At 41.3% G+C, this 60,948-nt stretch overlaps 2 protein-coding genes across 13 annotated transcripts in view; one reads left to right on the forward strand and one right to left on the reverse strand.

Annotated features, from left to right (window-relative positions):
- The window catches only part of LOC120061863 (coatomer subunit zeta-1), an 11,820-nt gene extending 4,296 nt beyond the window's left edge, over positions 1 to 7,524 (forward strand). The window contains exons 3-9 of the mRNA XM_039011646.1: positions 502 to 583; positions 782 to 873; positions 977 to 1,032; positions 2,632 to 2,709; positions 5,442 to 5,493; positions 5,618 to 5,656; positions 6,828 to 7,524. Of these exons, the coding sequence (XP_038867574.1) occupies positions 502 to 583; positions 782 to 873; positions 977 to 1,032; positions 2,632 to 2,709; positions 5,442 to 5,493; positions 5,618 to 5,656; positions 6,828 to 6,875 (447 nt within the window). The 3' untranslated portion in view covers positions 6,876 to 7,524. The remainder of the gene's footprint in view (positions 1 to 501; positions 584 to 781; positions 874 to 976; positions 1,033 to 2,631; positions 2,710 to 5,441; positions 5,494 to 5,617; positions 5,657 to 6,827) is intronic.
- A 12,687-nt stretch (positions 7,525 to 20,211) lies between these two features.
- On the reverse strand, positions 20,212 to 53,687 carry LOC120061874 (gastrula zinc finger protein XlCGF57.1-like). Of its 12 annotated transcripts, none has more exons than XM_039011656.1 (21): positions 53,582 to 53,687; positions 51,836 to 52,004; positions 51,348 to 51,533; positions 50,708 to 50,854; positions 50,020 to 50,146; positions 49,682 to 49,765; positions 48,835 to 48,918; positions 39,875 to 39,958; positions 39,126 to 39,209; positions 37,677 to 37,760; positions 35,090 to 35,173; positions 34,104 to 34,187; positions 30,261 to 30,344; positions 29,618 to 29,701; positions 29,290 to 29,373; positions 28,409 to 28,492; positions 27,433 to 27,516; positions 25,894 to 25,977; positions 24,832 to 24,915; positions 24,241 to 24,359; positions 20,212 to 23,632 (listed from the first exon to the last, which is right to left on the reverse strand). In XM_039011656.1, exons 2-21 carry the CDS (start codon positions 51,878 to 51,880, stop codon positions 23,459 to 23,461), a joined length of 1,974 nt encoding a protein of 657 aa, XP_038867584.1. In that variant the 5' UTR covers positions 51,881 to 52,004; positions 53,582 to 53,687; the 3' UTR covers positions 20,212 to 23,458. The 12 variants fall into 12 exon arrangements, with proteins under 12 accessions (XP_038867584.1, XP_038867587.1, XP_038867600.1 ...); XM_039011659.1 differs by lacking the exon at positions 25,894 to 25,977 and adding an exon at positions 42,471 to 42,554; XM_039011672.1 differs by lacking the exon at positions 49,682 to 49,765.
- Between the last annotated feature and the right edge of the window lie 7,261 nt (positions 53,688 to 60,948).

Raw genomic sequence — 60,948 nt, forward strand, 5'->3', positions numbered from 1 at the left:
GGAAAATCTGACACTGGGAGACATATTTACCTTTCAGCAGGACAGTAACCTAAAACCCAAGGCCAAAAATACATGGGAGTTGCTTACCAAGATGACATTAAATGTTCCTGAGTGGCCTAGTTAGTTGACTTAAATCCGTTTGGAAATCTATGGCAACTTTAAAATGGCTGTCTAGCAATGATCAACAACCAACTTGACAGAGCTTAAGAGTTTACAAAAAGAATAATTGGCAAATATTGTACAATCCAGGTGTGCAAACCTCTTAGAGATTTACCCCAAAAGACTCAGCTGTAATCGATGCTAAAGGTTATTCTAACATGTATTGACTCAGGGGGGTTGAATACTTATCTAATCAATATATATTATTGTTTATTTACATGAATCTAAAAAAAAAAAAAACATAAATCCCATTTTGTAACAACAAAATGTGGAATGAGGCAAGGGGTGTAAATACTTTCTGAAGGCACTGAATGTGATCTCCGTTTGACTTCTGCCCCACAGTACTATGATGAAACCTATCCCACTGTGAAAGAGCAGAAAGCTTTTGAGAAGAACATCTTCAACAAGACACACCGCACAGACAGTAAGATGTTTTTTCGACCTAATGAATCATATGCACTTCAGTTTACATTGTGGTCATAGGCTTCAGTACTTGCTATTTCATCTCTTGCCAAAGGCTTTGAGTGCTGATCTGTTTTCAATTGCATGAAGGCTTCTGTGTATAACTGGTATAATGAAGATGTTGTATCATAGACTGAACTCTCTCCGCTTCTTTACCCAGGTGAGATAGCGCTCCTAGAAGGTCTTACCGTTGTCTACAAAAGCAACATTGACCTCTACTTTTATGTTATTGGCAGTTCACATGAAAATGAGGTAGGCTGATGGTGGTATGCTAACAAAACACAATGAAACATTGCCTTGTGTTGGGTTGTTTCTCCCACAAAATATTGATACGTTTTGTTATTTGCTCCCCCAGTTGATGCTTATGTCAGTGCTTAACTGTCTATTTGATTCGCTCAGCCAGATGCTAAGGTGAGACTGCACTTTATTTACACTGAACAAAAATATAAATGCAACAATTTAAAGATTTGACTGAGATGCATACAATTCAAATAAGGAAATCAGTCAATTGAAATAAATTCATTACGCTCTAATCTATGGATTTCACCTGACTGACCTTAAAAATAAAAAGTAGGGGTGTGGATCAGAACCAGTCAGTATCTGGTGTGACTGCCGTTTGCCTCATTCAGCGCGACACATCTCCTTCGCATAGAGTTGATCAGGCTGTTGATTATGACCTGTGGAATGTTGTCCCACTCCTCTTCAATGGCTGTGCGAAGTTGCTGGATATTGGCGGGAACTGGAACATGCTGTCGTACACATTGATCCAGAGCATCCCAAATATGCTCAATGGGTGACATGTCTGGTGAGTATGCAGGCCATGAAAGAACTGGGACATTTTCAGCTTCCAGAAATTGTGTACAGATCCTTGCGACATGGGCCTGTGCATTATCATGCTGAAACATGAGGTGATCGCGGCAGATGAATGGCACGACAATGGGCCTCAGAATCTCATCACGGTATCTCCGTGCATTCATTTTCCATTGATAAAATGCAGTTGTGCTCGTTATCCGCAGCTTATGCCTGCCCATACCATAACCCCACCTCCACCATGGGGCGCTCGCCTACATGACGACATACACACTGTCTTCTATCTGCACGGTACAGTTGAAACTGGGATTCATCCGTGAAGAGCACACTTCTCCAGCGTGCCAGTGGCCATCGAAGGTGAGCATTTGCCCACTGAAGTCAGTTGTGACGCCGAACTGCAGTAAGGTCAAGACCCTGGTGAGGACAACGAGCATGCATATGAGCTTCCCTGAGATGGATTCTGACAGTTTGTGTAGAAATTCTTTGGTTGTGCAAACCCACAGTTTCATCAGCTGTCCGGGTGGCTGGTCTCAGACGATCCCGCAGCTGAAGAAGCCGGATATGGAGGTCCTGAGCTGGTGTGGTTACACTTAGTCTGCGGTTGTGAGGCCGGTTGGACGTACTGCCAAATTCTCTAAAGCGATGTTGGAGGCGGCTTATAGTAGAGAAATTACAAGCATTTCGCTACACCTTCAATAACATCTGCTAAACATGTGTATGTGACCAATAAAATTTGATTTGAATTTAACATTCTATTCTCTTGCAACAGCTCTGGTAGACATTCCTGCAGTCAGCATGCCAATTGCATGCTCCCTCAACTTGAGACATCTGTGGCATTGTTGTGTGACAAAGCTGCACATTTTAGTGGTCTTTTTATTGTCCCCTGTACAAGGTGCACCTGTGTAATGACATACTGTTTTAATCAGCTTCTTGATGTAACACACCTGTCAGGTGGATGGATTATCTTGGCAAAGGAGAAATGCTCACTAACAGGGATGTAAACAAATTTGTGAACGAAATAAGCTTTTTGTGTGTCTTATTTCAGCTCATGAAACAATGGGACCAACACTTTACAAATTGCGTTTAAATTTTTGTTCAGTGTAGTTGAATAAGCAACTGAATGAGACATTTGTAACACTTTGTTAGTTTCCATAGAGAGGTCATGATTTGTTTAAGCTCCCTTTCTTTGTCCTCCTGCAGGAAAAATGTTGAGCGGCGGGCCTTGCTGGAGAACATGGAGGGCCTGTTCCTGGCAGTGGATGAGATTGTGGATGGGGGGTAGGTAGAGCACTTATCTCACCCCAAAGCAGGGGTCTCTGTAGCTGTGTTTTCTCCTCTAGTATGTCCTTTGACTCCCTGACCAAACCAACTTTTCCATCTAGACTAGAGTACAAGGATACAAGACATGGCTGGACATTCATGCCTGGATGCTTTGAAAGACAGACATCACACTATGGAGTACAGCAAAAGTATTCATCCCCCTTGGCGTTTTTCCTATTTTGTTGCATTACAACCTGTAATTTAAATGGATGTTTATTTGGATTTCATGTAATGGACATACACAAAATTAGTCCAAATTGGTGAAGTGAAATGAAAAAAATAACTTGTTAAAAAAATTCAACTAAAAAAATAAATGGCAAAGTGGTGTGTGCATATGTATTCACCCTCTTTGCTATGAAGCCCCTAAATAAGATCTGATGCAACCAATTACCTTCAAAGTCACATAATTAGTTAAATAAAGTCCACCTGTATGCAATCTAAGTGTCACATGATCTCAGTGTATATATATATATATATCTGTTCTGAAAGGCCCCAGAGTCTGCAACACCAATAAACAAGGGGCACCATGAATAACAAGAAGCTCTCCAAACAGGTCAGGGACAAAGATGTGGAGAAGTACAGATCAGGGTTGGGTTATAAAAAAAATATCAGAACCTTTGAACATCCCACAGAGCACTATTAAGTCCATTATTAAAAAATTGAAAGAATATGGCACCACAACAAACCTGCCAAGAGAGGGCCGCCCACCAAAACTCACGGACCAGGCAAGGAGAGGATTAATCAGAGGGGCAACACAGAGACCAAAGATAACCCTGAAGGAGCTGCAAAGCTCCACAGCGGAGATTGGAGTATCTGTCCATAGGACCACTATAAGCCGTACACTCCACAGAGCTGGGCTTTACGGAAGAGTGGCCAGAAAAAAAGCCATTGCTTAAAGAAAAAAATAAGTAAACACGTTTGGTGTTCGCCAAAAGGCATGTGGGAGACTCCCCAAACATATGGAAGAAGGTACTGTGGTCAGATGAGACTAAAATTGAGCTTTTTGGCCATCAAGGAAAACGCTATGTCTGGCACAAACCCAACACCTCTCATCACCACGAGAACACTGTTTTTCATCGGCAGGGATTGGGAAACTGGTCAGAATTGAAGGAAGGATGGATGGCACTAAATACAGGGAAATTCTTGAGGGGAAACCTGTTTCAGTCTTCCAGAGATTTGAGACTGGGAAGGAGGTTCACCTTCCAGCAGGACAATGACCCTAAGCATACTGCTAAAGCAACACTCGAGTGGTTTAAGGGGAAACATTTACATGTCTTGGAATGGCCTAGTCAAAGCCCAGACCTCAATCCAATTGAGAATCTATGGTATGACTTAAAGATTGCTGTACACGAGTGGAACCCATCCAACTTGAAGGGGTTGGAGCAGTTTTGCCTTGAATGGGCAAAAATCCCAGTGGCTAGATGTGCCAAGTTTATAGAGACATACCCCAAGAGACTTGCAGCTGTAATTGCTGCAAAAGGTGGCTCTACAAAGTATTGACTTTTGGGGGGTTAATAGTTATGCACGCTCAAGTTGTTTTTTTTTTTTTGTTTTTTTCACAATAAAAAAATATTTTTGCATCTTCAAAGTGGTAGTAAATCAAATGATTAAAAAAATAATTATAATACATTTAATTCCAGATTGTAAGGCAACAAAATAGGAAAAGTGCCAAGGGGGTGAATACTTTTGCAAGCCACTGTAGCCAAGATAAAGAGGAAGACCAAAAGCAATTCTTTGGCAACCTGGGTCATTCCACAAAATGATTCCCTTTTGATATTTTAAGTAGAAATTGTGCACCAATATTGCCTTTTCAAAGCCTGTTATATTAAATGAAATATTGACCCCATCGAAAACATTTTTTTTTATAAAGGCTTGCTGAAGTGCCACAATTCAGCGTTTTGACATGTCTCTCTGTGACGATGTTAACCCACTTAACCTGGAGAAATGTTGGAGGTTTTCTCCATAGTAAAGCCCTAGTATTTTGTTGCTTTGAAAAAGTAATTTCTGAAGATGATTATTTATTTCACTTGATTAGTGATTAATTATAAGGGAAAATAAACCTATCCCTCATTTTAAGGTCAATCCTGTTACTCTTTTTAATGTAATGAAACAATAAAAATTATAAACAATTAAACATCTAATAGTCAAATCATAGTGTAAAAGCAGGTGAACTGGTTCTAACCCTTTTGTACATTTCTTGTGTTTTGTGGTGGAAAACTGAGCAGGTCGAGCAGAACACGCCAACCCTGTTACCAATAGCTAGAAATGTTTTTTTACAATCAAAATGTGTTTTTTGAAGCTTGCATTCAATTGCCCCTCCCTGTTGCACACATCATGCTTCCATTCCCCCTGTCACAAGGGGATTTATGGCAGATTTAAGATGAAATCGTCAACCCTGTTACTTTATTTTACTTTACTATAGTTATTTTATTTATCTAAAAAGTACTCATTTTGTGGAATGACCCACCTACCACAGATGGATTTTACCAGTTAAGTACTCTATTACATAATTTAAGGTTTCTGAGACTGGATAGGCTCTCAGTCCAATATAAATCAACCATCCTACTAGTCCATAGCTAGGTGATACAATAGCCCCTCGAAGTAAGGTTATTTAGGGTTAGGGAGGATGCCCATTTTGCTTAGCATTTAGATGTCAGCCATTGAGTGATCTGTGCTCTTCTGTCTTCCAGAGTCATTCTGGAGAGTGACCCTCAGCAGGTGGTGTACCGTGTGGCCCTCAGAGTAAGACCATTGATCCTCCTCCTCCTCAGTCAAACACCATGGTTCTGTTATCATGGAGTACTGTACTGCCCAGATGTTAACAACATTTAAATTGATCTGGACTATTTCTCTCTCACGTTTACAGGGGGATGATGTTCCTTTAACAGAACAAACTGTGTCTCAGGTAATTGCGCTTCTTATTTACGAGAAAATCTCATATTACCTTGTAAACCTAACCCGTTAAAATTGTGTACAATTTATTTTAGTACTACTAATAATTAGGTAGGTGCTTACATTAGTCTTATTTCACACATGCACAAGTGTGTATTATACACATGTGAATTGTAAATATTTTTTGGGCATATCCCACTCCCCATGCGACACCCTCGGAGATTGGGGTCACGGCCAGGGACCAGCCATTATTGACAGCAACCCTGGAGCAATTAGGGTTAAGTGCCTTGCTCAAGGGCACATCAACAGATTTCTTTTCACCTAGTCGGCTCTGAGATTTGAACCAGCAACCTTTCGGTTACTGGCCCAACTGCTAGGCGATCTGCCGCCTGGTATACTGGAATTTAAACGTGTGTTTGATAGTAATGTGATTTGGATATCAGTGAACAACATGACTGAGTGATGACTAGGTGGTTTGTCAGGCTAACAATCTTAAGCACATACTGTACCTTATGCTTCCCAGCTCTTTTTATCCCTAAAATGCCCTCATTGTTCTGTTAGCTATTTAAAAAATAATTTTATTTCTCTCCAACAGTATATTAAGCTACTATATTAGCTTTATTGTAATGAAAAGGGAAGAGAACAGAGGGGAGCGTACCCAAAGTAGCTGCTAATGAGGCTCCACTGTTAGCTAGGTGGCGTGTCTCCACACCTGGCAGGCTCTCTGAGCGCTACGCTGATGGATGCTCCCATCTGACAGGCATTTTACTGGCTGCAGGTGTCTCCCTCTCCCACTCTGTCCATTAATCGTCGTCGCCAACCCTGGGCCCGCACGCCTCATAATGGTTACTGAGAGACTTTAGTCTGCAGAATTAAAATGATTCATTCATTGATGTATCGTTCCTGTGTGTAGTAGTATTACTGGTGTCATCACACCACCACTCTTCCCTCATATCACAGTAGGAAAGTTCTGGAAGCTTCCTTCAGTGTTTCATACTGTATATTTTTTTCTACCTGTAGTTGGATTTTGAGGTGATGGGCATTTACCAAACTATACAGTTCTGCCTTATGTGGGTTGCTAACAGCTTTCATCTTCTATAAACAGTATTAGAGGGACAGTATTAGAGAGACACTTAACCAAACCGAGTTCTCCTCTCTGTTTTTCTCTTATTTCTCTATTTCAGGTGCTTCAGTCTGCAAAAGAACAGATCAAGTGGTCCTTACTGCGATAGGAGAGTTGTCTCTGCTGTCACATACACACCTACCAACACTCACTCACCTGATAACATCATTCCTATTCCTGTGTGTCCCAGAGATCATTGCACTGAAGTCTTCTGATTGGGCCACGAATCAGAACTAGCCAGGCCTACTGTGACATTTTCTATCCTCCATTTCCTGTCTTGATTAGCCATTCCCATGTGGTGGGAGATCCAGAGCTCTTATCGCCCAGACAACAGGATTAGTTTTTGTTGTTGTCTCAACTCCACACATCCTTACTGTCTCTATGGCTGTTGGTGATTCCAACCTTTTCTATTACAGTACCAACAAATGTGATCTGACCAGTATGAATCAACCCAGTATTCACCTATCACTCTGGGATTTTGCCTATTTTAGTGGGCATGGTGTAGTAGCTGTTAGCTGTGTTAATAATTGTATGGTATATGAAACATGACTATTAGTAAAACACTGAGCCGTCTCCTTGCTGTGCCCGTGTCTCTTTGTACACGACCTTTATTAGAGATTCCACTAAATGTGTGGTTGTGCATGAAGCATACATTTTGTGATTTAAATGTGATAATTACAATGATATGCAGGCTTTCTTTACATTGTGTTTCTCTTGTTGTGAAAAGAACTTGGATCAAATAAACTTTATTTAAACCAGCAAGAATTTGATTGGGTTCTCTTGTTTGTGGTGCAGTAAAAGATTTGTTTGTTGGGGAAAAGTTTGTGAGGCTATCTTTTGCCGCAGTAGGGCAGATGCTGCAGTTGAAAGGAATTACATCGCCACCTGCTGGGAGACAAAGCCACCAGTGCACATGTCAGTGTAGTGACAGAGGACATACTAAGATATTTAAACAAATTATTCATACTGACTTGCGTCCAATCCAATGCATGTAGGAAAGTTGCTTAACAGCAGAATCTGACACTGTGCGCATGACACCTCAATAGAAAGTAGGTATGACGATCACAACAGCTGAATGATCTATCTGCTAGAATGTGTTAGATTTTAGGAATCCCTGGTATACTGACAGCAGGTACACATTTTCTCCCTGTGTGTTTCAAAATGTCAAAAGTTGAGACTAAAAGTGTGTATGAGGTTTGCATACTGAGTGTGCAGAGGGTAGGGAAAGGTCACAGGGAAGCGCTGCTGCCATCCTTTTAATTTTCATCAGGGAACGTTAGTGACACCTCCGAGCCGTCAAGGACTCATTTCTCATCGGCTAATTACCCCGGCAGAGCCATAAAGAGGCAGAGAGGTAATTTATATTGATTACACAGAAACCAGGATAATTGACTGAAATGCCACCGTTTGGCATGCTCCTATGTTTTACATACACACAGACCGGCAGCATCTGAGTGTGTGTGTGTCCTGCCTATATGCCTATATCTAATAACAGGGAATGTTTACAAGTGTGTGAGTTGATGTATGTCAGAGGTCTATAATTAATGCCTATGATATGTGTATTATTGACAACGGGAATGTCCCATGGTTGGAGTTCTTGTCTGTCCGTTCAGGTCAGAATGAATATCTGCAGCGTCTACCATGTCTTTATGTTTGCCTCCGTCTGTAATTGTCCCACTTTCAAATTTTGACTTCTGCTTGCGTAAACTCAGAGAAAAAAAAGCTTGTGCTTAAATATACATTTACCATTTAAACTAGTGTCACCTGCACTATATACTATTAAACAATTCAGTGATTCTACACATTGATTCAGTGATTCTACACATTGATTCAGTGATCCTACACTTTGATTCAGTGATTCTACACATTGATTGAGTGATCCTACACCTTGATTCAGTGTCAAACAGTGAAAAGTGTGGCGGCATAGATCTTCATTAATCTTAGCTCATTTGCAAAGCCAAATAAATCAAGGGTTTTGGTTGACATCATCGGATCCACCACCATTAGTCGAAATGAGATGATTGAATGGCCACACTGTGCTATCAGGGATATTGGAGCAGGAGTCTGCCTGATTGCATTCTGCTCCCATCTGTGTTGCTGTTATTATGGCCCTGGAAGCTGTGCAAACCCAAGGCATGTGATAAAGGGGAGAGAAAGACATTCGTTATGGGATGTGTTTTGCATAAACAAACCCAGAGGTGTGTGTGCGTGTGTGAAAGCAGGGTGAAATGGGATTCTGGGATTGTGTAGCAGTGTGAGCAATCTTAATGTTCAAAGCCAACGCATAACGGTTGTCGTCAAACAGGGATTGCGCCTGTGTGTGTGTGTGTGTGTGTGCGTGTGTGTGTGTGTGTGTGTGTGTGTGTGTGTGTGTGTGTGTGTGTGTGTGTGTGTGTGTGTGTGTGTGTGTGTGTGTGTGTGTGTGTGTGTGTGTGTGTGTTTGTGTGTGTGTGTGTACCTGTGTAGTTTTTATGAGACGTGGGCCTGGGGCCGATATGCAGCATCTCCCCGCAGTTTAAACTGTGCTTTATGACTGTGGCTGTTTCTTGTTGTTTACAGATTCTCACTGTCAATTCGGGCCCTGGGACGGAGAGACAGCCAAAAACAACACTACCACCACAACATTACCCCCTCCCTCAACTCCCTCCCTCCACTCATTCCACGGCTATTCCACTCGAGCCACCAGGCGCCCCAATTCTATAGAAAAACGTGTAGCAATACCACAAGTAGTAATGTGAACATAAATTACTCTCAAATCTCATCTGTGGTCGCAGTGCATGTAAATGTACTTGGTTGTAATGGTGTGAGGTTGCAGATGTACAAGTTGGTTAGACAAGAGGGAATAGCACGCAAACTGGACAGTTATTCCCTATTCCACCCAGCGTACTGCAGGAGCTGCTGGAGAGACAGAGGGAAAAGTAATTTACTATTGGACATAGCGGGGCAGGAAAAGATAAATCTCCATTTGTTTGAAAGATTGAGAAAGAGAGATCATACATAGACATACGATGACAATGCTACCATGCCTGATGTCTACACATATGTCACACTCAAAATCAACATTTTTGGGGACATAATGTCAGAGTAATGCTTTCTGAACTCCTGTGGAGCTGCATAGCTGCACCCCACCCCGAGTCTGGGAACCCAGAGGAAAGGAATTCCCTGCATCAAGTATGACTCTGAGACATGAAACTAGAACATATGGGCCTCAAGAATTAAAGACTGGAATTTATATTCATCATTATGGCATTGGTGTATAAAACTCAAGGCTACACTGCCATTATTCCATTGCATTTATACTGTTTTTATTGTATAGGGCATTATTTTATTTACTAACCCAATTGGGATTATGGTTGGTTGGAGTTTGTTATGTCTGTTCACTACTAAATGATCAAAAAACAGTAGTTATGAAACTGATTAGGAGATGGTGGCCAACTAATGTTGAACAGAAACTGTTCTTGTTACAGTCATGATCCGGTGAGCTGTATTACATTATCTTTGTGTGTGTGATCAAACAGAAAATAGTGATAGGTTTATGGTCACATCTTGTATATGATTGTGGATATGTTCTTGGATGTTATACAAGGTGAAGGCTGCCGCTCAGATGTGGCTGGTTTACTGGGTCTTCCTATTCGATGGTCACATGCTCAGGATTGTTTCTGTCATAAATGCCTCCTCTCTCTGGCTCCATGCCCAGAGATCTGTTTTCGTGGGACTCTAACACAGCCAAAGGAAGAAGAGGAAGACAACAAAAAAACACTGCCATTTTCCTATATGTTTCTTCTCTTAAAGCCACTCTCTTTTCTCCACCCGTCCACCCCCCTCATCCTGCTCCCTGTGGATTCACCAGCAGCAATGCAGTGCCCATTAACAGAGCCCACCCCCCACCTACTCAGACAGATTTACTGCCATTGCCACGCTATTGGCCGGCAAGCTGACAGAAGTGATTTAAAGCTTGCCCCTCATTGGTCCTCGCCTGACAGGCAAATTTATTGCTGCGCTACGATTCGCTGCCGCTCGCCTTTGATGTGAATTACGGCCTTGTCTGTGATAGGACACAGGAGCAGTGTCAAGTTACTGTCGTAAAACCTGCGTCCCTGGGGGAGGGGAGCGGGGAGGGTGTCGTGTGGTATGCCTGAGTCAAGACTGAGGACGAGAGGAGAGAAAGAGATGGAGAGAGACAGAAAGACAGACCGACAGCAAGAAAGAGAGAGAAGCAGCATGGTTTGCTGTATTTTCCAGTCTGTTATTATTTTATTTTCCTGCAGCCTTTGTTAAGTCACACACCACTCAGAATCCCCTAGGACACGACTCAAACTCATTCCACGGAGGGCCAGTTCTGCGTGTTTTCGCATCACCCTTGTACTTGATGGATGAATTAAGGTCACTAATTAGTAAGGAACTCCCCTCACATGGTTGTCTAGGTCTTAATTGAAAGGAAAAACCTAAACCCGCAGACACTCGGCTCTCCGTGGAATGAGTTTGACACCCCTGCCCTAGGGATGTGGTTTTCATACCGCCTTTATACCTCTCCGAGAGCAGTTTTCAGTCTCATGTTATATTCTACAGTCAATCCTTGTGCATTAACTGTTTCTGGCCTTTCCTTACAGGAGTTTCCCTTCTATACTAAAATGCCTTTGTTCCTATTTTAAAATAATAAGCTAGAAATTCAAATGAGGGAGAAAAGAAGGCGTGAAACTGCACTGCGTGTTTTATAGAGGTAGAGATGAGCGCCAGGTTTTATGACTCGGGGGAGTGGAGGCGGTACAGTGTGTATTAAAGTGTAATCAAACGCATATCCTTTAGTGGGGTGCTTGGCCGAAAAAAGTCGGTATAAAAGAAATAGAGCCCGCACACTCATAAGCTCCTCCACGCACCTTTAACGTTTCGATCCTGCAAGGATCTTCTTCAGGTCGTTGTGTATTACCCATGATGCATTCTGAGTTTGAACGCCTCTGTGCTTCTCCTCTCCTTCCCTCTGATTCCATTATCCAGTTATCCTCCCACTCCTTTCCTCCCTCCTGCTGCCTTCCAGCCCAGAGCCATCTTTCCGTGGGCAGCCAGGCAGTGTATGACATATCATATGGATGTGGTGCGCTGTAAACGACCGTGTCGCATCGCTGATCAACAGGAGAAAACTGCCAAAGTCACTTTTACTCCCTTTCTATCTGTCTGTTGGTCAGATTATCTTTCTGTTCTGTCTCTAACTCTCTTCAGTTTAGCAAAGATCCATTTGCCTGTCAGTGTGTATCTTTTCCTCCATTCCTCTGTTTCTGTAGACATTTCGCTCGCTCGCTCTCAATTTTTTCAATTTCAATTTTAAGGAGCTTTATTGACATGGGAAACATATGTTTACATTGCCAAAGCAAGTGAAATAGATATTAAAGTTAACAGTAGACATTACACTCACAAAAGTTCCCAAAAAATAAAGACATTTCATATGTCATATTATGTATATATACAGTGTTGTAATGATGTGCAAATAGTTAAAGTACAAAATTGAAAATAAATAAACATAAATATAGGTGTATTTACAATGGTGTTTGTTCTTCACTGGTTGCCCTCATGTAATTGCACACTGGTATTTCACCCAATAGATATGGGAGTTTATCAAAATGTGATTTGTTTTTGAATTCCTTGTGGGTCTGTGTAATCTGAGGGAAATATGTGTCTCTAATATGTTCATACATTTGGCAGGAGGTTAGGAAGTGCAGCTCAGTTTCCACCTCATTTTGTGGGCAGTGTGCACATAGCCTGTCTTCTCTTGAGAGCCAGGTCTGCCTTCAGCGGCCTTTCTAAATAGCAAGGCTATGCTCACTGAGTCTGTACATAGTCAAAGATTTCCTTAGTTTTGGGTCAGACAGCGGTCAGGTATTCTGCCACTGTGTACACTGTTTAGGGCCAAATAGCATTCTAGTTTGCTCAGTTTTTTTGTAAATTCTTTCCAATGTGTCAAGTAATTCTCTTTTTGTTTTCTCATGATTCTCTCTATTTCTCCTTCCTGATCACACTAACCACCATGGGCCTTAGTCTATTCATACATTCTGACATGATGTCCAGTAGACAAACAGTTAGTTCTGTGAATTGCCAATCTTGCTCGAAGGACAAAGTAGGACTTCAATTGGGAGACAATGGGGCCCCTCATTGACCAGGAGCCCTGACTGACGGTAGGACTGACAGAGGCCAAATCAGCTCCAGATTGATACCGGGACCACAGTGGTAATGGACCTGTCCACGCCTGAACCCATCATGTCTGTCAGTTAAGTGATTTTTACACTGTACCTCCACTTCACATGTGCTTCAAGTATCTCCAACCTGTCAGCAGTGGGGAGGGAGGAAAGGTCCAATGTCCGTAGTTTACCTCTGTCCAACCTTTAGTAGAGAAGATCAAGGAACTTCACAGTCATCAATACATTAAAATATACACCCACATATACCTACACATACTGTATGTTCATTGTAAGCTTCAAGTAAACATGGTTTAGGTATGCTAACATTGGATAGACAACTAAAATGGCCCAACATCAGCACCATTTTGTGCCTGGTGCAGCTGCTGAAATTGAGTAGTCCCACTCGAAATGGCTGTTGTTTTTCACCATCCTATGAGAAGGAAAAGTCTTAACAGAATCCTTGGGATATCCCAACTCTGACATCACTCATTTTACATTGACATTTTAGTCATTTAGCAGTGTTTCTCAACCCTGGTCCTCCAGTACACCTTTTTGTTGTAGCCCTGGAAAAACACAACTAATTCAGCTCACTGAGGGCTTGATGATTAGATGACAAGTTGAATCAGGTGTGCTTGTCCAGGGTTACAATACTGTAAGTCACTTATCCAGAGCAACTTACATTTTAATACTTGTCCCCCATTGGAATCAAACCAACAACCCTGGAATTGCAAGCACCATGCTCTTACCAACTGAACCACACAGGACCCCCATTAAGATGACATTTAAAATGGTTAAAGTAAGGGTTAAGGTTAGGGTAAGGGTAGGAGTTAATGTTAGGGTTTAGGGTTGTCCCAGGGATCCTGGATTGCGCTAACCATGAGAAGACGACCCTCATTCTCATTCAGAGATTCACCCCGTTTACCATTGATTTATGGTTTAATAAACGATGATGCTGCAGACTATTATTTTTTACAATATTCATTTTGATTTATAACTTTTTATTAGACTAATCTCAGCTGAAAGAATTGCTAAGAGGTCTATCAGTGAAAGTGCCTGCTCTCTTACGTTGTCCTAGTAAATGGCAAATATAACAACATGATGAACATGCATTGGCTATGATATCATGGTTTCAATACTGCAGGGAAGCAATCAGAAACCACAATACAATACGATATAATATATGCCATTTAGCAGACACCTTTATCCAAAGAGACTTAGAATCATGCTTGCATACATTTTGGTATGTGTGGGTCATTGAACAACGTTTCGTTGCATCTCATGATTAGCCAATCATACAGCAACTAGCCTTAATCACAGACACAATGGGACTAGTAGTTGGGCTAGCAGACAGTATTAGAAGTAATAGCATTAGTTCTCCAGTAAGTAGGTGGTGTTATGGCAGTCCTTTTTCAAGCTCTACAACACATGGAAAAAGCAGCACAGGGTGTCATTTTTCCTTCAGTTAGGAATTTACACAGCTTTCAAAAGCATGTGAAGTTACAGTTCTCCATTAAGCTGACCTCTCTGCTCCCCCTCCGTGCACGAGTGTTGACCAGTCTAAATCCTGGTTGAAGTTGAAGTTGAAGATAATGCACGCTCACTTTAAGATAACTCAGAGGGTTCTCTCACCAATCCACTGTGTCACTGCTGAGTAAACGAGCTGACACTCTTAAGTCTTTTCTAGATCAGGCACAGAGTTGGTTGTTGATATACAGTGGGGTCTGAAATTATTGACACCCTTGATAAAGATGAGCGAAAATGACTGTATAAAATTAAGAATTCAAATACTGAGCTATATTGTATGCAAAAAAAAACAAAAGGGAAATTACATTATTTTACACTAATACAATTGATCAGAGAAAGATATTTTGGTTAACAAGTAATACTTTTTCTCTCTAAAAAGGTAAGGGTCAAAATTATTGACACGCCTATTTTCAATACCTTTCAATACCTCACCCTGCGAGGATAATGACACTGAGCCTTTTTCTAAAAGGTTTTATGAGTTGGAGAACACATTGGGAGGGATCTTTTACCATTCCTCCATACAGAATCCTTCTAGATCATTGATATCCTTTGTCTGCGCTTATTGACTGCCATCTTCAATTCAAACCACAGGTTTTCAATGTTTCAGTGACTGAGATGGCCATTGCAGAATGTTGATTTTGTGGTCAATTAAAATTTTATTTGTGGATTTTGATGTGTGCTTGGGGTTATTGTCTTGATGAAAGATCTACTTGCATCCAAGTTTCAGCCTTCTGGCAGAGGCAACCAGGTTTTTGGCTAAAATGTCCTGGTGCTGGGTAAAGGTCATGATGCCGTTGACCATAACAAGGGCCCCAGGACCAGTGGAAGCAAAATAGCCCCATAACATCAAAGATCCACAACCATGCTCATGAATTCTCATTTTGACACCAAACCCACCACTGGTATTGTTGGCCAAAGAACTCTATTTTCATGTCATCCAACAAATGTAAAAGCCTGTAGTTTGTTTAACGGCATTGGCACCTGGAATGGAAAAAGTGCTTTGGTCAGATGACATGAAAAGAGCTCCACCCACCAGTGGTAGGTTTGGCATCAGTTTGGTGTTGAAATGAGAATGCATAAGCAGAAAAGAACCCAATACCTACTGTAAAATATGGTGGTGAAACTTGGCAGCAAGACAATAACCCCAAGCACACATCAAAATCCACAAAGAAATAGTTAATTGACCACAGAATCAAAATGTTGCTGTGGCCATCTCAGTCTCCGGACTTGAAACCCATTGAAAACCTGCGGTTTGAATTGAAGAGTAGCAGTCCATAAGTGCAGACTAATGGTATTAAGGATATTAAGGTAAGTTGACTGACATTCTCATTTAAAGCAACGACCTGGGGAATAGTTACAGAGGAGAGGAGAGGGTATGAATGAGCCAATTGGAAGCTGGGGCCGATTAGGTGGTCATGATGGTATGAGGTCCAGATTGGGAATTTAGTCAGGAGACCGGGGTTAACACCTCTACTGTTACGATAAGTGCCATGGGATCTTTACTGACCACAGAGAGTCAAGACACCCGTTTAACGGCCCAATACGAAAGACTGCACCCTACACAGGGCAATGTCCCCAATCACTGCCCTGGGGCATTTTTTAGTCCAGAGGAAAGAGTGCTGGCCCTCCAACACCACTTCCAACAGCATCTGGTCTCCCATCCAGGGACTGACCAGGACCAAACCTGCAGTGGGATGCAGGGTAGTATGCTGCTGGCCTAAGATCCCTCCCAGTGTGTTTTCCAACAACTACAACATTTTAGAAAAAGGCTCAGTGCCATTATCCTCGCAAGGTAAGGTATTAAAATGTATTGAAAACAGGAGTGTCAATAATTTTGACCCCTACCTTGTTAAACTAAATCTCTTTCTCTAAGCAATTGTATTTATATAAAATAATCTAATTTCCCCTTTTTTTTAGCAATATATCTCAGTAATTGAATTATTTATTTTGTAGTCATTTTTGCTCCTCTTTTCAAGGGTGATAATGTAGGATCACACTGTATGTCCATATGACCGAGCACCGTTTTGTTTCCTTTTCAGTCAACATGATCTTTGGCCTTGATCTTCTGGGCCCTTGTGGCTTGACTTTCTCTCTCATCAAATTCCACAATCTCTTCCTATCTCATTTCACCCATTTGTGAAATGGACCAGATAGCTTTCTACTCTCTCATAATGTCTGGAGAATTTACAACTAACATGTTTTTATCTGTGTCTTTGTGTGTGTGTGTGTGTGTGTGTGTGTGTGTGTGTGTGTGTGTGTGTGTGTGTGTGTGTGTGTGTGTGTAAATGCTGTCATGAAGCCACAGACCCCTCCAGGACATGTATCGGTGAGCTTAAATATCATCTTTAATTACCACAGATGGTAACCATGGTGATACCGTGATAGATGACCTAGGGCCAATCACTGCAGTTACAGAGCTGCTGATTAATTTATTAATTAACCACTAAATGAGAGGCCACCCCTGGACCTCATGGTGGGAAGAGGGGTGGGGTGTCTGGGTCTGGTGTGCTTTTAAAGAATGACACATGATTTATGACAGTGAGGGATCCGGGCTCAACCATTGAGAAAGGAAAGGAGGGTTTAATTCTTTCTGATTTCAGAAACGTCTGAAAGGTCCATGAGAATAGATAAATAAAAGCTTGATCAAAGTTCTAGAATCTTCCCCACAGCAATATGCCAAATGTCCAACCAAACTGTCTGCAACCTTACCAGGTGTCTGTTATTTAGCGAAACACTAAAAACAATACCCAGACACCTCCTACTGGGCACACACTGGTTGAATCAACGTTATTTCCACATCCTTTCAATTAAATTACATTGAACCAACGTGGAATAGACGTTGAATTGACGTCTGTGCCAAGTGGGCTGCTTTATGAAAAGACGCACACACCCTTCCCCCCCTATCAGCAGACATACTCTCCCCTTAATCAGGAAGGCTCTGTGTTAAGTGCTCAGAGCTCTAGGGTGCTGTAAATTACAGTCTATGGCTGAACCCACGAGAAAGGGAGAGACAAAGGGATGGAGAGAGATATATAGAGAGGGAGTGCCCTCTATGAGTGATGCATCAGTGAGCTGGTTTCATTAGAACCCCAAAAGTCTGAAAGCATTGCAGTCAGTGTTGAGGTCACCTGAGGTGGTGAGGCTTAAGATATCCTTGAGGAGGAAACAAAGAAAGGTGTGGCCTCAGGGGTATTCCAGAAAGCAGGATCAATGAGTTAGCAAGATCATTTTAGTTAGATCTCGAATAAACTCAGAAACCATGGGAACAAATAAATCTTCCCCAACTAACCTTCTTTGTTGAAAGTTAACACTATCCTGAATATTCTGGAATTTTCTGGAATAACCCTCTGCACACATACTTTATCACAGCACCGTACACTAAGGACCATTACATTGGATATTGGGGGCATTCCCAGGACATAATATACACTATATATACAAGAGTATGTGGACACCCCTTCAAATGAGTGGATTCAGCTATTTCAGCCACACCCGTTGCTGACAGGTGTATAAAATCGAGCACATAGCAATTCAATTTCCATAGACAAACATTGGCAGTAGAATAACCTTACTGAAGAGCTCAATGACTTTCAACGTGGCACCGTCATAGGATGCCACCTTTCCAACAAGTCAGTTTGTCAAATTTCTGCCCTGCTAGAGCTGCCCCGGTCAACTGTAAGTGCTGTTATTGTGAAGTGGAAATGTCTAGGAGCAACAACGGCTCAACCGCGAAGTGGTAGGCCACACAAGCTCACAGAGCGGGACCGCCAAGTGCTGAAGCGCGTAAACATTGTCTGTTGCAACACTCATTAACGAGTTCCAAAATGCCTCCGGAAGCAACGTCAGCACAATTAACTGTTCGTCGGTAGTTTCATGAAATGGGTTTCCATGGCCAAGCAGCCGCACACAAGCATAAGATCACCATGCGCAATGCCAAGCGTTGGCTGGAGTGGTGTAAAACTCACCACCATTGGACTCTAGAGCAGTGGAAACGAGTTCTCTGGAGTGAGGAATCAAGCTTCACCATCTGGCAAATCTGGGTTTGGCGGATACCAGGAGAACGCTACTTGCATGAATGCCCAGTGCCAACTGTATGGTGGAAAAGGAGCAATGGTCTGGGGCTGTTTTTCATGGTTCGGGCTAGGCTCCTTAGTTCCAGTGAAGGGAAATCTTAATGCTACAGCATACAATGACATTGTAGACGATTCTGTGCTTCCACCTTTGGGGCAACAGTTTGGGGAAGGCCCTTTCCTGTTTCAGCAGGACAATGCCCCCGTGCACAAAGCGAGGTCCATACAGAAATGGTTTGTCGAGTTTGGTGCAGAAGAACTTGACTGGCCTACAGAACCCTGACCTCAACCCCATCAAACACCTTTGGGATGAATTGGAACGCAGACTGCGAGCCAGACCTAATCGCCCAACATCAGTGCCGACTTCACTAATGCTCGTGGCTGAATGGAAGCAAGTTCCCGCAGCAATGATCCAACATTTAGTGGAAAGCCTTCCCAGAAGAGTGGAGGCTGTTATAGCAGCAAAGGGGGGACCAACTCCATATCAATGCGGCAGCGTAGCCTAGTGGTTAGAGCATTGGACTAGTAACCAAAAGGTTGCAAGATCGAATCCCCGAGCTGACAAAGGTACAAAATCTGTCATTCTGCCCCTGAACAAGACAGTTAACCCACTGTTCCTAGGGCATCATTGAAAATAAGAATTTGTTCTTAACTGACTTGCCTAGTTACATTTTAAAAAATGCCCATGATTTTGGAATGAGATTTCAATTATTGTACTAGGTCTAAGGCACTGGATCGCGGTGCTAAGAGGCATCACTACAACCCTGGTTCGATCCCAGGCTGTATCACAACCAGCTGTGATCGGGAGTCCCATAGGGCAGCGCACAATTGGCCGGGGTAGGCAGTCATTGTAAATAAGTTGTTAACGGACTTGCCTAGTTAAAGGTTAAATTATTTTAATTTTTTAAAGAAAAACAGGGCTCATCTGGGAGACCTTGGTCTCAGCAGTGACTCCCTATCAAAATAAAAGGTGAATACGCAGGCCTTTGAGTAGGACACCCCTGACTAACTCCCTGCTTCAGTCCTCCTCCTCCCTGCCATCTCATTATGTTCAGCCCTCCTCCTCCGCAGGTGTTGATTGTTTGAGGGGGATGTGGGGTGGAGAAGGACCAAGGTCAGTATTTCTGGGGAAATACATTTAAAAAGAACTTCCTGATCACAGCAAACACAGTTTAATTTAATCCAAGGCGGGCCATTTAATTTGACAAGAAATGGGTTGCAGTTAACTACGCCCTTCGAATTCATGCCAACACATGAACACCAACTACTGCTTGTCATCCCAGTTACATTTTAGGATCAGCATCAGATGTTTTTTATATCAGGCCCAATGAGGAGTATTTAACTAAGCATAGCAATGTTTCAATAAAACACCAAAGAACAAATTCTAGCCAGACAGTGGTACCATATTACCCCGGTCCCAGATCGGGTTGTGCTCTTGCCAAGTCCATTGCTCATTGTCAAGCCAAACATGCTTGGCATGACACTAAGTGACAAGTTGACATGATAGCACATACTGGCACTCAGGCTAGTCAGTGTCATATTGTAGATTCCTGATAATCATTCTGTGTACATCTCATATTTCCTCTAAACTTTGGCACCCTCCTGAGGACACATATGCATACACTCCCCATCACGCCATCGATCCTAGACAGGAATGTTGGGATTAAAACAGACACAAAACTCAAGTCTTTTACAAAGTATTTTATTTCAGCATAATGGTAAGAAGCCTCTCCCCTTACTCCATACAATTAAAACTAATTGGATCACAAGGTTTATTTTAGATGCACTTATTTTGCCTACACAAAAGAATAATCAATATAAGATCCTATCTTAACTGGAGGACCATAACTGCATGCAAGACTAATAAAGAAAAATAAAAGGCTAACCTGTGATAGCTACTGTAGATGCTGTTGCTTACCTCTAGCAATATCATTTACTACAAATAGAAGGGGATTTGTATGAAAACAGTCATTGTCTTGAGGTACTACCGCCTCTAATCTTTAAATTACTAGATGCCCTGGGCTCTCAATACAGTACTGATCCAAATGGTTCTGTCCATCTTCTTTGTCAAGTTGAGGAGTAAGAGGCTCTGTCTAAAGACTAAAATCTAGTACTGATTTGAAAAAAAAAATATCCATATTCCATATATTTTTTTGTCTTTTGTTTTTATCACTCCAGTGTTTACAATACTTTCAGAAAAAAAAAGGTCCTTGAAACATTAACAGAATCGTCAAATGCGATGGGGAAGAGAGAGAAGAGCTCTTCTCTAAATCGCTCCATCCTTTGTCTGATGCTTAGAAGAAAAAAACATTTCACTGTATTAACTGATCAGACAAAGATTCTATTGCATTTTCACCATAAGATTGATAACAATACTTAAAAAAGACAAGAACAGAGGGATTTAAAAGTTAATGGCAACCCGCCTTGCCCTATGGCCTCACTGGTGGGCAGTCGTGGTCACTGGTGGCATCTTTCCCACATTTCTTAGGGAATGGGCTTGCCAAATCATACAGTAAGCTGGAGTCTCTCAACCCTGGTACTAGGAAGCACCTGTGTTTGCTGGATGACATCCTCTAATCACTCAGGCATAATTGAACAGTTCAATCTCTTAACTACTGCCGACAGTACATCGCAACATTTCTGGAATATACATACGGTATTACTAAATAAACAAAGGTACATTGTTTCACTGACAGTAGTAGCATGGTGATATAGAGAAACATTCATTAAATTCAATGATTCGGTTGAAGTGAAGTCCAGCACACACAGGGGGTCCTCAGGGCCAAGTTTCAGAGAGCCTCTCCTAGGCTGCTCTACTAGTCCACAGACAGGCTGCTGGGGAACACCACCAACAGACCCACCGACTAACCCACATAGAAATAGATCAAATGTCAGAGTAGGTAGACATTAACTAGAGCATCTCCGTGCTCTGTAACCATTACAATTAGAGGGGGTAAACCACAGACATGTTTAAAAGTTTGTTACATGTTACAGAGTCATTCATTACAATATCATTTAGCACTACAATGATTATTTAAGAGTCAGATCTTATTTGGGTTAAGGCTAACCCCAGAAAGAACTAACACAAATCCTTTATACACACACCTACTCCACATAACTCAGTAAAAGGCATTTGTTAGTGTAGTGAAGCAATTGCTGATTTAGCTATGACAAAATGATCGATATGGCCTGTAGCTGGCCAAAGCATTGCCTGACTGAAATTAGCACTATTAGCATCTCACTGGAATTGTCAAACTCCCAGGGTTACTGAATGATTACACAAGGGGTTACATTATTAACAATAATAACCAGCACTATATCAATTATCTCAAAGAACAGAGGAAGGATTTGCCAATGGCACTATAAGCCTATGCCTTATAGTGCCATTGCAGTAAGCAGTGTTCTATAAGGTTGACAGCTTTGGAAAAATATACCCCGCTTGTAAAAGGCAGTGGCTCGTCCTTATAATCGTATAATAATAATTAAACCATTCATTCAAAAAACAAAAAGGCAAATGAATAAAATACAAAACATAAAAAATAAGCATGCTCTAAGGCCACAAGATTTTGTATACCTCCTGCTATCCTCTCAACATGAGGATCTGTACAAACACAAAGTAATGGGACTTGCTGAAGCTGCCATCTTGTGCCGTTGTTTTCCACGTACATCTGTAATGGAACTGACCGTGAAAGAGCCTGCGACCTTCTCACATAGACCTCTGTACATACGTACACCGTTAAAGGGTGTAATGGGAATTGGTAACGCTGTCATCCTGCCTGTGCCACTTCCTGAGTCATCAGCACATCTCTATCCAATAAAACATCCTCTGACCTGACCCTTCACCTTTGACCTGTTAGGACGTCCTCCACTTGCTTATACCGTCCTAAATTAACTATATGGAACCCCTTTTTCTTTAACAGTTCTGACACCTGTACCAGTCTGACAACTTCTCCTTTTCCCCCCCTTTCACAAACTACATGTTCTACATTTTCCACAGACATCCTCTGTTGTATATTGTTATATATTCATGTATATATATATATATATATACACACACCAGTTCATCATTACCATGGTGTAACGACAAACAGTAACCCCACCCTCCCCAAGAGTACCACCAAGTGCACAAACAATAAACCTAAATAATACAAAACTTAACTTTGAGAAAGGATCTGATATATTAAGAACAAAATAGACTAACTATCGAAGGAAACTCGCTCTCAAAAGACGACAAAACACAACAAATAAAAACAGGTAACTGCTAAAATAAAGGAAACACCAACATAAAGTGTCTTAATAGGGCATTGTGCCACCACGAGCCAGAGCAGCTTCAAAACACCGTGGCATGGATTCTACAAGTGTCTGGAACTCTAGTGGAGGGATGCCACACCATTCTTTCACGCAAAATTCCATCTTTTGGTGTTTTGTTGACGGTGGTGGAAAAATCTGTCTCTGGCGCCGCTCCAGAATCTCCCGTAAGTGTTCAATTGGGTTGAGATCTGGTGACTGACACACACACACTTTAAACCCCCATGCACCTTTGAGACCTGTTTCAAAGTCACAGATCTCTCCTTCTAGCCATAGGAGCTAAAATAAGGAGCAACTGAGCATTTTCTCACACGACCCTAAGCATGATGGCATGTTAATTAAGTCAGGAACCAAACCTGTGTGGAAGCACCTGCTTTCAATATACTTTGTATCCCTCATTTACTCAAGTGTTTCCTGTATTTTGGCAGTTACCTGTATTTGTCCCTCTGTCATAGTAACCTCAGGACTGGAGCTGCAGGATCAGTCTTTGCCAGAGTGTGGCCACTGAGCGCAGGGCTGCGTGACAAAGACCCTGTGGCCTGTCCTGTCTCTCTGGGGAGGTGGTAGTCGTGTATGTGTGTAAGTGTATGGAGGGACGATGGGGGTGGGGGGAATGTCAGTCAGACAGCCAGCCGACCAGGAGGGGGGTGCAGGGGGCTCCAAGTTGGTGGAGCGGGCGGGGGCTCCTGGGAGTAAGGGCGGGGCTCGCAGCACGGCTGGTTCTCCACCTTGGCCACACCCCGGCCCTGGCACAGCCGTCGATGTCGAAGCAGCCGGTCTGTCCGCGAGAAGTTCTACAACACATACATAGAGGAGGATTTATTCAGCATTCATGTAAAAACAGATGTGTGTGGACACATGCCCAATACAACTAAACCCACTGTGTCTGTTTGCTCAAATGGGACTTTCTGGTGCATGGAGGCTTGTGTGCGCCTGTCAGAGTATGTGCACACATTCTCTTACCTGCTGGCACTGCTCATACGGAGAACACTTTGACGTGGGCAGGCATCTGTTTGTGTTGGTATGTGTCACTGTGTGCATCACCAGTGAGATACGTTATCTTACGTGATGGCACTGCTCGCCCTCAAAAATTACTTTTCTAACCTGGTAGGGCACATCTTTGCTACAAGTGCTGCGTAGGTATGATGCGTGCCTGTATCAGCATGTATGTGTGCTTCTGTGATAATAAGTCTGCTATGAGCTGGCACTGCTCACCCTGCGACAGATGTTTTGTGACGTAAGAGGGCATTTCCATGTGGGTCCACGTATGCATGCATTCCTCAGTACAAGCACGTTAAGGCATGTTCTTTTATGTGCTGGCACTGCTCACACTGAGAAGGCATCTTTCAAATGCGGGCGGCCGTGTGTGTGTGTGTGTGTGTGCGCGCGCAAGTTCTCTTACCTGCTGGCAGCGCTCACACTGATAAGGCTTCTCTCCGCTGTGGACACGCTTGTGTCTCTCCAGATGGTAACGCTGGATAAACCTCATGTCACACATGTCACAAGCAAACGGCTTCTCCCCTAAAAGAGCACACAAACAGAATCATCACATCAAATCCACAGAGTCCAACCACAACAAACTGTATATGATTTGCTCTTACTAAAAGTCTCCTGGTTACATTAACTGCATCTACAAATGTTTGTTAAAGTGATGGGAAACTAGGTTTCTTTAGTTCTCATGACAACAAAACTAAGTCAATTTCTGGACAGGAATTAAGCATGATAGGAAACTACACTTCCGGTAACATTTTAAGATGTTTTGTCATCAACTCATTATGTGTAGATTAGAGTGGAATCTCCGTTTTTGTATTAAAAAAAAATATATTCATCATACCAACTCGATGCCCCTGAAACGTTTTACTTGATAGTTTGAGGCTGGTTCAACATCCCATCAAATGACTTGACAATCCAAACTCGAGTTTGTTGTGGTCGTATTTGTTTTTATTAAAAATAGCCTTTCTTGGGGATAAGGGTATGGTAAATGGGCGCATACCCGTATGAGTGTGGCTGTGTCTCTCCAGGTGGTTACGCTGAATAAACCTCATGTCACACATGGAACAAGCATACGGCTTCACCCCTATACACACACACACAGCAATACATTAGCTCTCATTCTCCAAAGAGTACAAACAAAAGAGCTCAAGCTAGCTCTCCAAACACTATTGTGAGAGAAAAGTTGGCTACCATAAGCATGTTACAATTACAGTAAGAGTGCTTTTTGTCATGTCACAATGTGGACAATCTATTACAAGAATGTGAAGATGCTGCAATCTAACTTGTTTAATCAGCTCGAATGAAGACTACTTTTGATATTTAAATTGTTGCATCAAAAAAAACACGACTAGCTAAATAAGAACAATCAACGCATGCAATTGTGAACTAAGCACCGAATAAAAGTACAAAAGAAAATCTGGAATTGTGTGTCAATAAAGCCATTGCAGAATGCATTATCCCACGGCAAAATAACTAGCTCGAAAGCCAAATATCGTAAAGTAAATATCACTAAATAACGTACCATTTGTGTCAATGTCGAAAACGAACCATTTTACAATGTTAGTTGTAGTTACAAGTTTCAACAAAAATGTACACTAAACTATCATAGCACTAGCTACTTAACTAGACAATCTCACAACAAGCCTAAAACGTCACCTTGTTTTAAAAATATAGATTATTTAAGCCTACATGGAAGTGCCTGGTCAAGCCATGTTGGGAACAGTTGGAAAGATTTCATTATTCTAATAAATGATGTATTTATTAACTTGACATCCAAATGATAAATTCACAATTAGCTGAAGAAGATTTTTAGGGGTCTAGCTTTAAAACGGCATTTCTTAAACCGATAATATGGAACATGTACTAGAATGTATTACAAATAGCGTTGCTGCAGTGTTTAAAACTTAAAATCAACAAAATACTAATTTCTCGTTACAAAATGATGTAGATGAGAAACCGTTCTTTTCTAGAACTCTTCCAATACTTTCATCTGTGAAAATCCATTGCCAACATCCTTTACTAGCTTCTATATGTGTGATGGGTACGGTGAGCGGGCCCATACCCGTGTGAGTGAGGCTGTGTCTTGTCAGGTGGTAGCGCTGAACAAACCTCATGTCACACATGGTGCAAGCGTAAGGTTTCACACCTGAATGCACAGAGCATTGAGATATTACTTTTGTTCCTCATACTCCAATTGGAAGTTTAAGTACAGTATATTCATTTATGCTTAAATTATTTAACCACTTATTTCAATCCATGCAATCATTTACAGGGGGATTCAGACGGAAGAATAAAGGGAGATGTTTTCTCCAACAATTTTGTTTACGATGTATTTTTCCAAACGCTTTTGTCCACAGCCACAACACATCACATGAGCTGATGATTGTAGTCTAAACGGTAAAACTATCCCTTCTCATCCAGACTTCTGGAAATCAAACCTAACTTGAAAACAATACTTCACCTATATTTCTTTGTGCATGACGACTAGAATATACATCCTGCAAACCCTGTATACTGGGGTTCAGGTGTGGCCTGATCTTGGGCACAGTGGGTACGGTGAACGGACCCATACCCAAATGAGTGAGGCTGTGTCTTGAGAGGTGGTATCGCTGGTAAAACCTCTTGTCACACATGGTGCAACCGTACGGCTTCACACCTACACACACACACACACACACACACACACACATCAATACACAACTTTGTACCTCGTTAGTCTTCCACTATTAGGTTTACCACACATTTCAGACACAAATACAGCACAGAATATATGCACCAGGTGCTGTTATCAACATTCTGCCTTCACGCAACAGAACTGGTGTTGCCAACTTTTTGTGGGGAAAGCAAACAGGTATTGGTAGCGCAATATATCACTAGAAATTGTAGACAAAGTAGAAAATTGATTTGCGTGATAATGTCAACACAAATGTGTAAGGCATGTGATCATCAGCACAGTGAGTGCGTATGCTGCTGTTCTGAATAGGCAAATTCACTGCAAGCAAGTCGCTGACTTTCTGAACACTCGGAGGTAAAACTCAGAATTCCTTAAATGTTGCTGAATTCTCCTTAGTCACGTTTAGGGGGGAAAGGAGAGGGGGATCCAAAAGATCTAGTGCAAAGTGGCCAAGTTCGCAACACTGAGCAGGATTGGATGTTTTTAGATTGTAGACATCTTTAACCGTTTCTGCAGGTTCCCAATAACAGCAATTCCAAAAACATCATAACTGGTTTGAAAATACACCTAACCTTTTGGAAGACATCTCCACAACCGTGAGTTATTCCAATTTAAAACTTATTGAGGCATGTGTTACTGTGTGGTCAGTGTAGTTATTTTCAACAATTAAGATTCATGATTTTTTTTTAATGCTTTAGTCCACAACACATGTCATGGCCTGATGTCATTTGGTTGTAAAACTAGCCCTTCTCATCCTTAAGATAAATGACATGGACTTTTTGGGGTAATGAAACTGAATATCTAAAACAACATTTCACCTATATATTTATTTTAGCACAACTAGCATATAAATTCTGCCAACCCTGTATACTGGGGTTCAGGTGTAGCCTAATCTTGGGTACGGTGGGTACGGTGAGCGGACCATACCCAAATGAGTGAGGCTGTGTCTTGCCAGGAGGTAACGCTGGTAAAACCTCTTGTCACACATGGTGCAACCGTACGGCTTCACTCCTATACACACACAAGAGCATCAATACGTTACTGTTGTGCCTCACACGCCATATTAAAGTCCAATATTAGATTTACCATCAACTCCAAGCACAAAAACAGCAGGACTGACCCGTGGCTATTATGAACATTCTGCCTTCACACAACAGGACCGGTGTTACCAACTTTTTTTGGGGGGGGTAGCTATTGGCTGCACAATTTGTCACTAGAAGTTGTTAGATGACACCAAATTGCAAGGAATGTGAACATCACATAGCCGGCTGCTAATTCCTGAAACCTCTCAGAAGCAAACCCTCTGAGAATGCCTTGATTACTGCTGAATTTGTCTTTGTCACTTTCAGGGGGCAAAAATGGGAGGAGGGATCCAAAACTTTGCTAGATCTAGTGACTCTAGTGCAAAGTGGCCAAGTTGGCAACACTGAGCAGGATTGGGTGTTTTCAGATTGGAAACTGTTAAAGATTTATACAATGACCTCCATTTACAATAACACTTAACTGTCTGGAAAAAAACAACACATACAAATTCTGGAAGACATCCACAACCATCTTTTTTTTTTTTAAGCGTTTAAAAAAAAAAAATATTTTAATTTTTTTTACTTACTGAGGCATGAGTTAGAGTGGTTAATGTAGTTTCTAGCCAATACATTTCATGCTTTTATCCAGAACACGTCATGTGCTGATGTCATCTGGAGGTAATATTAGCCTAACAGAGTCCTCCTTAAGGGTAATTCAATTCTGGACTTATTTGGATATTAAACCTATAATAAAATAAACAGTATATTTCACCTGTACATTTCTTTGTGCATGACTAGTTTATAAATCCTGCCAACCCTGTATACTGGGGTTCGGGTGTAGCCTGGTCTTAATGACAGGAGTACGGTGAGCGGACCCATACCCATGTGAGTGACGTTGTGTCTCGCCAGGTGGTGGCGCTGATAAAACCTCTTGTCACACATGGTGCAAGCATACGGCTTCACTCCTACACACACACAGAACATCATTGTATTATTTTTCTGTTTCACAGTCTAGCGATTGAAAATGTTCCGAGTCGATTAATATGTGTATGCGTTGATTGTTTATTAACCACTGTTGTAAATCTATGCAATTATAACAGAGGATTCACACTGAAGAAATGTAAATTACACCGCCACTTCGATAACTCGCGGTGGTTTTTGGAGTCCAACAAAGCACAAGTTAATGTTATATTTTTGTATATACGTGAATTGAGGCTGAGCAACAAAATGTTATCTTTATAGAACACAATTTTAATTATGGTAGAAAATATAGGGTTTAGAATGTAGAAATATCACACTTAATGACAAGTTCACCATCTCATACCTAAAACACCACGTCACACAGAATACAGGACAACTAATAACATGCAGTGCCGTTCTGTTATCAACAAGCTGCTTTCATGTAGCAGAACTGACCTGTTTTCAGATGGTAAACCTACTTCAACTACTTTAAAAAAAGGTTTTAAAGGTTTAAAAAAGAAAATAAAAAAAAGTTAACTTGCTCAATTCAAATCTTTTCGGGTTGAAAATAAACTAACAATTAGATAACGCAAGTTATCCGAATCCGCATGCTATTGAGGTGCGAGTTATCGAACAGTCGGTGTAGTTGTTTTTCCCCAAATAACAAAACACATCACATGAGCTGATGACAACATCTGGTAGTAATATTAGGCCTTCTCATCCTTAAGGGAAATGGAATTATGGGCATTTTGGATATCAAACCTAACATGCAAACATTTCACCAATAGCCTTAATGACATACCCATGTGAGTGACGCTGTGTCTTGCTAGGTGGTGGCGCTGGTAAAACCGCTTGTCACACATGGTGCAAGCGTACGGCTTCACCCCTATACACACAAAACAATATATTACTTAGGTTCTCAAAATTCATCCACTAAAAGTACTCCGATATTGTGTATTCATTTAAGCGCCACTGCTTTCCATCAGAACTTATGGGAGATTGTTATCAAATATCTTATCTGCACATTTCTTTGTGTATGATGACTGGCATATAAATCCTGCCACCCCTGTATACCAGGGTTCAGGTGAAGCCTGATCTTAATGACACGGGCACGGTGATCGGACCCATACCCATATGAGTGATGCTGTGTCTCCGCAGGTGGTGGCGCTGATAAAACCGCTTGTCACACATGGTGCAAGCGAACGGCTTCACCCCTATACACACACACAGAACATCATATTATTTTTGTTTCTCACTCTGTCAATATTATTAAGTTCAGGTATAACTGTATACTAAAATGACTGAATATAAACATCTGATGTGCTTTATTAGCCGGTGGTACACCAACAACTCAAATCTGGCCTTAGTGAGTGTGAACTTACGAAGTGACGTATTTGTAATTATTTGATCTTAGCAAACCAATTTGAGGCATGGCTCCAAATCAGAGACGTGTGGTGTGTTAGCGAAATATACAAGACCTGCAGGTTAAACATCGTCAAAATCTGTGGTCAATGTGTAGCGCTTGTGGGGAAAACCAACTATCCGAAAAAAAGAAAAGAAAAAAGAAAAACGACAGAAAGGACTGAAGCAGCTAGCCACATTTTCCAGGGCTTTCTACCGTTGTTACTATTGGGTTAATGAAGGCCATTTTTTACGCTATGGTATATCAGATCTTTGGGGGGGGGGGGTAAAGGCTCTGGTGCGTGAGTATGTATACCAGGGTTCAGGTGTAGCCTGATCTTAATGACACGGGCACGGTGATCGGACCCATACCCATATGAGTGATGCTGTGTCTCCGCAGGTGGTGGCGCTCAAAAAACCTCTTGTCACACATGGTGCAAGCGAACGGCTTCACCCCTACACACACAGAACATTATATATTATTTTTATGTCTCACTATTCATCGAGTGAAGTCTTCCAATATTAAAAAGGTCAAGTATATACATTTATACTACATTGATTTCCTATTATTTATTTTATTTTATTTAAAATCACTGGATGTCAATAACTTACAGGGTATTTACCCTGAGGAATCTAAATACTCCGCCACCTCAATAGCTTGCGGTTGTTGGGGTTTTATAAAATAAAAAAAAGTGTTGACAAGATGCGTGAATTAAGGGTGGCCAATAAAATCTGCACTTGGATGACGACAAGTTTGTGATATCTTACCATTAACTTCACACCACATAACAGTACGACCCACAATATGTACCAAGCTGCATTATTGTTATCAACATGCTAATTTCAAGCAGCAGGATTGGGTGTGTTAAGGTGTTTCCGCGAGACACAAGAAAAACAATTATGGTAACACTTGATCAATTCAGATATTATTGAGTTGAAAGAAAAGTAAAAATACAAATTTGAAGAACATCTCTACAACCACGATATAGCCAACATTCATCATATACTAGTTACAGTGCCTTCGGAAAGTATTCAGACCCCTTGACTTATTCAACATTGTTACGTTACAGCCTTATTCTAAAATGGATTCAATACAACATTCTCAATCTACAAACAATACAGCATAACGACAAAGCAAAAAACAGGTTAAGACATTCCTTTATTTTTTATACATTTGAAAAAAAAAGAAGGAAATATTACATTTACATACAGTACCAGTCATAAATGGACACAACTACCCATTCCAGGGTTTTTATTTTTTACAATTTTCTACACTAGAATAATACTGAATACATCAAAACTATGGAATAACACATATGGATGGAATCATGTAGTAAACAAAAAAAAGTTGAACAAATCAAAATATATTTGAGATTCTTCAAAGCAGTCTCTTTTTGCCTTGATGACAGCTTTGCACACTCTTGGCATTCTCTCAACCAGCTTCATGAGGTATGCACCTGGAATCCATTTCAATTAACAGGTGTGCCTTGTTAAACGTTAATTTGTGGAATTTCTTTCCTTCTTAATGCGTTTCAGCCAATCAGTTGTGTTGTGACAAGGTAGGGGTGGTAATACAGAAGATAGCCCTACTTTGTAAAAGACCAAGTCCATACTACGGCAGGAACAGCTCAAATAAGAGAAATGACAGTCCATTACTTTAAGACATGAAGGTCAGTCAACCAGAAAATGTCAAGAACTTTGAACGTTTCTTCAAGTGCAGTCGCAAAAACCATCCAGTGCTATGATGAAACTGGCTCTCATGAGGACCGCCACAGGAGAGGAAGACCAAGATTTACCTCTGCTGCACAGGATAAGTCCATTACAGTTACCAGCCTCAGAAATTGCAGCCCAAATAAATGCTTCAGAGTTCAAGTAACAGACACATTTCAACATCAACTGTTCAGAGGAGATTGCATGAATCAGGCCTTCATGGTTGAAATGCTGCAAAGAAACCACTACTAAAAGGACACCAAAAAGAAGAGGAGACTTCTTTGGGCCAAGAAACACGAGCAATGGACATTAGACCGGTGGAAATCTGTCCTTTGGTCTAATGAGTCCAAATTTTAGATTTTTGTTTCCAACCGCCGTGTCTTTGTGATACGCAGAGTAGGTGAACGGATGATCTCATGTGTGGTTCCCACCGTGAAGCATGGAGGTGGTGTGATGGTGCTCTGCTGGTGACTGATTTATTTAGAATTCAAGGCACACTTAACCAGCATGGCTACCACAGCATGCTGCAGCGATACACCATCTCATCTGGTTTGCGCTTAGTGGGACTGTCATTTGTTTTTCAACAGGACAATGACCCAACACATCTCCAGGCTTTGTAAGGGCTATTTGACCAAGAAGGAGAGGGATGGAGTGCGGAATCAGATGATCTGGCCTCCACAAATCACCCAACCTCAACCCAATTGAGATGGTTTGGGATGAGTTGGACCGCAGAGTGAAGGAAAAGCAGACAAGTGCTCATCATATGTGGGAACTCCTTCAAGACTGTTGGAAAAGCATTCCAGGTGAAGCTGGTTGAGAGAATGCCAAGAGCGTGCAAAGCTGTCAAAGGTAAATGGTGGCTACATTGAAGAATCTAAAATGTGTTTTGATTTGTTTAACACTGTTTACTACATGATTCCATGTGTTATTTCATAGTTGAGGGCTTCACTATTATTCTACAATGTAGAAATAGTGAAAGTAAAGAAACTATTCAATGAATAGCTGTGTCCAAACTTTTGACAGGTACTGTAAGTATTCAGACCCTTCACTCAGTATTTTGTTGAAGCACCTTTGGCAGCGATTACAGCCTCGAGTCTTCTTTAAGTATGACGCTACAAGTTTGGCACACCTCTTATCTGGGGAATTTCTCCCATTCTTCTCAAGCTCTGTCAGGTTGGGTAGGGAGCATCGCTGCACAGCTATTTTCAGGTCTCTCCAGAGATTTTCGATCGGGTATAAGTATGGGCTCTGGCAGGGCCACAAAGGCATTGAGACTTGTCTCGAAGCCATTCCTGCATTGTCTTGGCTGTGTGCTTAAGGTTGTTGTCCTGTTGGAAGGTGTTCGTTTGCCCCAGTCTGAGGTCCTGAGCAGGTTTTCATCAAGGATCTCTGTATTTTGCTCAGTTCATCAATCCCGACTAGTTTCCAAGTCCCTGCCACTGAAAAACATCACTACAGCATGATGCTGCCACCATGCTTCAACGTAGGGATGGTGCCAGGTTTCCTCCAGACGTGACGCTTGGCATTCAGACCAAAGAGTTTAATCTTGGTTTCATCAGACCAATCTTGTTTCTCATGGTCTGAGTCTATAGGTGCATTTTTTGCAAACTCCAAGCGGGCTATCATGTGCCTTTTATTGAGGAGTGGCTTCCGTCTGGCCACTCTTCCATAAAGTCCTGATTGGTGGAGTGCTGCAGAGATGGTTGTCCTTCTGGAAGGTTCTCCCATCTCCAGAGGAACTCTGGAGCTCTGTCAGAGTGACCATCGGGTTCTCGGTCACCTCCCTGACCAAGGCCCTTCTCCCCCGATTACTCAGTTTAGCCGGGTGGCCAGCTCTAGGAAGAGTCTTGGTGGTTCCAAACTTCTTCCATTTAAGAATGATGGCAGCCACTGTGTTCTAGGGGAGCTTCAATGCTGCATAAATGTTTTGGTACCCTTCCCCAGATCTGTGCCTCGATACAATCCTGTCTCGGAGCTCTACGGGCAATTCCTTCGACCTCATGGCCTGGTTTTTCCTCTGACATGCACTGTCAACTGTGGGACCTTATATAGACAGTTGTGTGTCTTTCCAAATCAATGGAATTTACCACAGGCGGACTCCAAGTTATAGAAACATCAAGGATGATGAATGGAAAAAGGATGCACCGGAGGTCAATTTCGAGTCACATAGCAATAGGTCTGAATACTTATGTAAATAAGGAATCTGTATTTTATTTGTAATAAATTTGCAAACATTTCTAAAAACCTATTTTTGTCATCATTATTAGGATATTGTGTGCAGATTGATGAGGGGGAAAAACTATTTAATCCATTTTAGAACAAGGCTGTAACATAACAAAATGTGGATAAAGTCAAAGGGTCTGAATACTTTCTGAAGGCACTGTATATTTTATTGGCCATCCTTAATTTGCACAGTGGTTGGCATTTAAACCCTGCCAACTCTGCATATCAGGGTTCAGGTGTAGCCTGATCTTAATGACACGGGCACGGTGAACGGACCCATACCCATATGAGTGATGCTGTGTCTCCGCAGGTGGTGGCGCTCAAAAAACCTCTTGTCACACATGGTGCAAGCGAACGGCTTCACCGCTGTACACACAGAAAATAGTGTTTTTAAAGTCTCTCTCCATCGACTGAAGTCTTCCAAAATTAAGCTTAGGCGTGTATACATTTACTTCTGATAAACCACTGATGTCAATGGTGATGTGCTGGAATTGTTCTCGTATTGCATAGTTGGTGAAGTCGTAAATATGACATGAGTGCGTACAATGACATTTCAACTTGATGGCAAAGAACCAACGTTGCTAGATTGCTAACGTTGACAATGTGTCATTCCAGACATTATGGGCCAAACTAGCTACATTACTGTAAATGGCTTCACTTTACCATATTTGGTCAAAAAGTTTAAAATTCAAGGACGATATGTCGCAACTCAGAAATTCTGGTATTTTTATACTGGCCCAAGTTTCCCACCACTCCAACTTGGAAGGTCGTTCAAATGGTTATTTCCGGAGTTGGGAAGTCATATTCTTTTATTTCCGACAGCAATCGAACGCACAATAACTTCCAGGATATTCACCTTGAAGAATCCGATTACACTACCACCTCAATAGCTTGCGGTTGTTGGGGTATATATTTAAAAAGGTGTTGGTAAGTTGTGCGAATTAAGGATGGCCAATAAAATAAAAATGTTTAGGATGAGGCAATTTTACTAGGTGTCACCCACAGAGCTGAGAATGCAAGAAATTGCACAGATGAGAAGTTCATTATCTAATACCATAAACTTCACACCACATTTAGTATGATCAACAATATCCACAGAACACTGTTACCAAATTGGGGGTTTCAGATTGTAGCACAATAAAAAAAATTATACAACCAATTGTTTTTCATCATAAACAAATTATGTATTCTTAGCCATCCTTGATTCGTGCAGTAGCTAGAATATAGGCTAAATCGTTCCAACCCTGTATACCAGAATGGACCCATACCCATATGAGTGACGCTGTGTCTCCGTAGATGGTCTCGCTGGAAAAACCTCTTGTCACACATGGTGCAAGCATACGGCTTCACCCCTATACACACACACACAGAACATCATATTATTTTTATGCCCCACTGTCCGTCAATTAAAGTCTTCCAAAATTAAGATGTATACATTTACAGTTCAGTCGGAAAGTATTCAGACCCCTTGACTTTTTCCACATTTTGTTACATTACAGCCTTATTATAAAATCTATATATTTTTTATCCCTCAATCTACACACAATACCCCATAATGACAAAAAAAAAATTTAAACAGGGTTTTAGAAATGTTTTCAAATCTATTAAGAAAAAACTGAAATATCACATTGACATAGGTATTCAGACCCTTTACTCAGTACTTTGTTGAAGCACCTTTGGCAGCGATCACAGCCGAGTGTTCTTGGGAGTGACGCTACAAGCTTGGCACACCTGTATTTGGGGAGTTTCTCCCATTCTTCTCTGCAGATCCTCAAGTTCTGTCAAGTTGGATGGCGAGCGTTGTTGCACAGCTATTTTCAGGTCTCTACAGAGATGTTAGATCGGAGAGACCTGCTAGTCTCCCAGTCCCTGCCACTGAAAAACATCCCCCACAGCATGATGCTGCTACCACCATGCTTCACCGTAGGGATGGTGCCAGGTTTCCTCCAGACGTGACACTTGGCATTCAGGCCAAAAAGGTTCAATATTGGTTTCATCAGACCAGACCAATCTTGTTTCTCATGGTCTGAGTCCTTTAGCTGCCTTTTGGCAAACTCCAAGTGGGCTGTCATGTGCCTTTTACTGAGTGGCTTCGTCTGGCCACTCTACCATAAAGACCTGATTGGTGGAGTGCTGCAGAGATGGTTGCCCTTCTGGAAGGTTCTCCCATCTGCACAGAGGAAATCTGGAGCTCTGTCAGTGACCATCGGGTTCTTGGTCACCTCCCTGACCAAGGCCCTTCTCCCCAGATTGCTCAGTTTGGTTGGGCGTCCAGCTCTAGGAAGAGTCTTGGTGGATCCAAACTTATTCAATTTAAGAATGATGGAAGCCACTGTGTTCTTGGGGAGCTTCAATGCTGCAGAAATGTTTTGGTACCCTTCCCCAGATCTGTACCTTGACACAATCCTGTCTGAGCTCCACAGACAATTCCTTTGACCTCACGGCTTGGTTTTTGCTCTGACATGCACGGTCAACTGTGGGACCTTATATAAACAGGTGTGCGCCTTTCCAAATCCTGTTCAATTGAACTTACACAGGTGGACTCCAATGAAGTTGTAGAAACATCAAGGATGATAAATGGAAACAGGATGCACCTGTGCTCAATTTCAAGTCTCATAGCAAAAGGTCTGAATACCTATGTAAATAAGGATAATAATATCTGAAACCTGTTTTTACTTTGTCCGTACAGGGTATTGTGTAGATTGATGAGGAAATGTTTTTTATTTAATCCATTTTAGAATAAACCTGTAACGTAACAAAATGTCAAGGGATCTGAATACTTTCCGAATGCACTGTGTACTTAATAAATATCTTATAAAAACACTGATGTCGATCCACACAATAACTTCCCGGGCTTTTGACCGTTTAGAATCTGATTACACTACCACCTCAATAGCTTGCAGTTTTTGGGGTTCATCAAAAAAAGTGTTGACAAGGTGTGCAAAATTTAGGATTGGCCATTCGTTTATGACAAACCACAATTTGACAAGGCGTCCATCCACAGACTTCAGAATGTAAGAAATTGCACTTCATGATCTCATACAACACAGATTAAGGGATTATATTATCTGGTGGAAGTTCTAGGCCTTCTTAAAGTGCTTAAATTTAGGAAGTTGCGAAAATAAAGTGGTTTTCTAGTGGCGGCTTATGACCTAGTTCTACTGGGAACTTCGCAAGTACAACATAGCAATGATGCAATACAACACTTCATCAAAGGCGTTAACTTGCAAAAGGACTGCAAATCACGATAATTATTGATCAAAGTCCTAAATCGTTATTGAATGTGTGCCTGTGATTTTTTTTTTACTAACATCCTTAACTATCTTCTATATGTGAGAAGGGTACGGTGAGTGGACCCATACCCGTATGTTTGAGGCTGTGTCTCACCAGGTGGGAGCGCTGAACAAACCTCATGTTACACACGGTGCAAGCATAAGGTTTTACACCTAAACCCACAGAGCGTCAATATATTATTTCAGTGCCTCTAATTTTTTAGGTTTAGTTATATGTATATACTTGGATGGTAAATCAATTGGTAGTCAACTACTATTTTCAATACTTTCCACAATGTAATAGGTATTCACAAATCTTTCAAATGTTACCCCCAATGAAGTGAGAGATTTTTTTATGTTCCCCCCCCACCCCCAATGCTTTAGTCCACAACCATAACACATCACATGAGCTGATGATGCCACCCGGTGGCAAAACTAACCCTTCTCATCTTTAACAGAAATTAAATGAAGAACTTTTTGGGGATATTAAAACAATATTTTTTTTGTGCATGACTAAATAATAAATCCTGCCAACCCTGCATACTAGGGTTTAATTACAGGGAAAAGGTGAGCGGGTGCATACCCATATGAGTGAGGCTGTGTCTGGCCAGGTGGTAGCGCTGGAAGAACCTCTTGTCACACATGGTGCAACCAAATGGCTTCACCCCTATACACACACACAGACACAGAGCACCAACTTCAGTATAAAAAAGTTCAACTGCCAAAAATGATCAATCTTACAGGAATAATCCACTCAAATCTTTTGGTATTTTTTTTCATTATTGCACTGTTGGTGGTCCCAAAATGTTTCGCATTTCAGCAATCAAGTTACGATATAGGACTTTCAAGAACCAAATGATCACTTTCCACATCATGAGGAAGCGTTTTGCATCACCATGATGATGTGGCACGTGACAAATAGCTTTTTGAAAGACCCATATCTTGAAAACTTGATCGCTGACAAGCAAAACATTTTGGGACGAATGAAAAAAAATACCAAAAGTTTTGAGTGGATTATTTCTTTACCTTTAGTGCAGCTAAATAAGCTTAGCACCATTTGTCTTGTTCACCAGACAATTTTCTTTTACAGAAAATCTTGTTACAGCAGTTGGTCAAAAAGGTGCAATCTACTAATCCAATTGGGACTCGATTTTAGCGCCCAATGAGTATTAGGCAGTTTATGTTCAAAAGGGCAATGCTAAGAAAAGGCAATGCTCTAATACACCACCATAATACACAGCAAAATCACTGTTGTAGCCTAAGCGTGGCTACTAGCTACCAATGGTTTAGCTAATAACAATTGCAATTTTGCTGAGTTAGATTAGAATTTTGGGTGAAAATGCCGGTGGACACATGGCTTCACATCATCCTGTTCATATGAACATTTGATGTGAAAATTTTAAGCAGTTGGTACATATTTAAACATAACACATTGACACAACCATGTGATTTTTGGCATGCTATTGTGACGTCTCAAACTCCTGAAGCGGTCTGGTTCTCCTGCTATCCTAAACGCCATCAAAGATTTTTGGAAATACAGTCAGCCTGAAGTTGTGGCTCTTAGCCAGACCTCAAGCTCAATTTCAACATGGGGGTTCAAAGATTTTATCGGACCTGGGACTTGATTAAATTAGTTCATTTCACTATAACAAGCCTTATTTCTAAATATGATCTGATGCTGATTTACAAATGTTGTGCAATGATTTGGGGGTTTGATTAAAACCTAAAGTGGTTAGCTTGGAAATCTTTTGCCTACATAAAACAATATTCAAGATATTTCTCTAAGATCGGACAGGAATCAAGGCTCAGTATTGGTAGTGCTGTGCTGGGACAATAGTCTTTGATTTTGAAATAAAATGCCTTTAACAATACAAACTCGAGTTTGATGCAGTCATATGTATGACTTCAATTCCATTATACCCCAACATGACATAGACGACTCATGTAACCACACATTGCAGTGGAGCTCATGCAAGGCATTTGCAATGTCAGATTGAAGCGAGAGGGAGAGATTTAAAGTGAGGACACATACCCGTATGAGTGAGGCTGTGTCTCTCCAGTTGGTAACGCTGAATAAACCTCATGTCACACATGGAACAAGCATATGGCTTCACTCCTAAACACACACAGAGCAGACAAACATTAGCCATCTTTGTCAGTTTTAAAATATGCATTCCCTGATTTTTTAAATGTATTGTAGACATTAACATGCTGGATTTCCTGCTATACAACTTAAACTATTGTATAAACAAATCACTTTGAGGGGAACTACAATGAAAAAAAAGATTGTGCAACTAGCCTTAAGAGTACTTGCAATTACATTTCTCATATCACATACAAAGACTTTCTCTAAAGCTAAAAAACATCACTTAAATTGATCTCATCTGGTGATAAATCACTCTCCTTATTATAAATACGAGTCAATTATATGAGAAACTTGGTTAGGAGATCACTAACTAGAAAAAACACTGATGTATAAAACACATTAACACACCACTCTCTAATATTTGATAACATGGAGATTGCTCTTTCCAGTGGACAGTAGTTTCCAACAAAGCCTCTTCATTCCATTCACTTTGAGATTAAGGGGTTACCAACACAAGGACATCCAACACTGAATATCCTGTATAATTGAGTGCTAAAAAAGTAGCCTAACCCTACAAATACATTTTGTCAGAACATTTGACAATGCATGGGGCTGTTGGGGACTTAACATGTACATTCAACTGAATAATGTTGCGTCACTAGCTCCAGTAAGGTAGCAGTGAGCAGACGCCATACCCGTATGAGTGAGGCTGTGTCGAGACAGGTGGTAACGCTGGTAGAACCTCATGTCACACATGGAGCAAGCGTACGGCTTCACCCCTATACACACACACACAGATCACCAGTCATGTCAGTATATAAGGCTTGTTAAGAGCATTATGCATATATTAACTGGGTTTGTATTGTGCCAGACACCAAAATATGGACAAACATTTTTGAAAACTCAGTGGCCTATTTTAAAAGTAGTGGCAGCGGTGAAACGTGTCCATAACATTGCAAAACTAATTAAAGCTGTTCCTGTAACGCTTCTTGGAGTCCATCTGCAATATTTCATTGTTTGTAAGAATCAAACTCGATGGTCTTATGTCAAATTATTTCACCGGAGTACCTAAATATCTGAGATGGGTACGGTGAGCGGACCCATACCCGTATGTTTGAGGCTGTGTCTTGCCAGGTGGTAACGCTGGAAAAATCTTTGATCACACATGGAGCAAGCGTATGGCTTCACCCCTATACACACAGAGCACCAACTTTAGAGAAGTCTGCATCTTGCCCTGTGGTTAAGTAGTCCTTAACACTCATCGAAGAAAGCTTGACGCGCCAGAACAATGGCAGCAATTAAAATGATCTGAGACGTCACAATAGCCATGCAAAGCTGGCACTGATACATTCCATTATTAAACAGTTGATTCGGGAAAGTATTCAAACCCCTTGACTTCATCCATATTTTGTTAAGTTAGCTTTATTCTAAAATGGATTAAATAATTCTCACCTCATTAAACTACACACAATATAGCAAAAACAGGTTTAGAAAGTTTTGCTAATTTATTACAAATAAAACATTACATTTACATAAGTATTCAGACCCTTTACTCAGTACTTTGTGGAAGCACCTTCAGCAGCGATTACAGCCTCGAGTCTTCTTGCGTATGACGCTACAAGCTTGGCGCACCTATATTTGGGGAGTTTCTCCCATCCTTCTCTGCAGATCCTCTCAAACAGGTTGGATGGGGAGAGTTGCTGCACAGCTATTTCCATAGATGTTCGATCGGGTTCAAGTCCGGGCTCTGGCTGGTAAACCCAATGGACATTGAGACTTGTCCCGAAGCCAAGACAATGCTGGAGTGGCTATGTGCTTAGGGTCGTTGTCCTGTTGGAAGGTGAACCTTCACCCCATTCTGAGGTCCTCTGGAGCAGGTTTTCATCAAATATGAGAAACTTGGTTTGAGATCACTGACTAGAAAAAACAGATGTATAAAACACATTAACACACCACTCTCTAATATTTGATCATTTTTGTACTTTGCTCCGTTCATCTTCCCTTGATCCTGACTAGTCTCACAGTCCCTGCCACTGAAAAACATCCAAGAGCAGAATGCTGCCACCATGCTTCACCGTAGGGATGATGCCAGGTTTCCTCCAGACGTGACTCTTAGCATTCAGGCCAAAAAGTTATTGGTTTCAGACCAGAGAATCTTGTTTCTTGGGGTCGGAGTCCTTTACGTGCCTTTTGGCAAACTCCAAGTGGGCTGTCATGTGCCTTTTACTGAGGAGTGGCTTCCGTCTTGCCACTCTTCCATAGAGGCCTGATTGGTGGAGTGCTGCAGAGATGGTTGTCCTTCTGGAAGGTTCTCCCATCTCCACAGAGGAACTCTGGAGGTCTGTTAGAGTGACCATCGGGTTCTTGGTCACCTCCCTGACCAAGGCCCTTCTCCGCAGTTTGGCCTGGCAGCCAGCTTTAGGAAGAGTCTTAGTGGTTCCAAACTTCTTCCATTTAAGAATGATGGCGGCCACTGTGTTCTTGGGGAGCTTCAATGCTCCAGAAATGTTTTGGTACCCATCCCCAGATCTGTGCCTCGACACAATCCTGTCTCGGAGCTCAACGGACAATTCCTTTGACCTCATGGCTTGGTTTTTGCTCTGACATGCACTGTCAACTGTGGGGCCCTCTATAGACAGGTGTGTGCCTTTCCAAATCATGTCCAATTGAACTTACCACAGATGGACTCCAATCAAGTTGTAGAAACATCAAGGATGATCAATGGAAACAAGATACACCGGAGCTCAAATTTGAGTGTCATAGCAAAGGGTATGAATACCTACGTAAATAAGGTATGCCTGTTCTCTAATTTTAATACATTTGCAAAAATGTCTAAAAACCTGTTTTCACTTTGTAATTATGGGGTAGTATGTGTAGATTGATGAGGGGAAAAAATATTTGATCAATTTTAGAATAAGGCTGTAGCATATCAAAATGTGGAAAGGCGAAGGTGTCTGAATACTTTATGAATGCACTCAAAATATTTAAAAAGGGCTATAAAGTAATTCAAAACAATTACCAGCATACCTCAGTCATTTGAGTATACAAATATAGCTTATTAATGCACTATCCTACTAAAGGGTTGGTTTGGCAATTTACCAAGACAATGAAATTGCCAAGATAGTGAATCCAGAGATATTAATTGAAAGCCACAAATTGTTAAGCGGTTTTAAACTCTAGTTTGTCGTGGCCTACGCAAGTACAACATAAGGAACCTGTGTATTGGTGCTTAAGTGCAGCATCAGTGTTTATAGCCCATTGTTAAGAGGGGTACGGTGTGCGGACCAGTACCCGTATGAGTGAGGCTGTGTCTCGCCAGGTGGTAACGCTGGAAGAATCTCATGTCACACATGTTGCAAGCAAACGGCTTCACCCCTATGCACACAGAGTATCAATATATTAGCTAGTGTTCCTATTGCATAAAGTGGAACACAAAACAATACCCAACTCCCAAACTATAACCATATACCTTTCACACAAATGTAAGGACTGATTAGTTCTAGTACTAGAGGTCAAATGTTTGTTGCCATGTCTTAACCCCTGGAGACAAAAACTTTAGTGTGTATTTAAGGTTAAAACAAGAAAATGTTTTATGCCCAATCAAATTCAATTTGGGTTCAATGGCAACAATTGGGAATTAACCACAGAAATGTTAGCTGGCAAAGTGTAAAAGAGGAAACCCTTCACTGACATCAAAATAAGTTTTTACCAAAAAAAAAAAAAAGAATTGTCATCAGTAATAATCTGTACCAACTTCAAGCCATTATCAATTACAATACCTAGCCATGAACAACGACCAGTAAGTAATGTGCCAGGCTTGGACATCAAGAGACCATTCCCTCTGTTGGCAAGAGACTGACTTTTGCCCCATGAGTCCGATAGTTTTAAACAATTTAAATACATATACAGTGCCTTCAGAAAGTATTCACAGCTCTTGACTTTTTCCACATTTTGTTGTGTTACAGCCTGAATTTAAGACGGATTAAATAGAGATTGTGTTTTACTGGCCTACACACACGATACCCCCATAATGCCAAAGTGGAATGATGTTTTCGGATTTTTTATATATAAATTAATTAAAAATGAAAATATGAAATGTCTTGAATCAATAAGTATTCAACCCCTTTTAAAAAGGCAAGCCTAAAGTTCAGGAGTAAAAATGTGCTTAATTAAGAAGTCACATAAGTTGCATGGACTCCCTGTGTACAATAATATTGTTTAACATCATTTTTTGAATAAACTACCTCATCTCTGTACCCCACACATACAGATAATTGTAAGGTTCCTCAGTCAAGCAGTGCATTTCAAACACAGATTCAACCAAAGACCAGGGAGGTTTTCCAATGCCTCGCAAAGGTCACCTATTGGCAGATGGGTTCATTTTTTTATAATAAATACAAAAAAATTAAGACATTACATTTCCTGAGTGGCGCAGCAGTCTAAGGCACTGCATCTCAGTGCTTAAGGCGTCACTAGACACCCCGGTTCGAATCCAGGCTGTATCACAACCGGCTGTGATTGGGAGTCCCATAGGGTGGCGCACAATTGGCCCAGCATCATCCGGGCCCAGTGTAGGCCGTCATTGTAAATAAGAATTTGTTCTTAACTGACTTGCCTAGTTAAATTAAAACAGTTACACTTTGGATGGTGTAGCAATACACCCAGTCACTATAAAAGATAGACGCCCTTCCTAACTCAATTGCTGGAGAGGAAAGAAACCACTCAGGGATTTCACCATGCTATCAATGGTGACTTTAAAACAGCTTGGAGAAAACTGAGGATTGATCAACATTGTAGCTACTCCACAATGCTAACCTAAATGACAGAGTGAAAAGGAAGCATGTACAGAAAAAAAATATTCCAAAACATGCATCCTGTTTGCAATAAGAAACCAAAGTAAAACTGCAAAAAATGTGGCAAAGAAATGTACTTTATGTCCTGAATACAAAGTGTTTTGTTTGGGCAAATCCAACAACACATCACTGATTACCACACCCCATATTTTCAAGCATTGCGGTGGCTGCATCATTTTATGGGTATGCTTGTCATCGGCAAGAACTAGTTAAAAATATATATATATACAGTGTGGAGAACAAGTATTTGATACACTGCCGATTTTGCAGGTTTTCCTACTTACAAAGCACGTAGAGGTCTGTAATTTTTTATCATAGGTACACTTCAACTGTGAGAGACGGAATCTAAAACAAAAATCAAGAAAATCACATTGTATGATTTTTAAGTAATTAATTAGCATTTTATTGCATGACATAAGTATTTGATACATCAGAAAAGCAGAACTTAATATTTGGTACAGAAACCTTTGTTTGCAATTACAGAGATCATACGTTTCCTGTAGTTCTTGACCAGGTTTGCACACACTTCAGCAGGGATTTTGGCCCACTCCTCCATACAGACCTTCTCCAGATCCTTCAGGTTTCGGGGCTGTTGCTGGGCAATACGGACTTTCAGCTCCCTCCAAAGATTTTCTATTGGGTTCAGGTCTGGAGACTGGCTAGGCCACTCCAGGACCTTGAGATGCTTCTTACGGAGCCACTCCTTAGTTGCCCTGGCTGTGTGTTTCGGGTCGTTGTCATGCATGCTCTTACTGAGGGAAGGAGGTTGTTGGCCAAGATCTCGCGATACATGGCCCCATCCATCATCCCCTCAATACGGTGCAGTTGTCCTGTCCCCTTTGCAGAAAAGCATCCCCAAAGAATGATGTTTCCACCTCCATGCTTCACGGTTGGGATGGTGTTCTTGGGGTTGTACTCATCCTTCTTCTTCCTCCAAACACGGCGAGTGGAGTTTAGACCAAAAAGCTCTATTTTTGTCTCATCAGACCACATGACCTTCTCCCATTCCTCCTCTGGATCATCCAGCTGGCTTGAGCAGGGGGACCTTGCGTGCGCTGCAGGATTTTAATCCATGACGGCGTAGTGTGTTACTAATGGTTTTCTTTGAGACTGTGGTCCCAGCTCTCTTCAGGTCATTGACCAGGTCCTGCCGTGTAGTTCTGGGCTGATCCCTCACCTTCCTCATGATCATTGATGCCCCATGAGGTGAGATCTTGCATGGAGCCACAGACCGAGGGTGATTGACCGTCATCTTGAACTTCTTCCATTTTCTAATAATTGCGCCAACAGTTGTTGCCTTCTCACCAAGCTGCTTGCCTATTGTACTGTAGCCCACCCCAGCCTTGTGCAGGTCTACAATTTTATCCCTGATATCCTTACACAGCTCTCTGGTCTTGGCCATTATGGAGAGGTTGGAGTCTGTTTGAGTGTGTGGACAGGTGTCTTTTATACAGGTAACAAGTTCAAACAGGTGCAGTTAATACAGGTAATGAGTGGAGAACAGGAGGGCTTCTTAAAGAAAAACTAACAGGTCTGTGAGAGCCGGAATTCTTACTGGTTGGTAGGTGATCAAATACTTATGTCATGCAATAAAATGCTAATTAATTACTTAAAAATTATACAATGTGATTTTCGTTTTAGATTCCGTCTCACAGTTGAAGTGTACCTATGATAAAAAAAATTACAGACCTCTACATGCTTTGTAAGTAGGAAAACCTGCAAAATTGGCAGTGTATCAAATACTTGTTCTCCCCACTGTATTTGTAAAAAACAAAATGAAAAATGGAATAGAGCTAAGCACACAGGCACAATCGTAGAGCAGTGGTCACCAACCTTTTGAGTCGAGATCACTGAGTCAAAATGCAAGCAGAGATCTACCTTTCAGATTTTTTTGTAACGCGACTTTAAAAAAAAACATAAGCCTATGCAACATCAACCTATTAAAAACAGTACTGTAGGAATGGCATTTGTGCTGTAGGCTACAGGCCCAAAACATTATAGCTGCATATTAGCTTTGCTTGAATTGCCCTAAATGCATTCTTGTTCTTCTCAGACTACTTTTTAATTATATTTCAACATTTGAGGTAGGCAATATGATCACACCGGTAATAAACCAGTTAATGTATTACTTGTGTGAGGCACAGCTAAGTGTGATTACTACAGGTGTGATTACAACCTCTGATGGGTTTAGAGCAGGGCTGCGCAACCCTGCTCCTGAAGAGCTACCCTCCTGTAGGTTCACACTCTAACCCCGGGTATAACCAACCTGATACAGCGCATCAACTAGCTCATTTTTAAAATCAGGTGCGCTAGATGAGGGAGGGAGTGAAAACCTACAGGACGGTAGCTCTCCAGGAGCAGGGTTGGACAGCCCTGTTTTAGAGCTTGAGGTAGTCAACCCATACAAGTACTTGGACAGTGTACCGTCTAGGCATACTCCCTTCTCTCAGCACATATCAAAGCTGTAGGCTAAAGTTAAATCTAGAATTGGTTTCCTCTATCGTAATCGCTCCTCTTTCACCCCAGCTGCCAAACGAACCCTGATTCAGATGACCATCCGACCCATGCTAGATTATGGAGATGTAATTTATAGATTGGCAGGTAAGGGTGCTCTCGAGCGGCTAGATGTTCTTTGCCATTCGGCCATCAGATTTGCCACCAATGCTCCTTATAAGACAAATCACTTCACTCTAAACTCCTCTGTAAACTGGTCATCTCTGTATACCCGTCGCAAGACCCACTGGTTGTTGCTTATTTATAAAACCCTCTTAGGCCTCACTCCCCCATATCTGAGATATCTACTGCAGCCCTCATCCTCCACATCCAACACCCGTCCTGCCAGTCACATTCTGTTAAAGATCCCCAAAGCACACACATCCCTGGGTCGCTCCTCTTTTCAGTTCGCTGCAGCTAGAGACTGGAACGAGCTGCAATAAACACTCAAACTGGACTCTTCATTCAAAGACTCAAACATGGACACTCACTGACAGTTGTTGCTGCTTCACGTGATGTATTGTTGTCTCTACCTTCCTGCCCGTTGTGCTGTTGTCTGTGCGCAATAATGTTTGTACCATGGTGTGTTGGCATGTGTTGCTGCCACCATGTTGTGTTGTCTGTGTTGCTGCCATGCTATGTTGTTGTCTTAGGTCTCTCTTTATGTAGTGTCTCTTGTCGTGATGTGTGTTCTGTCCTATATTTTTAATGCCAGCCCCCATCCCCGCAGGCGGCCATTTGCCTTTTGGTAGGCCGTCATTGTAAATAAGAATTTGTTCTTAACTGGCTTGCCTAGTAAAATAAAGGTTATATAAAAAAAATAAGTGAGCTTACATTTAAATAATTTGCTTTATATTTTTATTTCGCTGGGCTGATGGAGCCTGCATTTTATGGTCAGACTCAGCGGCGGGAGAGGGCAGCAGAGTAACGGTCCGCCTCTCAACATCCCTCCGCTCTCTCTTTCCTCCACTGACACTGACCAAAAAAGGTCTTCCAGCTGATGGCAAAATTCGAGTTGCACCGCCTTGTTTCTATCTCATGCAAAAATGTATGTTGTTACTCCTATGACCAGACAAATTAAATATTCCTTGATATAAAAGATGCAAGCCGCTAATAAATTCATTGCTACTGCAGCGCTAGTTGTAGAGCGAGTGGCAGTAGGGAGAACGACTTAAAAAAAAAAAGTGTTGAATAGAAAGTGTGGACAGTGCTAAGTAAAAACGTAAACATGAACTCACTGAAAATCAGCAGCGCTTCGCTATAGTTATTGACAGTCTCTCTCTAGTCATGGTTTTAAAAGTTTAGAAATCGCACAGTATCAACTTTGCTGTAGCTTTCTTTACACCCGCTACGTTACTGCAGACACGGTAATCTGAGCAATCTGATTGGCCAGTGGTAGGCCTATAGTGCACTTTATTTGCTACCCCCAACAGGGCAGAGTTTGTACATTGACAGTAAAATGGTTAAAAATGGGACATGTCTCCTACTCGGCGTGCAAGTCCGCTGAATCAGGTGCATCTACTGCCAACAGTGGGAGATGAAGTAAAAAAATTGGAACGCAAGGCTTATCGTACAGAAATGTTTGGCGATCGAACAGTTGGTTGGGCGATCGAACAGCGATCCGACAGTTCCTAGAGGGTGAATGTTCCGGAGTGGCCTAGTTACAGTTTTATATAAAATTGTCTTGAAAATCTATGGCAAGACTTAAATGGATGCCTAGCAATGATCAACACCCAATTTGACAAAGCTTGAAGAATCTTTAAAAGAAGAAATGTGCAAATATTGTACAATCCAGGTGTACAAAGCTCTTAGAGAGACTTACCCAGAAAGGCTCACAGCTGTAACCACTGCAAAAGGGGATTCTAACATGTATTGACTCAGGGGTGTGAATACTTATGTAAATGAGATATTTATGTATTTCAGATTCAATAAATTTGCAAACATTTCTAAAAACATGTTAGAACTGTCATTATGGGGTATTTTGTGTAGATGGGTGAGAAGAGAAAAAAAAGTTATCCATTTTGAATTTAGGCCGCAACAATGTGGAATAAGTCAACGGGTATGAATACTTTCTGAAGGCACAGTAACTGTATATTAAGTTTGCATTTCTACCTATATGAAGGCCACATGGTTTTTGTCCTAGCATAAAGATCTTTGTCACATCCTGAGCTCCCGAGGCTGCCCAACTGCCATGCTGTCTTTTTGATTTTACACTCAATACATTTCTACTGAGAGGCTGCTCTATGACAAACAGGAGTAAAATGGGTCGCTTGTTTTATGTGAGATGGGTACGGAAAGAGGACTCATACCCGTATGAGTGAGGCTGTGTCTCTCCAGGTGGTAACGCTGGAAAAACCTCATGTCACACATGGAACAAGCGTACGGCTTCACCCCTATACACACAGAGCATACAAATATTAGCTATTCAATCTGCACAGAATTAAAAAAGAAAAAGGAAAAGTTTTATTCCAAATTGCAAACTGTCCACTCAAATGAATTTGAGTAGGATTATTGGTTATATTTACAAGGATAAACATATGGCCAAATGATGAACACACCCATAATACTTGACTATGATCTGAATGCATCTTGCTTTTGGTCAAATGAGAATTTCACAAATATCAGATAACAAAAAAAATCTAGAGCAAATAGATTTCACTGTAAATTAAAAATGCAAACGTGTAAAGCATTGTTTTATTTTCCAATATAGGAGAAGCTATAGACCACTCTTCAAATGGTCTACTTACCAATATTACAAAATGCCTCAGAAAATCAGTCGCTTGATGTCCATGCAGTAAATTCTATTCAAAATCTCATACTGCGTACAAAAAGCTACTGCTAAACTAGCAACACAACCTACTAAAAGCAACATTGTCCTAAAACTGTGACCTTTGTGCAGCCTCCTATGGCCAATCTATAAACATTTGTACCAACTAGATCTTTCATTTGTACTCTCATTGGTGTTGGGGGACCCATTTGTACATTTGTGATAACCCTCTCCTTCACATAGTTGAGGTGAAAGGAATGTTGAGCTTTGTTGGAAATTACTGTCCAAATGACAAAAGAACACTGAAAACCCTGTACACTTGGGTTCCGGTGCAGCACTACAGGTGTAGCCTGTTTAGTGAGAGATGGGTACGGTAAGAGGACGCATACCCGTGTGAATGAGGCTGTGTCTCTCCAGGTGGTAACGCTGAATAAACCTCATGTCACATATGCCACAAGCATACGGCTTCTCCCCTAAACCGAAGAGTACCAGTTTTAGTGAAAGGTCCCCACAGAGAACACCAAAAACTGTGAATGAAAATCTGACACTAGACAATCTCTTTTTGGAGGCCATCGAATAAGATTAAAATCACTGGTCACTTTAATTCAAACGGGTGTTTCTGCTGGCCTTATGTATTTTCGTACTGTATTAGCTAAGCATATTAAACATCTCCCTAACTGGTAATGGAAAACTTCCAGAAGTAGGCCATTGTGGTTGGGACACATACCTGTATGAATGAGAATGTGTCTCTTCAGGTGATATCCACTCCTAAATGCTCCGTAACAGTGATCACAGATGAAGTTCTTCTGCACTTTGGATATTGGACAGTTACCATTCTCATCCACAACAACCACCTAGGCAGGATATGACAGAATAGTGGCTCAGCATAAAATTGTAGGACTAAATACACCATACAGAAGAAGGAAAAAAACGTACAAATCTACTAAATCATCACAACAAGCATGCCCTCACACTCTTGTATAGAAGAAAACATATGATACAATCGTTTTAGTATGAGAAAAGCCAGTGCTGACGTAAAGGCTGAATTAAATGAAGGTAGTACAGGATTAAAACAACGTTTTGACCATTTTGGCCATTTAAAGCAAAACCTAGAGAAGGGTTAACCCCCTCCCACATGTTACTGCTCCCCCCTCAAACACAATAACAGTTATTGTGTTCCCCTCCCCCCTCTTTCCTCTCCAGAGAACCCCACCCCCTCCACATCTCGTCTGCACTCCTCCCCCCACACAAAATGTGCAAACTCAAAGGCACCAACTCAGCGAGACAAAAAAAGTCAGTCGCACACACACAAAAGCGAGCCAAACACCCACAAACACACCTTCAGCCCGTTTTTATAACAATCTCTCCTAAACACACTGAGAGGCTGTTTTGCTTTAAAATTCAGAGACACTGACCTTCCCTCCCCTCCCGTCTTGCTCTCTCACTTTACACGGAGTTCCTGACTTCCTGTTCTTCTTTTTCAGCTGCATGTCCTCGTTGGCCCTCATCTCCTTCTCGTCCAGCAGGCGGGGGGCGTGGAAGTCAGCCTCCTTCCGGATAAGCTGGGGAGCACATACAAGAGGGAGACAGGAGCCTGTGAATCATCCTTCCTGGTGGAGATAGCATGAAACTTAAAATGAGAAATGACCTTACTGATAAGGCCTACATTTCAAGACAGAAACAAAACAAGAACGGAAAGCAAGGAATGTTTTCTAAATGTGTGAAATTTAAACATGAACCACAGGATATTTTAGAATCATTTACATGATTATGCTGGGAAAACAAATAATAATGAACAGAAAAGAAAAAAAAATTGGCAAAAGACAGAAATACAGAAGGTAACCTATGACTACTTTTAAATGGTGTACATAATCTGGCAGCCTCTTTAAATCATTAATGAAGACATAGGCATATTAGCAGGCCACAGTAAGTTACTACTGAGACCTAGCCAATGGGAAATATATCCATTTCTAATTTGTTGTTCTTTCAGTGGGTGACAATGATAAACAACAAAGTTCCCTCCTCCCCCTCTGCATTGCCCCAGCTCCTCCTAACCAGGGGTGGACAGCTCATTCCAGATGGCAGGATCATGTGGCTCTGAGGACCGCGGTCTAAACCATCCCTCTGGGGTGGTGGTCCATGGCCGAGTGGAGCCATCATCTTCTTGGGCGGACCGGCCATGGAGCTGGCCTGCATCAGGGCCATACTGGAGAGAACAGCCTCACAGCCAAGCAACCCCGCCTAGGAACAGAACCGAGCCCGAGTCAGGGAAATCCAGTACCAATCAGACATTTAGAAAATATATAAAACAGAACCAGTCTGGGTGTAGAGGAGATAAACAAATGAGAAGACAAACACTCAGACTGTCATAGGCCACAGTTACACCAGAAACAGTATGAAACCAAATGATAAAAATAAAAAATCAGGCACTTTACATTTTATGACGACCACATCCTGAGTGACAAAAGATACTGTATAATGTTGCCTAATAGTAGGCATGTTGTTTGTAGCCATTTTATTTATTTTTTTGTTGGAAAACAAACCCATTTCATATGGTCGCGGACTGAGCTGCTGGGCAGGTGTGACATTGCAGTGGGAACGGTGTATGTGAGGGCGGGGATGGGGGCGGGGACAAGGTCATCCAGGGATCCGTCAATCAGGATGGTCAGTCTGACGGGGGGCCACACCCACCTCACTCATCTAGCACTAAAACTGAGGAAGAGGAGGATGTGGACAATACATGAAAATACATTCAATAATAATGAAATGATTTTAAAAAACAATAAAACCAGCAATGAATCACAGATTGTAACTGCTCCAATCACACAAAACCCAATTATAACTCAAAAACTAGCATCTCCATAATAACTGTAGAAGGTCATTTGGTTTACTCCTTGTTTGTCACTGTCATCAGGTCACTTTGCTAGCTATGAAATATGATTCTGAAAGAGCTGCTCCTACAAGCCCTGAACACGGGTCACATTAATACAACACATCTAGCTAATATCCAAAATGGGATGGTCAAGCAATTCAGTCAGGCACCCAATTCCAATTGTGTACATAATCATATAGCTAATGTTAGCTAGCAAACAGGTGTAAGAACTATAACAGTATAGCTAGCTACCATGAATTTGGGACAAAACGCTGATACTGTAGATAGTTAGGTTAACCTGACTACCATGATTGAGAATAGCCATACAGCTGAAAAACATTTTACAAATTAAACCAATGGCACCAACATTGGAAAGTTAATGCCTATGGCCAGAGCCATGTATTCAGATATTCCAAATTTAAAAAGTTGACCTAACTCTAGCTAGCTAAATATATGCAATGTAATAACAAGTCAAATAATATGGCTCTGGCTAAATAATGATCCAGGGAAAGCCTAAAGCTATCTTTTAGCAACCCCATAGTTAGCTAACATTATTACATGCAGCCAGCAGCAACACTAATGTCTAGTTATCGTTACAAATATAAGCAATTTTCCCTGGATGCAGCTAGCTACTGACTAACTTCGTAATTGGTGAAGTTAACGAAATAACTAGCTAGTGTGGCAAGGCAATGGACCATCAAGTAGTAATATACAGTGAAACAGATTTAATAAACGTAACTGGTTAGCTAACGTTTGCTAGTTATCCTGCAATGGTAGAAATTCTAACGTTAGCTACTTGAAGATACATTTAAATGACAACCCAACAATTAAAATGATTTTCTCGTAATCTTATAATCATTTAAAGATTATTACACTAATTGTAAATCGCTCAGGTTAAGAGACTCTGCTAGTGACAAAATTGTTAATGTAATCATAACTCGGATACAAATCATCGAGAGGCTAACTAACCGCTAGCCAAAACAGAAACAGATAGCTAGCTAATAACGGCGTAGCTAACGTTAGCTAGTAGTGGCTTCCACGTACATCATTACATCTTACTAACTTCAGTTGCCATCCATCAACAAATCGAAATAGAATGATATCGTTAGGCAATTTCGATATGATTAGATCCGGATAAATACAGCCAGCTATATAAAACAATAGTTTGAGGATTGCGATCGGATGAGCCACAAAACGACTAAGCAGCTAGTACAGCAAGATTTCCCGATAAAGACATTCATTCGTGATGGTCGATGCGTACTCCCCCTCCCCTGTTGTCAAGCTAACAAGTCGTGTCAGTCACTGCTTTTTTGCTTAGAGACGGAGGCCGAATCTGTCAAATATTGCCTGATACACGACTAAACATACAATAAGTCAAACCATTTGTGATATTCAAACGTCGTTTTTTGGTGTTTACCTTTAAATTTTCCTCGTTTGTCGTGTTTCGACGCCCGTGGCCTGAGTTCCAATTTCTTTCAATTTACAAACACAGGAAACGCCACCGGATGTGCTCCCCGAGGAGAACCCTGCCATGTGATTGGAGAAAATGGGTATATACGTCTGCCATGTTGGAAGGTGAAAACGTTACTCCATTTTAGTTCGGATCAATTAGCAGCCTGAACCACGTCTAATTTCAGTTTAGAAAGACGTATCTTTGCCCCGAAAGTGCCTGTATTCATACACGTAGATTTTCAGCCTTCCCCCTCCAAAAAAACAACAGCAACTAGGATTTTGTCTGAATAATCTCTCAATTTGTAGGTCAGATGCACACAGTCCATTCGAGTGTCAGTGGAATTACACGCAACAAAAACATAAACGCAAAATGTTAAGTGTTAGTTTCATGAGCTGAAATAAAACATCCCAGACATTTGCCATACATACAAAAAGCTTATTTTTCCAAAAAAGTTGTGCACAAATGTGTTTATATCCCTGTTAGTGAGCGTTTCTCCTTTGCCAAGATAATCCATCCACTTGACAGGTGTGGCATACAAAGAGCCTGATTAAAGAGCATGATCAGTACACAGGTGCACCTTGTGCTGGGGACAACAAAAAGCCACTTTAAAATGTGTAATTTTGTTGCACAACACAATGCCACAGATGTCTCAAGTTTTGAGTGACTGTACAATTGGCATGCTGACCGCAGGAATGTCCACCAGAGCTGTTGCCAGAGAATTTAATGTTAGTTTCTCCACCATAAGACACCTCTAATGTTGTTTTAGAGAATTTGGCAGTACATCCAACGAGCCTCACAATGCTGCATCCCTGCCCAATCCTGTGAAGAAGAAAAAAACATCAAGCGGTATGATGAAACTGGCTCTCCTGAGGACTGCCACAGGAATTGAAGACCAAGAGTTACCTCTGCTGCAGAGGATAAGTTCATTAGAGGTACCAGCCTCAGAAATTGGAGCCCAAGTAAATGCTTCACAGAGTTCAAGTAACAGACACATCTCAACATCAACTGTTCAGAGGAGACTGTGTGAATCAGGCCTTCATGGTTGAATTGCTGCAAAGAAACCACGACTAAAGGACACCAATAATAAGAAGAGACTTGCTTGAGCCAAGAAACACGAGCAATGGACTGGTGAAAATTTGTCCTCTGGTCTGGAGTCCAAATTGGTTACAACCGCTGTGTCTTTGTGAGATGCGGTGTGGATGAATGGATGATCTCATGTGTATTTCCCACCGTAAAGCATGGAGGAGGTGTGGCGGTGCTTTGCTGGTGACTCTGTCTGTGATTTATTTAGAATTCAAGGCGCACTTAATACCACAGCATTCTGCAGCAATACGCCATCCCATCTGGTTTGGGCTTAGTGGAACTATCATTTGTTTTTCAACAGGACAATGACCCAACACACCTCCAGGCTGTTTAAGGGCTATTTTACCAAGAAGGAAAGTGATGGAGTGCTGCATCAGATGACCTGGCCTCCACAATCACCCAACCTCAACCCAATTGAGATGGTTTTGGATTAGTCGGACCGCAGAGTGAAGGAAACGCATCCAACAAGTGCTCAGCATATGTGGGAACTCCTTCAAGACTGTTGGAAAAGCATTCCAGGTGAAGCTGGTTGAGAGAATGCCAAGAGTGTGCAAAGATGTCAAAGGCAAAGGCTAGCTATTTGAAGAATCTCAAATATATAATATATTTTGATTTGTTGAACACTTTTTTGGTTACTACATGATTCCATCTGTGTTATTTCATAGTTTTGATGTCTTCACTATTATTCTAAAATGTAGAAAATAGTAAAAAATAAAGAAATACCCTTGAATGAGTAGGTGTTCTAAAACTTTTGACCAGTAGTGTGTGGGGCGGCAGATACCCTAGCGGTTAAGAGCGTTGGGCCAGTAACCGAAAAGTTGCTGGTTCGAATGTTGATATGTGCTTGAGCAAGGCACCCTAATCGCTCCTGTAAGTCGCTCTGGATAAGAGCGTCTGCCAAATGACTAGAATATGATAAGGGTAGGTAGGCTATACCGTGTCTCCGAATCAAGGATTGCCAGGTTTTGCATAATTCTCTATTAATAGGCATAGGCCTATGCAAACACTTCTACAAATAGATATCCAATAACCTTTGTGTTTTTATCAGCGGAATATTTGTAAACAGCAAATTCTCCAGTGTTAAATTTAACACCAGTCCAGTGTCTATACTGGCCTACACTTTTCAGTGTTAAATTAACACACGGCTAGTAAAGCCTTATCTGCATATTTCCCAGACTGCCTTGCCTTCCTGGTGAATTGTAGAGTTTACAACCCATGGCTGTATTTGTTAGTGAAAGATACATGCCTGCTGCAGTCCTTAGCGTTTTTGTTTGGTGGGCTTTAACCAAGTGAAATTCTTAGTGACTATGTTATCATTTAAATTACATGATTCAACACAATATAACTATGTAATAAGGCATTAATTTGGGTGCTTGGTTTTACCCAATTACAGTGGCCTGAAATTCACGTTTTCCAGGCTTGTAAGTCACATTATGATTTTTATTTATTTATTTAACCTTTATTTAACCAGGAAGGGCTCATTGAGATTTAAAATCTATTTTTCAAGAGCGTCCTGGCCAAGATAGGCAGCACCAAGTCATTACAAAAATTACAGACAAACAACATGAAAAACTACAAGTAATCTAGTAAAAACCATAGAATTCACAAGAGTATAACAAAAATCAAAAACAGCAAATTAAAAACATTGACAGGTCAGGCGTTCCAAGACGATGGCGCAGAGTACATAAAAGCCCTTTTACCAAATTCAGTTCAGACATTTGGAACAGTTAGGAGGATAAAGTCCAGCGAACGAAGAGAGTACCTACCACATTTCTGAACAATAAAAATGCCCAAATAAAAAGGTAGTAAACCCAAAATGGATTTATAAATAAAAGTATACCAGTGACTGAGCCTACGAGTGACTAGAGAAGGCCAGCCAACCCTGGTATACAAAGTGCAGTGGTGCGTAAGGGTTTTGCAGTTTAAAATAAATCTCAAAGTGCCATGGTAAAGGTTGTCAATTGACCTCAAACACTGAGCGGAAGCATTCATATATAAAATATCCCCATAGTCTAGTAAAGGCATAAATTTACATTTAAGTCATTTAGCAGACGCTCTTATCCAGAGCGACTTACAAATTGGAAAGTTCATACATATTCATCCTGGTCCCCCCGTGGGAATTGAACCCTGGTCCCCCCGTGGGAATTGAACCCTGGTCCCCCCGTGGGAATTGAACCCACAACCCTGGCGTTGCAAGCGAGCCACACGGGACCATCTACCAACTGAGCCACACGGGACCATAAATGCAGCTGATACTAACCTCCTTCTGGCTTCAAAAGAAAAACAGGCCTTATTCCTAAAATAAAATCCCAATTTCAGCTTCAATTTTTTTGTAAGTTGTTGAATATGCAATTTAAATGAGAGGCCGTCATCAATTAAAATTCCAAGAAATTTATATGAGGTTACAACCTCAATCTCCTTGCCCTGACAGGTAGTAATAGGTGAAAGGTTCAGAGGTCTATTTCTTGCTTTAGAAAACACCATTAGTTTAGTTTTGTCAGTATTGAGGATAAGCTTCAATTGACACAAGGTATGTTAAACAGTATAAAAAGCAGTTTGCAAGTTCTGGAAAGCTTTTGTTAGAGACGAGGCACAACAGTAAATAACAGTATCATCAGCATAAAAATGAAGTTGCGCATTTTGGACATTTTTGTCTAAATCATTTATATAAATAGTGAATAAGAGAGGACCAAGTACAGAGCCTTGGGGCACACCATTAAAGACAGACAATTTAACAGACATAAGCCCATCAAATTGAGTGCACTGAGTTCTATCAGACAGATAGTTAGCAAACCATGCAACTGCATGCTCTGAAAGACCTACACTCGACAATCTCTGCCTTAGTATAGCATGATCAACTGTATCAAAAGCCTTAGAGAGATCAATAAAAAGTGAGATATAGTGCTGTTATTTGTCAAGGGCTTCAGTGATATCATTTAAAACCTTCATGGCTGCTGTAATTGTGCTATGCTTCTTCCTGAAGCCCGATTGGTACGTTGATAAAATAGAGATAGTAAATAAAAACTCTTTTAGCTGTTCACGCACAAGGGTTTCAAGTATTTTCACCAGGGGTGACAGCTTTGAGATTGGCCTATAATTATTTAAAAGAGTTGGATCTCCCCCTTTTAAAAGTGGTAGGACAAATGCTGATTTCCAGATTTTCGGAATTTCATTACATTCCAGGGTTAGATTGAACACATATGTAAGTGGTTCAGCTATGAAATCAGCTGCCAGATTTAAAAAGCAGGGATCCAAAATATCAGAACCTGCAGGCTTTCTCTGATCTAAGGATTTCAGGGCTTTATGTACCACCTGCACTGAGAATGGCAAAAAGCTAAAAGTTTGACCAGCTCTCACTGGTTCATCCACACAGGGTTGTACAGAGACAGAGGACACTGGTTCATCCACACAGGGTTGTACAGAGAGAGAGGACACTGAATCAAACAGCCTACCAGATGATACAAAGTGCTCATTAAAACAATTCAGCATTTCAGTTTTGTCATATACAGCAACAGAGTCCTTCAAAACACATGACGGTAATTCATTAACATTACTGTTACCAGACATAGACTTAATAGCCTTCCAAAACTTTCTAGGGTCATTCAGGTTATCAGTGGTAACAGACATAAAATATTCAGACTTGGCCTTCCTGAGAAGAAAAGAACACTTGTTTCGTAACTGCCTAAAAATAAGCCAATCAGCATCAGAACATGATTTCCTTGGTTTAGCCCAAGCTATATTACGGTCGTGAATAATACAAGACAGCTCAGAAGAAAACCATGGATTATCCCGCCCTTTAACCCTGAACCTGTGGAATGGGGCATGTTTGTTTATTATTTGGAAAAAAACATAATGAAAGAATATCCAGGCAGTTTCCACATCAGGGATAAGCTCTGATGATAGCTTGCAAAGTGATGTGTAATTCCTATTGGAATCAAATCAAATGTTATTTGTCACATGTGCCGAATACAACGCTTACTTACAAGCCCTTAACCAACAATGCAGTTTTAAGAAAAAAAAGTGTTAAGTAAAAAATAGATAAGTAAAAAATAAAAGTAACAAGTAATTAAAGTGCAGCAGTAAAATAACGGTAGCGAGGCTATATACAGGGGGTACCGGTACAGAGTCAGTGTGCAGGGGCACCGGTTAGTCGAGGTAATTGAGGTAATATGTACATGTAGGTAAAGTTAAAGTGACTATGCATACATAATGGAATGGTCTGCCTATCCATGTGAGAGACGTAGACTCGGTCTCGACCTTTAAGTCTTTATTGAAGACTCATCTCTTCAGTAGGTCCTATGACTGAGTGTAGTCTGGCCCAGGGGTGTGAAGGTGAACGGAAAGGCACTGGAACGACGAACCGCCCTTGCTGTCTCTGCCTGGCCTGTTCCCCTCTCTCCACTGGGATTCTCTGCCTCTTACCCTATTACGGGGGCTGAGTCACTGGCTTACTCGTGCTCTTCCATGCCGTCCCTTGGAGGGGTACGTCACTTGAGTGGGTTGAGTCAATGACGTGATCTTCCTGGGTTGGCGCCTCCCTCGGGTTCGTGCCGTGGGGGAGTTCTTCGTGGGCTATACTCGGCCTTGTCTCAGGATAGTAGGTTGGTGGTTGAAGATATTCCTGTAGTGGTGTGGGGGCTGTGCATTGGCAAAGTGGGTGGGGTTATATCCTGCCTGTTTGGCCCTGTCCGGTGGTATCGTCGGACGGGGCCACAGTGTCTCCCGACGCCTCCTGTCTCAGCCTCCAGTATTTATGCTGCAATAGTTTACATGTCGGGGGCTAGGATCAGTCTGTTATATCTGGAGTATTTATCCTGTTTTATCCGGTGTCCTGTGTGAATTGAAGTATGCTCCATCTAATTCTCTCTCTCTCTTGCTCTCTTCTCTCGGAGGACCTGAGCCCTAGGACCATGCCTCAGGACTACCTGGCCTGACGATTCCTTGCTGTCCCCAGTCCACCTGGTCATGGTGCTGCTGCAGTTTCAACTGTTCTGCCTGGAACTCTGACCTGTTCACTGGACGTGCTACCTTGTCCAGGACCTGCTGTTTTGGACTCTCTCTCGCTCTTTTTTATTTTATTTTTATTTTTACCTTTATTTAACAAGGTGAGTCAGTGAAAAACAAATGCATATTTTCAATGACAGCCTGGGTATCATTACATTGAGTAATGATAGAATTCACAGACCAGCCCACATGGATAGTCTCTCATTCAAAGCACCTACACCTCCTGTATTTTCAGTATGTTACATCAAATCAATACTCTTACATCCAATAAATATTTATGACCATAACTGTGTTTTACCACCAGATGGCACTAAATACCACATTTAAACTAAACTAACTATATTATACATGGTTATAGTGCTTGCCAACTTGTAGTCCTTAAACCCGGAAATGAGTTACCTCTTGTTCGTTCAGCCATTGTTCGTTCAGCCTATGGCGAAAATGAATAGGGAAAGAATAGGGTTTTGAGAACCAATATAAGGTCTGAGGTTAACACAAGCATAGGAGATCTTATACTTGTTGTTCTATGAGATAATATCAGTCAGTTAACATGACCGTTATGAAGTCTTTATGTGCTTTCACATGCTTTTTAAAATTGCATTTATGCTTCAAAATTCACAAAAAGCAATGTTAGCTGATGAAGATTATCTCATAGAACTCCTGAGCCTTATTTTTGGCATGTATCCAAAAACCCTACAAAAACACCAATAGTTTCAACATAGCCTTTGTCCAATGAACCATTCATACAAAATACACCATTACTCTCTATGTGAATCATAGCAACATTGACAACTCAAGTGTCATTTTTGTAACCTTTATTTAACTAGGCAAGTCAGTTAAGAACAAATTCTTATTTACAATGACGGCCTACCGTGGAACAGTGGGTTAACTGCCTGGTAAAGGGGGTATGGCTATATGACTCACTGGTTTTGGTACACAAGTTCATTCATGCCTATTAAGCAATAAAATAGAAAAGGAGAGCTGAAGAAAGAAAGTGGCAGGTAGCTTGGCGGTTAGAGAGGTGAGTCAGCAACTGGAGAGTTTCCAGTTTGAATCCAAGGTCTGACAAGAAAGATCAGGTGGGTCTGTGTGTCAAATCCTAAATGCTACTGCCTGCCCTTGAGCTAGGCACTTACACCCACATTTCAGTGTGACAAATAAAGTGATCTTTATCTTAAAACAGTTTCTGTACCTGGGGAGGCAGGCAGCCTAGTGGTTAGAGCGTTGGGCCAGCAACCAAAAGG

Source organism: Salvelinus namaycush, chromosome 2, assembly GCF_016432855.1.
Source record: "Salvelinus namaycush isolate Seneca chromosome 2, SaNama_1.0, whole genome shotgun sequence".
NCBI lineage: Eukaryota > Metazoa > Chordata > Actinopteri > Salmoniformes > Salmonidae > Salvelinus > Salvelinus namaycush.

Coding starts and splice junctions, on each gene's coding strand:
- LOC120061874 (XM_039011656.1), bottom strand. CDS start 51,880: ATGTCACACCTGCCCAGCAGCTCAGTCCGCGACCATATGAAATGG. Junction 24,916..25,893: donor ACACAGCCTCACTCACACGG/GTATGGGCCCGC, acceptor GTGTGTGTATAG/GGGTGAAGCCGTATGCTTGT. Junction 23,633..24,240: donor AGTGTGAGCGCTGCCAGCAG/GTAAGAGAACTT, acceptor TATGTGTTGTAG/AACTTCTCGCGGACAGACCG.